The sequence below is a fragment of the Canis lupus genome, chromosome 17, assembly GCF_003254725.2.
Source record: "Canis lupus dingo isolate Sandy chromosome 17, ASM325472v2, whole genome shotgun sequence".
Taxonomy (NCBI): Eukaryota; Metazoa; Chordata; class Mammalia; order Carnivora; family Canidae; genus Canis; species Canis lupus.
The window spans coordinates 38,226,689-38,286,804 of record NC_064259.1 but is presented as its reverse complement, the minus strand read 5'-3'; the positions used below and the strand labels follow the sequence as shown (position 1 = coordinate 38,286,804).

General features: G+C 44.3%; 3 long non-coding RNA genes across 3 annotated transcripts; all 3 read right to left on the bottom strand.

Moving 5' to 3' along the window:
- Nucleotides 1–9,027: 9,027 nt before the first annotated feature.
- Nucleotides 9,028–17,522, bottom strand: LOC112664356 (uncharacterized). Its single transcript, XR_003139657.3, has 3 exons — nt 17,456–17,522; nt 13,543–13,788; nt 9,028–9,430 (listed from the first exon to the last, which is right to left on the bottom strand). It is a non-coding gene; the product is annotated as an uncharacterized LOC112664356 (long non-coding RNA).
- A 19,641-nt stretch (nt 17,523–37,163) lies between these two features.
- On the bottom strand, nt 37,164–38,489 carry LOC125752756 (uncharacterized). Its single transcript, XR_007402937.1, has 3 exons — nt 38,364–38,489; nt 37,423–37,582; nt 37,164–37,306 (listed from the first exon to the last, which is right to left on the bottom strand). It is a non-coding gene; the product is annotated as an uncharacterized LOC125752756 (long non-coding RNA).
- Nucleotides 38,490–47,964: 9,475 nt separating this feature from the next.
- Nucleotides 47,965–50,991, bottom strand: LOC112664358 (uncharacterized). Its single transcript, XR_003139659.2, has 2 exons — nt 50,838–50,991; nt 47,965–48,288 (listed from the first exon to the last, which is right to left on the bottom strand). It is a non-coding gene; the product is annotated as an uncharacterized LOC112664358 (long non-coding RNA).
- Between the last annotated feature and the right edge of the window lie 9,125 nt (nt 50,992–60,116).

Here is a 60,116-nt window from a genome sequence, read left to right as displayed (position 1 = left end):
TGATTCCACGGTCCTGGGATGAATCCTGATTCGGGTGGGCTCCTTGCTCCATGGGGAGTCTGCTTCTCCCTCTCCCTCTGCCCTGTTCCTGCACACTCACTCACTTTCTCTCAGAATAAATAAGTAAAATCCCTATAAATAAAATCCTTATTAAAAAAAAAAAAAAGCTCTGGATGTCCAGAGCCCCATATGACAAATGTCATTTCCCCCAACCCGAGCTTTTTATTTATTTATTTTAAAGATTTTATTTATTTATTCTGAGAGACACAGAGAAAGGGAGGCAGAGACAGAAGCAGGCTCCATGCAGGGAGCCCGAGCCGAAGGCAGACGCTCAACCACTGAGCCACCCAGGCGTCCCAACAACCTGTGCTTTTTTATTTTAATAATAAATTTATTTTTTATTGGTGTTCAATTTGCCAACATACAGAATAACACCCAGTGCTCATCCTGTCAAGTGCCCCCCTCAGTGCCCGTCACCCAGTCACCCCCACCCCCTACCCTCCTCCCCTTCCACCACCCCTAGTTCGTTTCCCAGAGTTAGGAGTCTTTATGTTCTGTCTCCCTTTCTGATATTTCCTACCCATTTCTTCTCCCTTCCCTTATATTCCCTTTCACTATTATTTATATTCCCCAAATGAATGAGAACATATAATGTTTGTCCTTCTCCGATTGACTCATTTCACTTAGCATAATACCCTCCAGTTCCATCCACGTTGAAGCAAATGGTAGGTATTCGTCATTTCTAATAGCTGAGTAATATTCCATTGTATGCATAAACCACATCTTCTTTATCCATTCATCTTTCGTTGGACACCGAGGCTCCTTCCACAGTTTGGCTATTGTGGACCTTGCTGCTAGAAACATCGGGGTGCAGGTATCCCAGCGTTTCATTGCATCTGTATCTTTGGAGTAAATCCCCAACAGTGCAATTGCTGGGTCGTAGGGCAGGTCTATTTTTAACTCTTTGAGGAACCTCCACAGTTTTCCAGAGTGGCTGCACCAGTTCACATTCCCACCAACAGTACAAGAGGGTTCCCTTTTCTCTGCATCCTCTCCAACAATTGTGGATTCCTGTCTTGTGGATTTTCCCCATTCTCACTGGTGTGAGGTGGTATCTCATTGTGGTTTTGATTTGTATTTCCCTGATGGCCAGTGATGCAGAGCATTTTCTCATGTGCATGTTGGCCATGTCTATGTCTTCCTCTGTGAGATTTCTGTTCATGTCTTTTGCCCATTTCATGATTGGATTGTTTGTTTCTTTGCTGTTGAGTTTAATAAGTTCTTTATAGATCTTGGAAACTCAACCTGTGCTTTATACAGATGAGCACGAAACCTCAGAGAGGAGAGAGTTGGCTTAGCCAAGGTCTAGGGCTAGTCAGTCAGGTCAGCTTGAGAGCTCTGAGACTCTCTCACTTTGCACACTACTAGCTCCTAGGAGCACACTCAGGCTGCCCCTTCTAGGCTGGGGGTTCTCCTTGGGATTAGTCATTGGCTTTTGGGTAGTTCCCTGCAGGTTTTAAGTAGCCATTTTACAAAATTTGGAATATGAAAGAAATTGAATACACAGCACTGCCGCAAGTGAAAAGAAATTGTTTAAAGCACTTCCAGACTCTAGGGTCTGAAAAGAAAGCCCAGTCTGCACCTTTCTGTATGTTCTCATTTTCTATATGTGTGTGTGTGTGTATGTGTGTGTGTGTGTGTGTGTATTTACTAAGTCTTATGGATATTGAGTTCTTATTGGATAGTCTTTTCAGGCCCTGGGGAAAATAGGCCATATCACCCCCAGCTCCAGGGGCAGGTTTTGAATTTGAGGCCTAATAATTCCCAAAGGGTCCATGGATAGAATTCGAGAGGTGTGAGAACCTGAATGGGAGAAAACTACAGCTTTATTTTCCCTCACCTATGACTAGAAGTTAGTACTTCCTTAAAATGTAAATGTTGGCAACCAAAGATTAACAATAGCAGCACCAGGGACTTTGCCAGAACCAGAAGTCAGACATTCTCACAGGACCTTATAGGAATGGTAGGTACTATGAAATACTATTAACACTCACCACCACTTTGAAATAATATTAGATTGGACATTATATTATGTTATTTAACTACCAATAAAGAGCAGATACTGTGTTTCTATATTACAAGTATTTTAAAATATTTTAATAACGGCCTCTCAGTATAATTGGTTTCCTTTCTGATCTCATGTACTTTATTTTAGGCATTTGAAAATATTATTCTAGCCTGTCAAAGGAGATCACACACCAGAAAAGTACCTTCATCTGGGGGAAACAAATCTGTAGAGAGTTACATCAACTACAAACTGGGCACATCCTGGGGTTCGGTGTGTGTATTATCTTTAACTCTGGCAACAATAAAGTGGACAGTGTTATCCTCCTTTTATACACGAGGAAGCTGCCTAATATCACATGCTCCACAAAACAATAAATATGTTGAGTCCTTTAATAGAAATAGGGACAAAATGAGGGCAACACCATGTCTGATTTTGCTTACTACCATGTCCCCATGCCTGGCACCTCTCAGATGCTCAGTTTATGTTGAATAACTGGATGAGGAGACATTCAGTAGCCCTGCCAGGGGTGAGATAGAAAAGGCTTCAGAGGAAAAAGTTGGGATGAGCCCTGGGTCTTGGGGAAATGCAGGCTGGTGTAAGCCAATCACGGTACTCTGTTGCCCAGGCCAATTTCAAACGGGGCCTGTTACTTAGCATTGGCCCGTGAGATGCAAGGGAAAGTTCATCCAGGATCGGTTCTGCCTCTTGACATTGGAATGGGAGGCAAAGATACTTGGAGCCACTGCAGCCACCTTGTCCCCTTGAGAATGGCAGAGATGGGGCAAGGCCCTCGGCTCTCAGCAATGCTATAAACCTCTGAACTAAACGTCCCTCAGCTTCCTTCCTCTGGGCCTCTAATGAGGGGCAATCATAAGAAAGGTTATATTTAAATCTGTTTGAGTTGTTTTCTATGCCTTATAGTTAAATGCATCCTAGTGATAGAGTGTGTACACACAAGGAGGCAGGGGCTATATCAGGAACAGCTTCCAGGTGATTCTAAAGAGCCTATGGCTCACCCCTAGAGGTGATGATGTGGGTGAGCAGGGTGAAGGACAAAATAATTGGAAGAAGGGACTGAGATGGTGTGATTTATATTCTAGAAAGAATACTTTGGAGGTAATGTAGAGGATGGGATAGTGAAAATTTGGTTAATAAATAAAATGGTAATGGTGCAAATATGGTGAATAAGGAAACTGGGTGGGGCCTTTATCTGCTCTCAGTTTGAGGAAAGAGAAATGGAGTCAGTAAGCATGTTCAGATTAGAAATTTGTTGTAGATCTCAACTTGCAGGGGACCCCCAAACTCACATACCTCACAGTGGACAGGCTGCTGGAGATGGTGCTCAGGATAGTGACACTGAGACCTCACCAACACCAGTGAGGCCAGCAGCATCATTAAACCAAGGGATTCATCTGAACCAGGCCATTTTCGTTTCTGGAATCTTCCCTTTTGGTGTACACTATTCTTTGAAAATCATCTTTCCGATTTAAGTGGTTACTCTCAATGAACCAGAATGCCCCCTCTCCCCACTTTTTTCTGAATAAAAGATAGCTTGCTATGTTTGAGTGTGTGGGTCTGGTTCTAGGCCTGTCCTGGAGACAGAGGTGCTGCTTGTGGTGGACAGAAGAGTGGCCTGGGAATCAGAAGGCCCCATTCTGGCTCCTGCTTCTGCCCCTATCTGGCCGGGCACTGTCAGACATACCTTACCCCCTCTCCATGCTGCAGTGTCCTTGCCTATGAATAGTGGTATTGGCCCCACATTCTCTGTGTTCCTTCCTGGTTCCCACACCCCTGGGTTCTGAAACTGCCCCCCGCCCCCATTGGGCTGCATCTTTTATGTGCAATGGTTCTTCAGAAGGAGGGGATGGGATTCCTCAGAATAAAATATATTGTTCTCAGTTAGGTTTGGGGCCAGTGGTCAGCTGAATATTAAGTATTTTTAAAGCCCCTACTATGTGCTTGGTACCATGCATGAGGAGGCATCCTCAAGAAAAAGGTAGGTTCCACTCTCTAGTAGTTGCCGAAGACCTATGTGCGCCCTTCTCCACACACAAACATGCATCTGCACAAACATACATGTACCATATGCCCACACAGACATGAAGTGGTGGGAGCAGTGGTTAATTTCTTGTGGTAGTTCTGGGAAGGGAGAAGTCACTGCTTCAGTGTTGGACAGTCCATGAAAGCTTCCTAGAGGTATTGAGTCAAGTATCTTGCCAAAGGATGGTAGGGTCTAGCTAATGGTCTATTAGCCATTGTGGACTGATTATACTCCTCCAAATATTTGTATGGTTGAAGTCCTAAACCCCAGTACCAGAGAATGTAACTGTATTTGGAAATAGGGTCTTTAAAGAGGTAATTAAGTTAAAATGGGGTCATTGTGGGGGGGGGCCTAATCCAATATGACCGGTGTCTTTCTTAAAAAAGATTAGGACACAGACATATACAGAAGGAAGATGATGTGAAGACACAGGGAGAAGATGGCCATCTCCAAGCCAAAGGAGACAGACCCTATGAGCCAGGCATGGCTTTAGGTGCAGGGTTATGAAGTGCCTCCTCCTCCAGAGCTTTCATACTGGGGAAGGCAAGGAGCAGGCAACAGAGAAATAAATACAAAAGCAAGGTAAGTCCAGACTGTGATGTGGCTGTGAAGGGAAGCAAGCAGAAGGTAAAGATGTGGTGGAGACAGGGGAGGGACAGGGCCAGCTTTAGGTGGAATGGTCAGGGGAGGGTCCCTGAGGGGCTGCTACCCCGGGCATGAGGACTAGATAGCCAGCTCAAGAACATTCTAGGGGGGTGTCACAAGCTGGAGCAGGGGCTTGGAGGTAGGGTGTGCTGGGGCGTTTGAAAACCCCCTGGCTCTGTCAGTTGTGCAAGAATATGGTGGGATGACATGAGCTCCCTGAGCCCTGGCAGGGACTCCCAACAGGCAGACCATTGTAAGCTCCAAGAGAAGGTTGGGACAAAATAGTTTAACTCCCATATTTAAAAGATCATTCTGTGCCACGTGATCCAGTAATTCTACTTTCAGGTATATACCTCAAAGAATTAAAAGCAGAGGGGCACCTGGGTGGCTTAGTTGCTTAAGCATCTGCCTTTGGCTCAGGTCATGGTCCTGGTATCCTGCAATGGAGCCCCACATCCCTGGGATCTATCCCCACATCGGGCTCCCTGCTCAGTGGGAAGCATGCTTCTCCCTCTCCCTTGGCCTCCCTCTCCCTCTGCCTCCTGCTTCCCCTGCTTGTGCTCTCTATCAAATAAATAAATAAATAAATAAATAAATAAATAAATAAATAAATAAATAAAATCTTAAAAAAAAAAGAATTGAAAGCAGAGAATTGAACAGATACTTGTATACCCACATTCAAGCTGCACTATTCACAAGAGCCAAAAGGCAGAAGCAACCCAAGCATCGGCCAGCAGAAGGATGGATAAATAAAATGCAATATACCCATACATTGGCATATTATCCAGTCTTGAAAAGAAATTCTGACCTGTGCTACAACATGGTTGAACCTGAAGACATTATAATAAGTGAAAGAGCCAGACCCAAAACGACAACCATCATGTGACTCCACTTCCATGAAGTACCTAGAAGAGGCAAACTGATAGAAAAGAGTGGTGGTTGTAGGGGGGTCGGTCAGGAGAGAAGGGAATGGGTGGTTAGTGCTACAGGGTGCAGAGTTTCAGTTTGGGAGGATGAAAATCATCTGGAGATGGATGGTGGTCACAGTCATTCACTATTAGGAATGTCCTTAATGCCTGGATACTTAAAGATGGTTAAAATGGTAGATTTTAGGTGTATTTTACCACAAAAAAAAAAAAAAAAAAAAAAAAAGATCAGGGGCACCTGGGTGACTCAGTGGTTGAGCATCTGCCTTTGGATCCTGGGATCCAGTCCGCATAGGGCTTCCTGTATGAAGCCTGCTTCTCCCTCTGCCTATGTCTCTGCCTCTGTCTCTCATGAATAAAGAAATAAAATCTTAAAATTAAGGAAGGAAGGGAGGGAGGGAGGAAGGAAGGGAGGGAGGAAGGAAGAAAGGAAGGAAAGGAGGAAGAAAGAAAGAAAGAAAGAAAGAAAAAGAAAGAAAGAAAGAGAAAGAAGAAAGGAAAGAGAAGAAAGAAGAAAAAGAAAGAAAAGAAAGAAAGAGAAAGAGAAGAAAGAAAGAAAAAGAAATAGAGAGAAGAAAGAAAGAAAAGAAAGAAAGAAAGAAAGAAAGAAAGAAAGAAAGAAAGAAAGAAAGAAAGAAAGAAGAAAAAAGAAAAAAGAAAAGAAAGAAAGATCCATCAGGGGCAGCCTGGGTGGCTCAGCGGTTTAGCGCTGCCTTCAGCCCCAGGGATCGACACTCGTGGAGTCCCAGGATCGAGTCCCACGTCGGGCTCCCTGCATGGAGCCTGCTTCTCCCTCTGCCTGTGTCTCTGCCTGTGTGTGTGTGTGTGTGTGTGTGTGTGTGTGTGTGTGTGTGTGTGTCTCATGAATAAATAAGTAAAATTTAAAGAAAGAAAGATCAGTCTGGTTGCAGCTCAGGCGGGGAGTGAGGCACAGCCTGGAAAAATGTGGGCCGGCCGGGCGTCTCCCCAGTGCTCCGTGCCTGGGGGGCAGAGGCTGCCCCCAGCATTCCCATCCAAGCACTTCCCATGCCCCAGTGTCGGGGACCTTGAGCCTGCAGCGGAAGCCAGGACTTCAGCTCTCGGTCCAGGCTCCCCGGTTTGGGACTCACACGGCAGCCTCCAGCCTCGCAGGTGGCTGTCATCTGGTCGCCCAGCTGGGGAGGCCGCGGGGCGGAGGCCGGGGGCAGCTGCTGCCCAGACCCCTTGCAGCCTGCCCAGGGCGGAGCGGCCGCGCGGCAGCAGACAGCTCCTGCAGGCTCCTTCCTGCGCGCCGCCCGCGGTGCTGCCTGGGCAGGCCCGCACCGGGGAATCACCCGGCCCTGGAAAAAAAAAAAGGCGAGAGAGGGAGAAAAGCAGCACCATTAAAATCTTAGTGTATGAATAATTACATTTTAAAAATCCCCACATTTTTTTTTACATCAAAAGGAATTCTGTAATCAGAGGTTTAATTTGCAGATTTAGTGGCATTTGGCAGGTTAAAAGTAGGTGCTGTGAAGTGAGTAAGCGTGGGATTTGGGGCTGGAAGCAAAGAATGGGGGAATCTGCTCAGCCAGAAATCCCGGCTTTGAGCTGCCTCTGAGCTTCGCGCAGCCTCACTTCCTCTGCCCACCGCCGCCCTCGGACCGCGCTACTTTCTCCTTAGGGGGCGGGGGTGGGGGGGGGGGTGAGGGACGCGAGAGCGAGAGGGATCTAGCCCTCCAGCCTCCCGACCTTGCCTCCTCCTTCTTCTTCAAAATAGCTTAATTGTGGAGGGGTTTTTTTTCTTTTGATTATTTGCTCATCGCAAAACAAAACAAAGCAAAAAACAAAAACAACCCACACCAAAATCCTGAAAATACAGAAAAGCAAAAAGAAAAAAAAAAAAAAAAAGAAAAGAAAACAAAGATCACCTGTAGTTTCACTGCCTGAAGGTAGGCGTGACTTTTTCCTCCTCTCTAAAATACTGTGGATAAAAAAAATCCCTTTGCCAACTAGCTCAGGCTTTACAGATGTGCAGGCTTATTATTCTCACCCCTACTTTTCCCTCCTCTCCTCTGGGAGTCTCCCTCTCTTTCCTTCCCCATGAGAAACAAAACAAAGCAGGAGCTTTGACACAAGAAGTCCAGGAAGGGAGATTTTGGCCCGAGAACCTTTCCAAAGCTGATGCTGGCAGAGCAGCCTGGGGGAAGGGGCTCAGAGCAGGGCGATCCTGGCTGGGGGATGGGATGGCCTGGGGGAGCAGGGACCCAGAAGGGTGATTCTAGGGCAAACTTCCCGTGGGAGGGAAGGAAAAAAGCGTGAGTGGGCAGTGTTTGCCCCCCCATATCAATTACTCACTGGATGTGGGCTCACCCCAGAATGGGGGACATGGGGTGATGGGACTGTCCTCAGCTGAGACTATTTCTACGTAGTAGGGCTCAGGACTGCCTGCAGCTGAAGTCCCAACAGCTGCGGAGGGGTGGGGGGTGGTGGTAGTTGTATGTCCTTCGGTCCTGAACAGGGTGTGAGAGACAGAGGGTTTCTGGAACCCATCAAGGGCAAAAATCTAGAACCAGCGCAAGGCAGCTGCTCCCAGAGAAACTGCCAGTTGCCAGGCAGTGTCAAAATGCGTTGGTGAAGACAAATGTAGGAAGGAGACAACAGTTGGGGTTGTCCAGCAGCTCACCAAGATAGGACCAAAGTCCTGGGCCCCTCTGGCTGTTTGGCAGGGGTGGGGGGCAGGACAGGCACTTTCAGGGGGCTGAAGGCAAACCCCAGAGTGGGAACAATGAGTGAGCCTTTCGTGAAGAGGCTGCTGGCCCCACAGCCCCTGTCAGCACTCCTCTGTGGAATCTTCCTCATCACAGACTCTGCATGTATCTGGCAAATATTAACAGCTACCATTAATTTAGCGGGACTGTCTTATCCCCCAAGAAACTGGAGCTCTGCTCTTGGACCAAAGCCAGAAAATGAGACTAAAAGAGGTTGAGAAACTTGCCCAGGCTCACAGGTAGGAAATGGCAGAAAAGGAGGTTCAAAACCAGACACTCCAACTCCAAGGCTCTAACGCACATCTCCTGGCTCTTGTGACCATGTTTCTCCAACTCATGATGATGAGCTACATTTTTTAAAGTATAGTGGATTGAAGGGCCACCAAGGTGATTAGAATCATGCGCTTGGATCACACCAAATGGAAGGACATGGTCTTCCAGATTAATTGTAGCAAGAAATTATATAGTATTATATAATACTTCTTATTATATAAGTTGTGTTTTTAGTTTAGAATAGAATTGCCATATTCTCTACAGTAAGCCAGTGTATTTCATGAATAATTAAATAGATCAAGGTTTTAAATATGTATATTTTATATTTTTTATTAATATGACCCCCTCAAAATTATTTCAATTGAAAGAATTCTTTTTGAATTATTTAAAAACCACCTTTTCACTTAATAATAGGAGCAAACGGGCTGGTTAGGATCTTCTTTATCAGGTTCAACATCAGGTGTATTTCCATATTCTGTTTCTGTCACCAGTACAATGTAGCAAAGGAGAAAAGATCAATTTCCTACTTTGTATTGTTTGTGTTGTGTTTTTACTGTAGTTATTCTGATGGTTGGGAATTAATTTATTCATTATGAACAGCTCTTCTCTCAATGTTTTTAGAAATTCTCTTCATAAGGAGGCTGCTTAATTGTGTGGTTCTATGATTCAAATCCAGCGTGGGAGCACATGATTCTGCTTTTTCTTTGAAACTTCCTTCTGGATCCATGAAGATGATATGGGGGAGTAGCTATGTTTAGGATACAAAAAATGTTGAATCATGTCACCAATATATTGGTGAACATATGTTAGAACATGCAATGAGGCTGATCATGATCATTGAAGAATCACACCAGAGTCAATTGTTCAATCCCATCGATAGAGGCTATATTAGATGTCACATGTGTGTATTAGGTAATGCTTCCTACCGTTTTTCAAGATGGCATATCATTTTTAAAAAGCAGAGTGTCGAAATTATATCAATGGCACGTATATGAATGTGTCTGGTGTTTTTCTTAAGTAGATATTTTCATTATTTTTAGAGCAAAAATATGGCTAATAGAGCTTGAGCTTTTCTGATGCAACACCTACTAACATCCCATAGCACACAGGCTGCACCTTGGTCTCCGTGACATATTGGTAAAATCATGCTAATTTGATCAAATGCACAAAAAGTAGCAAATGCCATGGATTCCATGGTAAAAGACTTGTGCTTTAGACATGCATTCTAGGAAAAACCGTAACAGGTTCAGGGATAGACTATATTGATAAAGTTTTTAAGGGTCCAGTGGTTTGAACCATGATCAGATTAACCTTCCAAAAAAAGGACAACTTACTGCACCTTTAAACTCCTGCTTCTGAGAAAGAAATGTAAACATTCTTGGGGGTTCCAAAGCTATATATTCCATGCTTAGGAATCCCACTGTGGTTCATTTATTAGGTGTTAGGGAAGGCTGCTAGCTTTGAGTGGGGCCCGGAGCAAAAGCAGGCTCTACAGGTCTAGACTATAGAACAAGCAGCCCTGCTGCTGGCTAGTACACCCTGGGAGATTGCATGGCATCAGACACATCTATGGTCTATGTCTGTGGAGCTTCTGTACACCCCAATAAAAGAGCAACAACACAATACTTAGGGTTCTGCAGCAAGTTCAAGGCATTTGCAGCGGAGAGCCATGTACCATTATTGCAAAAACAGCTCCTGACATGTTAGTAGGTTCTTGCAGAAATTTAGCCCCTCTGATCCTGGTAGTCAAGGGGCCATGAATACTATTAGAGCCCTAAGTCACAAGGCTGGGGAGGGAAGCAGCAGAAATCTATCATAAAATAAAAGTGAAAAAAATAAATAAATAAATAAAAGTGATACATTGGGGTTTGGGCTGAAGTGGGTTCAGGGGGGATAAGGGAGCTGCACAAATGGATGACCCTGGCACGCATACCAGTCATCACTATGGTACCAACACGTGTCCCTCAGCTCCTACCTCTCATCTTCATGTGATCTAGATTTGTTTCCTTACTGATAAAATCTGGATAAAAGAGACATCCTTCAAGCCCCCCACCCCCCTCCGCCCCCGGGAATGTTGTGAGAGTTAAATAAGATAATAGACAAGGGAAAATTGAAAAGTTAAAATTACAAAATAAATTATAATTAAATACTATCACAGATGAAACTCGAGTAAGGCTTGACTTGAGCCAGGTTGTAAAGGTGGGAAGAACTTGCCCTAATCCCAGGACTGGAAGGCTCTCTGGGACTTTTCAGACTAGGGTCCATGTCTCTGGAGGAATCCTCAGAGTCCCTATAGTGGCCCAGGTAGTGAGGGGGCTCCTGACTCTTGCTCCTGCTGTCTCTAAACTAGTTCTGCTTAGATCCGTTGTTACAATGGGCACAGGACCAGATTAAGACCTTAAAGGCCCTGAATACTGAGAAGACCCAGAAGCTCCCATCCCTACTTACTGACATTAAAGTGGCTCATCTAAATAAAATAAAGTGGCTCATCTCTAGTCTTGCTGATGGAAACATTTTGGTGCATTATTCAAATGGAACTTTCTCTCTCCTTCTCCCTATTTGTCCAGTGTTCTGAGCACATGCCTAGTATGCTTTTTGGATACTCTCAGCATTGACTGGGGTTTCACAGAAAGATTCATTTAAAAAGAAAGTTTCAAAAAAATTTTAAAAAATAAAATAAATAAATAAATAAAAAGAAAGTTTCAGGAGCATCTGGGTGGCTCAGTGGTTGAACGTCTGCCTTGGGCTCAGGTTGTAATCCCCGGGTCCTGGGATCAGGTCCCACATCAGGCTCCCTGAAGGGGAGCTTCTCCCTCTGCCTATGTCTCTACCTCTCTCTGTGTCTCTCATGAATAAACAAAATCTTTTTTTAAAGGGTGCCTGGGTGGCTCAATTGGTTTCACATACTACTCTTGATTTCGGCTCAGGTTGTGATCTTGGGGATGATGAGATAGAGTTCTACACGCTGAGCCTGGGATCTTTCTCCCTCTCCTTCTGCCCCTCTCCCTGCTTGTGGTCTAAAAATAAATAAATAAATAAATAAATAAATAAATAAATAAATAAATAAATAAAATCTTATAAAAAAAGAAAAAAGGGAAGTTGCACTGTTTAAACTTTTGATTGAATCTACTGTCCACTTAAATCCCCTTGCCAATGGCTCAGCAAACATTTTCCTAACTCTGGCTTAAATACTTCCCATACTATTTACTATCCACCGAATGACCCTGGCACATCTTCAGATTATTATTAGAAAGTCTGGTAGTGAGGCCAAACACATCACCTTCTAGCTTCTACCATTGGGTCTCCGTCTGCCCTCAGGGTTCTGCTGAATATGTTTAATCCCCCTTCCACTGTCTGCCTCGGCTCAGCCAGGTGCTTGGGTGGGGTTCTTGGAGTCAGCCTGTCTCTTCTCTTTCTCTCCAACCCTGAGTCCTCAAAGTCTCCCCAGTTAGTGATAATAATAATAATAGCCCCAAATAAGTGGACTCACTGCATGCCAGGTGCCAAAGTCACACAGCTAGAGGATTTTAGAGCCAAATGCTAGTTTGTCTGATCCCAGGGTCTCTATTTTTAGCCTCTACATTATGATTTTAACTTCTCATCTAGTCTGACAACTTCAAAGTGTAGTCTCCTCAAAACATTTAGAACAATTGGTATAGGAAAAAAAATTCAAATACCCTCCAGCCTTTGACATGAGCATTGTCTAGAGCCTGAGATACTAAATCAAGGAGTCTTCACTTGTCAGTCAAAGGCCCTGCCCCTATGTTAGATCTGTTCATGCTTCTCCTTTAAGGAGGCATCTCTTAGGTGAGGGGGCAGGGCTGTAGCTAACTATGTCCTTTGGCAGCAGGGAAGAGTCACTGGATCTGCTGAATGTTCTCTGGATTATCACTAACATCTGCAGTGATCTCCTGTCCATCTGTGTGATATTTTTCCCATAGGAAGTTCATGGCTGAGGTGTCATTGGCACCTCACTAAAGCCAAGGCAGGTGGGGACTTCTGACTTGTGAGCTTTGGTCTTATGACCGTGCTCTCACTCTAAGGACAGCTGGGTAAAAAATTTCATAAGTTTCTGCTTCCTTAGTGTGAGGTGGGCTCTTCTCACCAAGATTTATAAGTAGGGAATTCTTCCCACATAGGAAGAGAGATCAGATGTGATGAACCAAAACGTGTCCACACCTCCGTAGGTATGAAATTCCCAAGTCTTTTTCTTTAATGAATCAACTCATATTTAACTCATATTTATCAAGTCCAAGGTCCCTGTAAGGAACAGTGAATGGGAAGGTGACTGTCTCATTTAGTTGAAACCTCAGATCTCCAATGTACTCAAGGTCTTTCGGTTCCTGTATGCACTAAGCCTACACTGGGCTCTTTATTTAAAAGACCAGAGATCAGATTGGGGGGTGAGAGGAATTCAAGTGATTGGCCTTACCCTCTCAGATTTAAAACACCCAATGATTAAAATCCTCAACTCTCATCCTAATACAGGGCTTACACAGGGCTGTCACTGTGATATTCCTAAAACATAAAATTGTGTCACCTCCACAGCTCAGGAATCATTGATTAATCTCCATTACTTAGAGGCTAACCCATTCATTCATTCATTTATCTATATCCATTCATCCACTTAAAGTGTATCTGTGCCTATTATGTGCTAGGTATAGTGCTAGACAATTGAGACATAAAGATGAAAGCCATGGGCTCAGCCCCCCGGGAGATCAGAGGGTACAAGGAGATAGACATGAACACAGTTACATTCGGAGAGGCGGGAACACATGCAGCAGTGTGTCCTTAATGCTTCTTGCTGAAATGCCCTCCTCAGTAGGCACACCACTCCCCCTCCATGCCCCACACCTATACCTATATCCTGTAAATCCTGCGCTTCCTTCGAATCTAATCTAGACATCTCCCCGGGAGATCTTCGGTGTTTCTCTGTGTTCTGAATGCTGGAATCTCCTGGAGAGTGGTATACGGTGGGGCAGGAGGGCCCATGGCATTTTTACTGTGTTTCCTGCAACACCCTGTAGAACACACTCTTAGCATCTAACAGGATGATTCCTCTGGTTTCTCTTCCCACAAAATCAACACATGTTTGGTGATGCCTTTCTGGAAGATGAAAACACATTTTCATTTTTCAGTACCTGAATATGATGTGGTTACTCCCCAAAGTCACATTCACCATATGCTCTGCACCTGGTAGGCCCTCAGTGACCATCTGTGGGGTTTGTTCGGGGGCTCATCTCCTGCCTCAACCAGGCCCACATAGGGCAGGGCTCCCCAAGTCAGGGGCTCCCTAAGACAGCTGGGGGCTAAGGGAGAGCTTTGCTGCTTGGGGGGATGCTCCGCCTCCATCAGCTCTAAGTGAGGAATCTGAGCCCAGAAGATAAAATGGTTTTCTGCCTGATGGAACTTGCCGCTTCTCAGATTGGCCAGCGGAGCTTTGGTTTCCGGCCAAGTCCATGGTGGGCTTCCCTGCTTTGATGTGGTTTTACAAGGAAAACATCCGCAAATGAGCAACAACTAACAGAATCTCTTTCTCTCTTAGTCCACCTTGAGTTTTTTAAAAAGAAGTGCTAATTAGCTTCTTGGAGTTGGTTGGGGCTGGAAGCCACCGCCCCTCTAGAGGAGACAAGGGTATAGGGCTTCAGAGTCGGAATAAAAGTATATGTTTAGATGAATGTGAGATCTCCAAACAGTTACTCAAACTTGTGTCATTGGTGGTAAGGGGAAGGGAGGTAATTTGGAATTAGGACATGTGGGCCCTGAATCACTCAGGCTCTACCTCTTGGTTAAGGTATACCATTTTGTTTCTGAGCCTCGGCTTTCTCATCCATAAAATGGAAAGGCCAGTCAAATCACCACCTCTGTACTAATAAACTCCAATGAAATGGTACCTGTCAAAGCCCTGTGTAATCTGTACGGCTCTATCCACAGTAGGTATTAACCAGGGACAAATAACCAACCCCAAAATAAGACAAAAAAATTGTTTATGAATATCAGAGGTGTGGATCCCTGGGTGGCTCAGCGATTTAGCGCCTGCCTTAGGCCCAGGGCGTGATCCTGGAGACCCGGGATTGATTCCCGTGTCAGGCTCCCTGAGTGGAGCCTGCTTCTCCCTCTGCCTGTGTCTCTGCCTCTCTCTCTCTCTCTCTCTGTCTCTCATGAATAAATAAATAAAATCTTTAAAAATATATATCAGAGGAAAAACATGTTGATCAACTCTTTTTGAAAAAAAAAAAAGGCTTTTCATTGAACTAGATACACTTTGTATCACAATGGCAATAACAAAAGAGCTTACACAAATAAATTTAATGCTAAAAACATTTAAACCTGTCTCTTTTTTTGTCATTGTTCTTGCAGAACATTTTAACTTTTTATTTTTAAGCGATTATAGATTCACAGGAGGTTGCAAAAACAATGTGTAGGGAGGTCTATGCACCTTTTGCCCAGCCTATCCCGAGCCTACTCCCTACATCTTACAGAGCCTCTCAAACCAGGCAGCTGACATTGGCATCATCCAGAGAATTTGCTTAGATCTCACCGGTTTTACAAGCACTCATTTGTGTCTGTGTATACATAGCTCTGTGCAATTATCAAACATGTAGCTTTGTGTAACCACCTCTACCATCAAGATTCAGAACTGTTCTATCACCACAGGGCCCCCGTTGCCAGCCCTTCATAGATTCTCATCCTTTCCCCAGTCTCCAGGTCTCCAGCCCTGGTAACCACTGATCTCTTCTCTATCACTATGGTTTTGATAGTTCAAGAATGTTATATAAGTGGATCATACAATATGTAACCGTTTGAAATTGTTTTTTTTTTAACTTAGCATAATCTGCTTGAGGTCCCCATGCAAGTTGTTGCATGTATCAATAGTTTATATATTTCCTTTGCTGAGTAGGATTGATGATGCAGAGGTACCTTGGTTTGTTTAGACCCTAAAGGACAATTGGGTTGCAACTATTTCTTATAAAAGAAGGGAAGCATTGTTTGGTTCTATCAATAGATATTTATGGAGTCACCCCATGCATCATGTTCTACCATAAGTATTGTAGCAGTATTGAGAGAAAGATGATAAACCCACAAAGAGAATGATTGGAGGAGGTAATTAAGGGTGTGAAGGAACCAAAAGACCAGCAGAGCAGAGTGTGCAGGACTCCTTCAGAGGGGAGGTTGGAGGGGGCCCCTCTGAGGGAACTTCATTTAAATCAAGACCTGAATGAGGAGGAATCAACCCTTCAAAAAGCCCTGGTAGGAACATTCTAGGCAGAAAGAACAGCAAGAGCAAATACCCTGAGTGGGCCTGTGCCTGGCTGTTTGGGAAACGAAAGGGGGCGCAGGAAACATGAAGGCAGGCTTAGGAGTGACCGAAGAAGCAGGCAGGGCTAGATCAGGCAAGGCCTGTAACCTGCAGAGAAGAGTTTGGATTTTATTCTAAGGATTTTGAGCAAGGGTAGACATGATGCCATTAATCTTTTAAAAGATCACTCTAGAGTCTAGGGACAAACTCTATTTTAAGCCTCTAGGTGTAATTTCCCTGAGTAACTACTCATTTATTATTCACAAACCTTTGAACTAGAATTGAATGCTAACAGCCTGAGTAGCTACTGGTCATGTGGGACTAGCCCCTCTCAGTCGAAGGGGAGTCCCTGGAGGATATACAGGGACAAACATTTTCTGCAGCTCCCAAGCCAGTGGCTCAACAAGTATAGATTCACACAGAAGAATCTGTGAATGTTTTTTTAATAGATACCCATTGGATTTCACTTGGACTCTGTTAGAACTTGCTACCCTCCCCCTGCCTGTGCCACTGTGCACCTGGCTCCCATCCCTTAGTCCCCAGTCAATGGCAGAGGTGAGAAGAGAAGGGATGAGTGAGCAGAATAAAGGGAGATACTTCATCAGGCCTTAGAGAGCTCTTGGTCTGCTTGAGGGATTGGTGGCTGGGTTAGGAAAGAGAGAGAGAATGAGAGAGAGTAGAACAAGAAAAGAGCAGTGCAGGCTGACATGGGAGACAGGAAGGGACATTAAGAGTCCAGGCCCAGCCCTGGTAGTGGGGAACAGTCATTTTGCCCCTCTGGACTTGTGTGCCCTCATCAATGGCCTGTATGTTCTGGTCAGAGGATGATTTCTATCTGTAGGATAAGCCAGTTCAGGACAAACATGCCTTTCTCCGTGGCTGACCTGCCGGAGTGAGAGTGAAGGGATATTGAGGTCAGGCAAATGTGGGACTATCTCCCTCCTTCAACATAGTGGGGTAAAGTCTAGAAACTGAACGATCTCTAAAAGCCAACACCAGAAATTGACCGTGTGCATACAGGTTGCCTTACGGCCTCCAATTCTGGATAACTCATATTAAGAGAATCTGGTATACAAAAATTTAATTTGCCTAACTGATAGACGAGGGCAGGCCAGGCAAACCATGACCTACATGCCAAATCTAGCCCACTGCCTATTTTGGTATGGCCCACAATCTAAGAATGGTTTTATATTTTTAAATAGTTGTGGGGGGAGGGTGGGGAAATCAAAAGATGAATGACATTTTGTCACTGTAAAAATGATATGAAACTCAAATTTCAGTGTCCATAAAGTTCCATTAGAACACACTGATTTGTTTAAGTCCTGTCTATGGTTGATTTTGTGCTCCAAGGGCAGAGATGAATAGTCTGACAGCCTAAAATATGTCCTTTCCAGGCTTCTACAAAAGTTTGCAGATCCCTGTGGTGGGCAGGCTCTAAATGGCCCCATGACTGTTGCTTTCAGGTGTTCTCACCTCTGTGGAATCCCTCCCCTTGAGCGTGGACAGGACCTGTGACTGACTTCTAACCAATAGAATGCAGCAAAGGCTGCCACGCCCCCTGATGACGCCACACAGGGCTGTAAGCCCGCCTTGCTACCAGACTGGCTCCCTTTGCAGCTTTGGCAAAGCCACCTGCTGTGTTGTGAGCCGCCTTACAGAGAGACTCCTGTGACAAGAAACCGGGGGTTGGCAGCAGAAAAGAGCAGGCAAGGGACTGAAGCCCTCATCCAACGACGGGCAAGGACTGAAATCCCGCCAACTGCCACAGGAGCTTGGAAGTAGATCTTTCCCCAGTCCAACTTCAGGGACCCCAGCGCTGGGTGACACTGCCTACAGCCTTGTAGGAGATCCCAAAGTAGATCTTAGCTGAGCCCAAACTCCTGACCAACAGAAACTGTGAAATAATAAATATGTGGGCTTTTAAATTTTTTTATTACTAAGTAGAGCTAACATAGAATGTTCTGTTAGTTTCATCTGTACAACAATGTGATTTGATCATTATACTACGCAGTGCTCACCGTGGTTAGCGTAGTCACCATACAACGTTATTACAGTATTATTAACTATGTTCCCTCTGTTGTACTTTTCATCTCTGTGACTTATTTTGTAGCTGAAGGTTTGTACCTTTTAATCCCCTTCACCTTAAATGTGTGTTGCTAAATTTGTGATAATATTGTTTCACGGCAATAGGTAGCTAGGGGATCGGAATTCAGATTCCCTCAAATATGGAGCATTCAGTGGGATTCCCTTCACACAGACAGGATTTCTACACATTCCAAGGAAAGCAGAGAAGTGAGGTGAGGCTGTGGCAGCCCTGGGTGTGGCAGGAGGACCAAGTTCATCAGATCCTGGGATAGTTAGAAGAGATTACTAAGAACAATCCTATTTTAGATGAATCACTAAAAAGCCTTTCATTAAGGGTGTTACCAAGTGGGCAGGACTGGAACAATGTGAATTCCCTAGATGTGTTTAGGGTCCTGGGGTCCTGTGGCCCAGGGGCACACTGTCTGCCTGGCTCTGAATTGCTGCAAGGTCATGGCCCTGGTGAGCTGGGCAGACCACAGAAATTTGAGGACTCCCTGCAACCCAAGACTTGAAATCTTAGCCTAGGGTCAGGATTATGCAGTCTACGCTGTGGATGTTCTCAGGTATTCTGTAGGGGCCATCACTTAATCATGAAGAAGCCCTCCCTACCGCCTTCTTGACCGGACAGCCCTACAACCTTAGAACCATCTATGGTAAGAAAGTAGAGCCCTGATAAACTGAAGAGGGCAGGAAGTAGGGAGCTCCAGCCTCTACCTAGAAGCTAAAGGATGTGGATACATGGGGATACAAAGAACGATTTGATTATGAAATTTAGGACAATAAACTAAAGATGCAGTAGATATTTTTAAACAAAGTCCAGAACCTTTGTCAATCTCCAAGTTAGGAAACATCACCATGGGATTTCAGGAGAGAGCTGTCAAGGGGCCAGTATGCGCAGGATGTCCGGTGGGTGGCTAGGATCACTACTGAGCTGTGACTGCAAATGGGCTTCCCCTTCTAGATCAGCCTCAAGGTCCTGCCATCCACCTGCCAACCTTGAGGCAGAATCAAGAGGATTGATCTGCCAGGGTTTCTAACAACTAGAAGAAACCATGAATATTAATTTTTTTTGACAACTAACTGCCCTTTTGTTTTAAAATTCCTGAGCCGGGTGCCTTGGTGGTTCAGTCGGTTAAGCAATGTTCATTGAGCATCTACTGTACTCCAGGCACTGTCTTAAATGCTGGAAATACAAAAGTAGACAAGATGGACTTGCTTCTAGCATCGGGCAGCCTTGGGGAGTTTCAAATTACACAATGGCAGTAATAATAGCTTTGGTTATTTTGACTATTACAGTTATTGTAATTTATAGCATAGATCCTCCATTACAGCCTTTTCTGTCCTTGCTGTTAAAATTTTCAAACACCTGTTTGAAAGAGTTCTCCATGAGCCTCATTAACAATTGAACTTCATGAGCTCCACCTGCCGTGTGCCCCAAGATTATCCATGGATATAAGAGAGTCTTTGTAAAGCACTATCATTGAGGATGAGATGGATAGTTCAGTGAAGACCAACTTAGCATACACTTCACTGCAGCTCTGCAATGTGCTCACTTTGAAATCAAATAAAACTATTGTGTGCCAATGCTTTGGGAAATAGACATGTATTTTTTCAAATAAAAATGTATATTTGGGATCCCTGGGTGGCGCAGCGGTTTAGCGCCTGCCTTTGGCCCAGGGCGCGATCCTGGAGACCTGGGATCGAATCCCACGTTGGGCTCCCAGGTGCATGGAGCCTGCTTCTCCCTCTGCCTATGTTTCTGCCTCTCTCTCTCTCTCTCTCTCTCTCTCTGTGACTATCATATATAAATAGAAATTTTTAAAAATGTATATTTATTATAAAACAAAACTCTAATGTAAAGAATGAAAGACTATTATGAGTCTTTTTAAAATTTATGCATTTGTTGTTCAAAAGATGAAAACTTAGAGAAATGTAAAGAGTCACCTTTGCCTTTACTCCACATGCCCTGACCCTCCCCACCTGCCCAATGCACAATAAAAGATGACCACTGTTGATAGCAGCTGTGGATCCTTTAAGCTTTTCTGTGCATGGAAATGTATAGATTTCTGAATTAAAAATGGAATATTACATCCACTTTTTAAAAATGCATTTCTCCCCCCCTCAATACTACATGGTTCAGCCAAACAGCAGGCATATTACCCCCAGACTGCATGAAGTCACCTAACAGTTTTGAAAGTGGTGTAGTGTTCTATTAAAGACTGTTGCACAATATTTAACCAGTTCTCCACTGATGGACAATCAGACAGCAAACAATCATTTACCAGCAACGCTGTGATAGTTATTCTTGTACAAAAATAGGTGCATTTTTGAATAAATATGCCCGTGGGATAAATTCTTAGAAGTGGATTTTTTGTGTGTGTGTGTGACCTGGCATTATAATGTTTTGATAATGAGCCGTAATAGACAAAGTGCTAACCATGGTTTCGGGAGCCCCAACAAGTTCCTGCTCTCTTGCACAGCTCACTGCACCTCTGAAACTCAGATTCCTCACCCCTGAAATGAGGATGCTAATCCTCCATTGACCCATTTCATTGGGGGGGTGCAGAGATCAATTGAAATAAAAAATACAGGGGCGCTTTGAAGGAAATGAAGTGCTAAACAGATGGGGGAATGGGTGGTAGTGTTATTACTATTATCCCTTGGGGTGTAAGCATGGGAGGGGCAATGAAATTCCTTACATGAATTTAATTAACTTTAATTTTTAAATTCTGCCAAAATATTCTGGGAGTACAATGGGGGGTAGTTACAGGTGCCAGGGCCATGGACTCAAAACAAACATGAGACTTTGCTGGCAGAGACTCCAGAGTCTGCAAGTATCCAGAGGGCTCTTGCCCTAGACTTACCCTGGGGCCTCAGAGGCCAGATTGAGACCAGAAGTTCGGGGTCAAGGGAGGCTAGTTCCGACATGCTCTGTGGAAGAGTCTAATATCAATTAGAGCCATCCAACTCGCAAGAGTTTACCCTAAGAGAGAAACTCCCATCATTGGAAGCATTCAAAGACAGGCAGATGAACCCCTGTTGGGGTCACACAGGGAGATATCCTGCAGGAAAACTGCCACCAGGACTACTTGATTGGGCCTCTTTTCTGAGAGACCATCTCAGGAAAAGCAGGCCGAAGACTCTGACTGGCACCTGTGCATGGGCCAGTCCCCAACCTGGCCATCATTTGAAGTCTCTTTGTTATTTAGCCACCACTCTGTGGGCTCTATTCCTCAAAGATTTTGCCTACCACCAAATAAACCACTATTACTATGAAACAATGAAGGTCCAGTCATTATTTATCAAATCAGAGCCTCCTCTTCCTATAAAATAACCAGGGGGGGCAGCCCAGGTGGCTCAGCAGTTTAGCACTGCCTTTGGCCCAAGGTGTGATCCTGGGGACCCAGGACCGAGTCCCACGTGGGACTCCCTGCATGGAGCCTGCTTCTCCTTCTGCCTGTGTCTCTGCCTCTCTCTCTCTCTCTCTCTCTCTCTCTCTCTGTTTTTCATGAATAAATAAAAAAATTTTTTAAATTAAAATAACCAGGGTTGCTGCTCTCAACTTATATGATTACAGCCCCAAATGACACTTAATTCAGAGAAGTTGATTGAGTTATTAAAGGCCACACAGCCAGGAAAGTTGCCGAGCCAGGACTGGAAGCTGGACCATCTGAACCTGCATCCTTCCCCCTGAAGCAGAGCGCTGGACGCCTCTCCGGGATGCTAGTTCTAAAGTGCGCTCACTTGTAGTTAGAAGACAGAGTTTAAATCCCAACCTCGCTGCTTTCTAGTTGTACAAGCTTCTGGAAAATGAGACCAAGGACACTGTGCACTGAGAGTGGCTCTGAAGAGCGGATGAGACCAGAAATCCTCTACCATTACATAAAGGGGAGGCTCTTTTTCAGTGATTGAATATGAAAGGAAAGGGATAAGATGTGAGGGGTAGAAATCTGCACAAGCATTCAGCATTAGCATGACTGCCTTTTCCTGGAGCCAGAAATTGCTAAATGTGGGGTTAGCCTCTGCAGGCAGGAGACAAGGTTCCCCACCATGGAGCCAGATCTGTCCAGGAGGAAGAGATAAGGACCTTGATACTTCCTGCTGCCTCTTTGAGGAGCCTCAGGAGCAAAGTTGGCTGTGTAAGGAGAGCCAAGTGATCTAAGGCCAAGGACGCTGTGCTTCCTTAATTTGGAAATTCATATTTTAATGTCTCTGAACTGTTAGGATAGATGAGGGCATCTGGTGTACAGTTTTTCTTTTATGGTTACAGTCTCTGGAATGATCTGTCTATCAGTGCCTGGATGGTGCTTGAAGCCCTGCCCCACACAGGGCCCAGGGAGTCCTCCAATCAAGAAAACTCCGCCCCCCCTTCTCTTTACAGGAAACTGAGGCCCAGAGAAGGTGAATGACAAGTCCAGAGTCAGGGAGCTAGAGTAAGCCTGAGTAGGGCCTCAGAGCCGCTGTGTGCTCTCTCAAATTCTGGAGGCTGGGACGCTGAGGCGCCCCACCTGCTGTGAGCAGAAGAAGGGCTGCGGGACCCTGTCCCTTCCAGGGGTCCTGAGGGGAGTCAGCCCTTAGGCAGTTAGAGAGAGCCTCTTCATTATCTTCTCAGAGCCCTGACAAACCACAGCAGTACCATCTGTCAGCTGTCTTAACCTTGCTACGTGCCAGGCATGGCACTGAGCTCATGGCACGCCACCCTTGCAGGTAGAGGCACAGCTGTCCCATTTTACAGATAAGGAGTGTAAGGCTCAGACCAGGCCTGTAGCTTGGCTAAGTCACACAGCTAGGAAGTGGTGGGGTCAAGGTTTGAATCCAGTGTTCATCAGAAAATGTCATCAGACAAAAGAGGACAACGATGTGCATCATCCTTGAGGTTGGTCTGAGGGTAAAATAGCCAAGGCGTAAGGCAGCAATGCCTGGGTATCAGTGCCAGAGTTTCTGACTCAGAAAGTTTCTGACATTCTGGGGTGGGCCTGAGAATTTCTAACAAGGTTGCAGATAATGCTGAGGCTGCCCCTGGTTGGACTCCGTGGTGGAGCCACTGCTATGTTATGTTTCTCTCACCACTACTAACTCACACCTCATCTGGGCTCAGGGAGTGAGATGAGGAAGGACTCTATGGTCTGAAAAACTGGGTTTTGATTTTCCTGTTGTTGTTTTTTTTTTTTTAATCTCCCTGTGACCTTCTTTAAATTGCCTAATTTCTCAGAGCCTCAGGGAATTCTCTGGAAAATGCAGATGCTAAAACCTACTTCCTAGATTGCTGAGATTATAACCATAAACCCACCTGGGATGTAGTAGGAGCTCAATAAGTTACCCTGTGTCTGGCACACAGTGGTTTCTCTTTGATTTCTGCTTTTCCACCAGGCCTCTGGACTCCTGGGCCAGGATATTTGAAACTCTGAGGGTTGGCTCTGTTCTTTAAAAACTATTCCTAGGGATGCCTGGGTGGCTCAGTGGTTGAGTGTCTGTCTTCGGCTCCGGGTATGATCCTGGAGTCCAGGGACTGAGTCCCGCATCAGGCTCCCTGCATAGAGCCTGCTTCTCCCTCTGCCTGTGTCTCTGCCTCTATCTCTGTGTTTCTTATGAATAAATAAATACAATCTTTTAAAAAAATTATTCCTAAAGGCAGCATCAGACTGCTTAAGAGGCCTGCAGTTGAGGATTGCCCCAATCTCAGAGCCCACATTAAACAACACAGCAAGGGAGAGCAGGGAGGCAGCAAGAGAAAAAGCTGTAAGATCTGGAAACCGCCTGTAGATTAACCCCTTAGTGACCTAGGGCAGTGGACTCTAATCCCTGACAGCTGTAGGCTCTGGGCTTTGTCACATGGGAAGAAGTGGGAGGAAGCAGCTGACTCTTGGGTCCTTACCTGCCAAAGCTGGGCTGGGCTGCCTGGTGCACAGGTGCTGGGGCTGTGGGGTTTTGATCTTGCACAGAGCCTGGCAGCTTGCAGGTGGGACTGCCAGCATCTGCTCAGCGGACTGGGTGCATGCCTGGCCCCATCTGCTCAGCTCACCTCTGCCTATGTTCCCTCCCTCCTAGAGGGCTGCTGAAGGGTCCCTAAGGGGCAGTCCAGCTCCCTCCCACCCAAGCTCTGAGAGAGATGCATGGGTGTGCTGTCAGTGTGCCCACATCCTTGGGCAGTTCACATTCTTTAACTCATCTCAGTTTCAATCTTATCAGGGCCACCCTATTGGCCTGTACAAGAAGCTCTCCTCAGAATAATTCAGTCTTCAGTCAGAGAAGCAAACTCTGGGATGTGTTATAGGATTGGAGTGCGTATTATGGAGCTGGTTAGCACTCTTTGAAAGGCTTGCCTTCTCTGATGCTGGAGCTTGGAATCCACAAGACAGACAGGACAAGATGGGAAGATGGATGCAAAGTGGGGATCATAAAGGGCAGGCAGTGTGCCACACACACCAGCTAGAATCCATATCAGGCCCTGTATAGTCTGCTCTGGATGCCACAATAAAATAGCACAGATGGGGTGACTTAAACAACAGACTTTGTTTTCCCACAGCTCTGAAGGCTGGAAGTCCAAGATCAGGTTTGGTTTCTCCTGAGACCTCTCTCCTTGGTTTGTGGATGGCTGCCTTTGTGCCATGTGCTCATGTGGCCCTTCTGGGCACATGTATCCTTGCTGTCTCCTCCTCTTCTTACAAGGACACCCCAACCTGTGACCTGATTTTACCTAATTACCTCTTTGAAGGCCCCATCTCCAAATATAGTCACGTTGGAAGTTAGAGTTTTAACATGAATGGGGTGGATGGGCCATGGTCTACAAAAACCTCTACTCTAAATAAGGTGGCATTCATGGATACTTGTGGTTAGGAATTCAACAGATCTTTTGGGGGGCACTATTCAACCCATAACAGACAGAGGGTAAGACTAGCTAGGAGAGGATGCAGATGAGCAGTCCAGGCCAGCCGAGACACAGGGAGACCTGACAGGAAGCCATGGAAGACACCCAGGTAAGAAGCAGATGCATAAGGAGTGCTTGGGTGACTCAGTGGGTGAAGTGTCCAACTCTTGATTTTTGGCCCAGGTCATGATCTCAGTGTAGTGAGATCGAACCCCCCACAGGGCTCCGTGTTCAGAGGAGTCTGCTTGAGATTCTCTCCCTCTCTCTTTGCTCTCCCTGCTGCTCCCACACTCTTTCTCTCAAATAAATAAAGAAAGAATGAAGCCAATACTTAAAGCCCTGAGGACAGGGAATGGGTGGCAGGTAAAGTAGGTGTGATTCTGTTGATTTACAAGTGAGGAAACTGAGTCACAGTGCAGCTGTATTACCTTCTCTTAGGCCCCACTGTGCACAGATATGAGCCTGGGTCTGATTCTCTGCTCACTCATATTCCATGGTCGCATGTCCAAAGCTGGCCAAGGGCCCCTGTCCTCGTAGATGATTAGTGACCCCTTGATTGAGGTCTTACCACTTGAAAAGAGGTAGAAGCACAGCTAAAAGTCCTGTTCTCGTGCCTCCAGGTCCAGTGCCCTGTAATCCTGGGAGGTCTCTCTTCTGACCCCAAGGGGAATTAGGAGGAGCTCTCTCCCTTTCTCCCACCTTTACTTCTATTTTAATGCAGGCCCGTTCTGTAAGTCTTACTTGGGCCAGCCCTATGTCCTTAGATTCTGTGCAACAAGAGGACAGCTGAGGGATGGGACAGGACCTGTCTGCCCCATACGCCTCTCTTCATGGCCTGCTCTGGTCCTTCCTATCACAGCCAGCACACTGGGCTTTTGGGAACTCCTGGCCTGAGTGATCTGAATTACCACCTTATGTGATCACAGATAGGAATCTGATTTGAGATTCTGACTGAACTCAACTGCTGACTGCTTGAACAGAAGGGGGTTCATTCTTGCCAGAGCATGACCACAGCAGCCATACTACAGCAGTGGCCTGTCCCCTGGCTCCCCTAAGCCTGAGGGTGCAACTGAGAAACAGTGGTGCAACCTGCAGCTTGGAAGACAGAAGACTCAGCTTCTTTGTACCAAACTTTTCTGGGCCTTTCAGAACCTCAGTATCTTTACCTGAAAAATGTGGGTCCTGTTGCCCAATTCCCGTGGTCGGAGAAGTGCAAGGTACAGACCCTGCACTAGCAGAAGCTTACTCAGGAAATGCTAAATCCCTCCCTTTACCTCTTTGAACCACTCAAGCCTGGGCTTCAGTTCAGACCTGTGTTTTAATCGGAGCTCTGAGTGCAATTAAGCTGTGTGTAACTGGGGGCAAATGACCAGAGCCTCACTTTCCTCTTACAGGAAGCAACTGTAGAAAGGTGGTGAGAAACAAAAAGTCTAGAGCCTGAGGGCCTGGGTTCAGATCCTGATTCCTCTGCTTATGAGCTGTGTGACTGGGCAAGTTCCATAGACTTTCTGTGCCTTGGCTTCCCCTTCTGTAATGTGGGGATCCTAAGAGGATTCAATTTAGTACATGATTTGGGGCAAATTCTGAGTTTTTTTCTTTTTCATGCATTGTTTTTCCCTTTGTGCTTCCATTTATATTTATATTGACTAGCTTTTGAATTCCTGATTGATTCTGCAGCTGCAGTTTACTAATTTGGCAAGTGTTTTAGATAAAAAAAAAAAAAAAGAGACAGTCAAGCTAAAAACAGTGCCTTTATGAAAGGATGACAATGAAGGGCTTAGGAGACAAACTTGAACATGTGTTCAAGTCCCTCTTTGCCTGCAACAAGGGATGTCAGCACCTTGGGCATTTCACTGGCCACTCCAAAAATTACAAGGAGGCGGCTGTGAAAACATGTTGATTTGCAAAATGACTGATGCGGCGGGAAATGGTAAAAATGGAAACATCATTCTCATTCCCCACATCTAGAAAATAGTACTAATAATATCTTTTTTTTTTCTGCTATGTTAATAGGATTTTTGAGAAGGACAAATCATAGCTAACAGTTACTACATATGCGCCAGGCACCATGTGTTCTAAGGCACTAAGTGTTCTTATCTTTAAAAGGGGTATGAGGGCAGCCCGGATGGCTCAGCAGTTTAGCGCCACCTTCTGCCCAGGGCCTGATCCTGGAGATCCAGGATCGAGTCCCACGTCAGGCTTCCTGCATGAAATGGAGCCTGCTTCTCCCTCTGCCTGTGTCTCTGCTTCTCTTTCTCTCTCTCTCTGTGTCTCATGAATAAATAAATAAAATCTTTAAAAAAAAAAAGATCACGTTATGAGTGATCTCGTGTGTGAAAGTGCTTTGCAGTATGAGGCAGCATTAAGGATTGTGAGAGCTGGAAGGGGCTGGAGGGATGAGTAGACCCAAGTTCTCACTCCATCTACACGAGAGAATTCAGAAAGGTGACAAGGCACAATAGATAATTAGAACAGCAGAGCTGGAACCATTCATTTATTTGTTCTACAAATGTTTATTAAGCGCCTGCTGTGTGCTGGAGCCACATTTGGTGCTAGTATTAATGTTCTCAGATTCTCTTTCTGGTCCTCTATGTTGCTGGTGTGATCTTGTGAATTTGACAGGTGATGCTATGAAAAACTTATCTTCGGGTCTCCTTTAATCCCCTCTTGAACACACTTGGCACTAGTCATGGACAGCCAGGGTGACTCCTGAGCTCTACTCTTTTTGAAAATAATTCCTTCATCCCACCCAGAGACCATATGCTTCAGTGCCAATATTCTCAACCTATTGGTTGGGGCAGAGTTTTCTCCAGTTTTCTTATAACCATATAAATAATCATTTAAAAGTTAAAGAATTGGGATGCCTGGGTGGCTCAGTGGTTGAGCGCCTGCCTTCAGCTTGGGGCATGATCCCGGAGACCTAGGATCGAGTCCCACCAGAGGGCTCCCTGCATGGAGCCTGCTTCTCCCTTTGCCTATGTCTCTGCCTCTCTCTGTGTGTGTCTCTCATGAATCAATAAATAAAATCTTAAAAAAAAAAAAAGTAAAAGAATCATTAAAAAATCAGCAGTTACCAAAATGTTTGTCTTTTTATATACTCTTTACTTAGAGACTTCTGTTATGCCAAGGGTGCCAAGCTTAGAAAGAATAGTATTCACTGAAACCTAGGATCATGGATTTCATCTCACTAGAATGTTCTATAAATGTCAATTAGACCTTATTGGTTGCTGATTTTCTGTCTACCAGATCTATCAACTGTTGAGAAAGGAGTGCTGAAGTCCCAACTGTAATTATGAGTTTCTCTATTTCTCCTTTCAGTTCTATTAGTTTTTGCTTTATATCTTTTGAAGCACCATTATTTAGTGCATACATATTTAGGATTGCTATGACTTTTTGGTGAATTGATCCTTTAATCATTGTTTTGTTCTTCTTTCTCTGTGTTAATTTTATTTGCTCCAAAGTCCACTTTATCTGGTATTAATATTGACTTTCCTACTTTCTTGTGATTAATATTTGCATTAATTTGCATTGTATTTTTGCTATCTTTTTACATTTAACCTACCTATATCATCATATTTGAAGTGAGTTTCTTGTAGTTAGCATATAGTTGGAGCATATTATTGTAGTAATTGGCCCAATCTGTCTTTTAACTGGTATATTTAGATCATTTACATCAAGTGTAATTGTTGATATAAAACGGTTTAAGTATGCCATTTTTTGTTTTTTGTTTACTCCTTCTCTTTCTATTCTTCTGTTTCTCTTTTCCTTCCTTTTTATGGATTACTTGAATATTTTTAATAATTTAATTTTGATATACCAATAGTGTTTTGGGATGTATATTTATGTATAGTTTTTTTATAGTTGCTCTACATATTATATATACATATGTAACATGCCAGTTTACTACTGTAGAAATTTTATAGGTCCCTTTATCTCATTTATAATTTTATCTTATTATATAATTATTTTAAATATTTCCAATTTATAATTATCTTAAATATTTACTGTACATACTCTGAAAAATATATCATATAATGTTATAATTTTGCTTCAACCACCAAACATAATTTAGAAAACTCAAGAGGAGAAGAAAAGTCTATTGTGTTGTAATTACTCACATTGTACTTTTTCCATGTTCTTCCTTCTTTTTTGAAAGTCTACAAGTCTTCTATTATTTCCTTTCCATTTAGAGAATTTTCTTTAGCCATTCTCATAGGGCAGGTCTGCTGATAATAAATTGTCTTAATTTTCCTTTATCTGAGAATGTCTTCATTTCCCTTTCACCCCTGAAGAATATTTTTCTTACTTTTCTTGGACATAGAATTCTGGGTTGGTAATTCTTTCAGAACCTGAAAAATGTGTGGGGTCATGAGTTTGAGCCCCATGCTGAGTGTAGAGATTACTAAAAAAAATAAAAAATATGTTACTTCTTTCTGGACTTCATGATTTGGATGAGAAATATGCTATTATTCAATCTTTCCCCTTATAGATAAGGTATCATTTCTCTTTTGTTACTTTCAAGATTTTTCTTTGTTTAGTTTAATAAGTTTGATTATGATGTATGTTGGCATGGGTTTCCCTGGGTTTATTCTGAGGTTTAAGCAGTTTCTTTAATCTGTTTATGTCTTTTGTGAAATTTGGGACAATTTCAGCCATTATTTCATAGAATATTTTTCAGCCCCACACTTTTTCCCTTCTCTTTGCAGGACTCCAATGACATAAATATTAGATCTTTTATTATTGTTCCACAAATCCCTGAGATTCTGTTCTTTTTTTTTTTTTTTTTTTTTTGGTCTATTTTCCTTGTGTTGTTTAGATTGGATAATTTTTTTTAAAGATTTATTTATTTATCTATTTATTTATTCAGAGAGAGCGAAAGAGAGGCAGAGACACAGGCAGAGAGAGAAGCAGGCTCCATGCAGGAAGCCCGACCTGGGACTTGATCCTGGGTCTCCAGGATCACACCCCCGGCTGCAGGCGGCGCTAAACCACTGTGCCACCGGGGCAGCCCTAGATTGGATAATTTTTAGAAGATTTTATGTATTTATTTGAGAGACAGAAAGAAAGAGAGAGACAATGTGAGCAAGGAGGGGAGAGGCAGAAGCAGACTCCCATCAACCAGAGACCCTAACACAGGGCTGGATTCCACGACCTTGGGATCATGACCTAAGCCAAAGCAGATGCTTAACTGACTGAGCCACCCAGGTGCCCCTAGATTGGATAATTTATTTTGATTTATTTTCAAGTTTACTGATTCTTTCCTCTGTCTCTGCCATTATGCTGTTGAGTCCATTGAGTGAGTTTTTCTTTCAGTTCTTATCATTTCAGTGCTAAAATTTCCATTTCGTTCTTCTTTCTATCTTCTATTTCTTTCCTGAAGCTTTCTATTTTTTCATTTCCTTCAAATGTGCTTATGATTGCTTATTAGAACACTTTCATGAGAACACTTTAAAATCCTTGTCAGATTATTCCAAGTTCTATGTCATCTCTGTATCAGTGCTTTCTCATTGTCTTTTTTTTTTTTCATTCATATTGAATTATCCCTGATTTTTTGGTATAAGGAGTGTTTTTCTAACATAAGCTAGATATGCTAGGTATACTTTTATGAGACTCTGGATATTATTTAAATATACTATTCTAGCAGGTCTCATTGACCCTACTCCAACAGAGGAAAGAAAGGTGCAACCTCATTACTTCCAGGTAACACAGAAGTTCAGGCTTCCCACTAGGTTTTTGCTGACACTGCAAATGGTGGGATGAGGAGGTGGGGTGGGTAGAAAAGGGAATATAACCACTGGGCATGGATTAAATCCTAGGTTCCCACTTGACCGCAGTTGTTGACAGGTGCCTTGTTTTTCCCCTGATGTTTGACTAGAGTAAAGTGAGTATTTTCGTTTTTTAAAAAAATATTTTATTTATTTGAAAGAGAGGGAGAGAAAGAGAGAGAGCTCATATGTGAGGGAGAGAGATCACAAGCAGGGGGAGGGGCAGAGGGAGAGGAAGAAGTAGGCTCCCCGCTGAGCAGGGAGCCCAATGTGGGACTATAGTGAGTATTTTCTTTCTTTCTTTTTTTTTTTTCTAAGATTTTATTTACTTATTCATGAGAGACACACACAGAGATGAGAGAGGCAGAGACACGGGCAGAGGGAGAAGCAGGCTCCATGCAGGGAGCCCAGGTCTCCAGGATCACACCTCAGGGCAGAAGGCAAGGCTAAACCGCTGGGCCACCGGGACTGCCCTAGAGTGAGTATTTTCAAAAAAGTTTCTGTTCTGCTAGGCCACCTCTCTTCTAATCATTTGGCTAGAGATTTTCTTGGAGATTAGTTTTTGGTTTTGTTTTTGTTTTATACCTTTTGGTATTTCCAGATTGAGGGGAGTCATCATACATATAAGAAAAGAGAATAAGGAAATCTATGAACTCATCACCATGTCATTCCTCAAATCCTGAGGTTCCTACCCAGTTTTCCTTTTCACCTCTCAGAATCTTCTTATATTTGTCCTATTTTTTCTGGTGTTTGGTTGTACTTCAAGTACTTGAAGTTTGGTTGAGGGAGAAAGATGAAGAAATGTGTCCATTCCATTTTGTCTGGAATCAAGAATCTCTATTTGATAATATTAAATAATTATTATTAGTTTTTTCCAAGTTTTATTGAAATATAATTGGTATATTTCATTTTTCTGAAGTATAATAAAACTGTGCTCTTTCAGATAGTTCTTTTTGAGATACATGCTGCAATATTTCTACTTGAAATAATACAATAGCTTGACTTTATTGCAAAATAATTCAGTGTGAGTGGAGACTGGCAGGGATAAAGATGAAGCAAGAATGTTCAGAGGTTGGTAATTGTTAAAGCTAAGTGATCCATTTAAAGTGGGGACTCAGTATTCTATATTAGCTTGATTCAGAAAAAAATTTGATGTGAGCTATATACATATTTAAATTTTTCTAGTCACATTTTAAAAAGAATGAAAGGTACTGTTAATTATAATAATACAGTTTATTTACCTCACCAAACCTAAAATAATATAAAAATTACTAATGAGATATTTTACATTTTTTTATACTAAGCTTTGAAATTGGTGGGCATTTTATACTTATAGCAATTTCAATTCAGACTAGTTGCATTTCGAGTGTTTAATAGCCACATGTGGCTAGTGGCTACTGAATTCGACAGCACAGTCTTGTATTCTCTTGTTTTGTTACTTGTTTGGAACGTTTCATAATAAAAAGCTTTAAAAAAATCTAGAGCTGAATTCAAACCCCACGCTCTTAAATCATATTTTCTTTCACCCGTGCATGCTTGCTCTGTCATTTGGGACTCTCTGAGATACTGCTTAGCAGAATGATGCACAAGCTATGGGGAAAGGCATACCCCCTCACCATCCTCACCATCCTCTCCGTTCTCTGCTGCTTCCCTTTGCATAATCTGGCATCTACCTTTCTCTCCTGTGGTTTTGAAGGTCAGCAGAAGTTCAGGCTGGCTCTCCCTTACCACCTAATATGCACTTAGCATATAATTCACATTTCGTGTACATTGACTAAGTAAATGAATCTTAAGAAGGAGAAAAAAGCTCCTACATATGGTGACGTGGGTGACAGCAGAAGAAAATCAAACACTTGGAATGTGTTAGGTGTTTTCCCACATAAAATCTTATTGAACCTTTGTGAGATAAATGTGCCTAAAGTATTATCATCACCTCTCTGCAGATGAGGAATTAACTCAGAGCGTCTAAGTCACCAGTCATTAAGTGTGAAAGCCAGGTCAGGCCAGGCTAGATCCTCCTAACCAAAACTCCAGCACACCACCTCCCTGGAATTTGCCCGACAGCTGGAAGGGAGTGCAGGGGCTGACCATTTGTCCACCATAATCAGCCGTCTCTTGCTCTCCTTGCTTCTGCCCCATTTGGCTTTTCTCAGTGTGTGGTGGACAGAATAATGGGCCCCAGAGATGTCAATGTGCTAATTCCCAGAGTCCACGTCTGTATTAGGTTAGATGGCAAAGCAGAGTTAAGACTGCACACAAAATTAAGGTTGCTAATCTGCTGACGTTAAAATAGGGAGATTATCCTGGATTGCCCAAGTGGGCCCAATAGAATCATAAGGGTCATTCAAAGTGGAAGACACAGTTGGAAGGGAGAACCAGAGGAGTGGCAGCATAAGGACTCAGCCTGATATTGCTGACAGAGCCAAGGAGTGTGGGTGGCCTCCACAAGCAGGAAAACGCAAGGAAATGGGTTTTCCTCCAGAGCCTCCAAAAGGAACACAGCCCCACCTCAACGTCCAGAATGAGCTGCCATTCCCATTTGCTGCTCTCCTTCTCTTGAACCATGATAGGCCAACTGGCATTTGGTCAGGAGCCATGGAGGTCTTGGTATCTCTGATTCAGGCTCTTTCCTGGACTGAGATGTCATCAGTCTCCTTCAGGTAAGTTATGTCCTTTGTGGAGAGTTGCCTGGTTCCCCAACTTTCTGGGGACTGCCTGGCATTTTGGTCCTATTTTCCCTGTGTTTTCGTGTGAATGGGTCCTATCCTGGCTTGCGATTAGCAGGCGTTCAGGTGGTACAACATACCTGTATCCACTTGGCACCACATAGAGCTAAGCTGGCTGTCTCCTCCTAGGACAGAACCATTTTTTTCCCCTGCGAAGCTTTGTCGGGTAGGAAAAGTATTTGGCACCCAGTGCCGGAAAGCCTGGGCCCATGTCTGAGATGAACGTGGGCCAGCCACCAATCCATTCTGCTTCCTCATAGGTCAAGTGGTGATAATAATACCCATCTCACGGGGTTCAAAGTTCAATTTAACTCACAAACATTTAGACTTAATAAATAGTTACTGATTGTTATTGAGTGATTTATGCTCCTGATATGTGTTGTTTAATCCTCAAAACAAGTCCATTTTATCGTTAAGGACCCTACCATATTGAAATAACAATATTATAAGCTCAGTGTACATACATACTCTGTTTTTGTTCTTCTAATGCTCTTCACTTCAATAAAAAAAAATGTAAGAATTGATCTCTGTACAATTAATTGACAGTGATAATTACTGGTCAAATTTAGCTGCAGAAATAAAAAAAAAAAGAAGGAAGAAATCTGACAACAACTAAAATAGTGCACAGTGAAATTTGAAAACTGAAGAATCACATTGAAAGGGAAAATACTTTGGGACACCTGGGTGGCTCAGTGGTTGAGCATCTGCCTTCAGCTCAGGGCATGATCCTGGGGTCCTGGGATTGAGTCCTGCATCAGGCTCTCCACTGGGAGCCTGCTTCTCCCTCTGCCTCTCTCTGTCTCTTTCATGAATAAATAAGTAAAATCTTTAAAAACGGGGTGGGGGAATACCTCTATCTCTACTACAATAGTCTAGTCCTAGAATACTTCCTTCCAGTCACCAGATGTGGGGGGGGGGGGGGGGGGCAGTTCCCAGCAACTCTGCAACTCCAGCTCGATATCCTACAATTTGATTCTGTTACTAATTGGAGTTAGTGCAGATCCCATAGGGGAAGGGCTCAATCCCGCAACACTGTCCTCCTCAACTTCAAATACCAATTGCAAGTGGTGTGTTCCCAGGTTATCTACAACTTGTCCAAGTTAGCTATAAATTGGAGGTTTGGGTTTGATCAAACCTTCCCTGGGTTTGATCATTTGCTAGAATGGTTCACAGTAAACTCAGCAAAAACAGTTTCCTTACTAGATTACCAGGTGATTACAAAGGATATTGAAGTATAGGAATGAATAGCCAGATGAAAAGATACATAGGGTGAGGTCCAGAAGGGTCTGGAGCACAAGAGCTTCTGTCACTGGAGTCACTGGGCAAGTGGATGGGTTCCTGTTCACCAACCCAGAACTTTCCAAACCCCATCTTTTTTTGTTTTTTATAGAGGCTTCATTACATAGACACCGTTGATGAAATGGTTGGCCAATGGTAATGAGTTCAGATTCCAGCTCCTTTTCCTTCCTTAAAGATGGAGAGGAATGAGGGCCTTTAAGTTCTAACCCTCTAATCATGTGGTTGATTCCCTGGCAACCACCCCCAATCCTGTGGTTATCTAGGGGCTTTCTAAAAATCACCTCATTAACCAACTCAGGTGTTGTTGAAAGACATTTGTTATAAATCCTGAGAGATATGCATTTACCTTTATCTCACTGGAGCTATTTCAGGAACTGAGGACAAAACCCAAATATTATAACAAAAGATGTTCTTACCACTCTAATAACTTAGGAAATTACAAGGTTTTAGGAACCATGGACAAAGACTAAAATATATATTTCTTATTATATTCACAACATCAGATCTTTTGAGTAACATCAGAAATGCAAAAATTGGTCCAAGAAAAATTGGTCTGTGCAAAAAATATTCAACATATAATTAAACTATCAACAGCTAAAGTTGTATATGGTAAAATTGGTTATGGATTAAAAATGGACAGAATTAAATTTTCTCAGTAAAATTAAAAATTTTAGGCCTTACCAGGAAAATTAGATTTGGTAGAAATGAAATTGCAGAACAAAAATCAAAATGTTAAGAGATACGGTATCATTGTTTAATTTGACAAAAACAGCCTTGATTGATTAGGTGAGTCATCTTTCACTGTTTAGTTTTAGAGCAAAAAAGAGAAAAAACACGACTGATTAAAATTTTTCAGTAAAATAAAAATGGAAAACAGGGGAAAACTATATAACCGTGTTGTATAGAAAATTGATCTAGAAATCTTACCGGCTTAATGAGACTTGCTTCTAAAAATTCTCTCTTGGTGAAAAATGTATTAATACTGGTGTAGTTCTGTTTCTGAAATTTTATATTTATAAGCCCAGAGTCCAAACACCTTCAGCTCAATATGATGATGTATCATTTGGGGTTTCGGTGCAAAAAAAGGAAAAAAACCACTTTCGGTGTTTCAAGAGGGAGGGCTTACTGTGGGGAACAAGTTGCTTAGAGTGAAGAAGCCATCAGGAACCACCATTAGATTTTGGTCCGGCTGCCCCAGCAAGTTTTATTCCAGAGGTCAGACCTGCAGGAACCTGCTTCTGCCAGGACAGATGACAGGTAGGGGATGGGAAAGCGAGATGGCCACTGCATAATTTCACATCTGCAGAAGCTTATGTATGCTCTAGTGCCCGGAGCCACAGAGAGGATGCCTCTGCCTGGTTTCTGAATCTCTTGCAAGTTGGTCCATGGACAGAACCTTAGCCTTGCTGGCAAGGGAAATCAAGAAATGTAGTTCTCAGGTTTCTAGCTTCTACAATACACTGAAGAGGATGGAAGGGGAAAGGAATGAATGCTGATCACCATTAAACAATATCCTACATCGGAGGGATGTGATGCCTGAGCTACAAGATATCCAGATATTTTTATACATTATTCTGGGTATTTCTGTGAGAGTGTTTTACACAAGATTAACATTTGAATTGGAATACTAAGTAAAGCAAATTGCTTCCTCCAGTTGAAGTACTGAATAGAACAAAAGACTGACCTTTCCCAAGTAAGAGAAAATTTTCTTGCCTGACAGTCTTCCAGTTGGTACATTGAAAGATCCAATTCTACAGCAGCTTTCAGCCTTCAGACATGAACTGGGACATAAGCTCTGCAGATTTTGGACTTGCCAGCCTCCATAATCATGTGAACAAATTCCTTATAATAAATCTCTTTATATGTGTATATAAATATATATTCTCTATGTAAATATTTTTCTAATAGGTTAATATGTAATTATATATATACATGTATATGTATATATATGTGTGTATATAATGAATATCCTATTTGTTCTGTTTCTCTGGAGAACCCTGGCTAATACAGGGGTCAAAACACTTTGCATCTAGAAAAGTCTTGTAAAGGTTAACCCAGCGAAGGTCCCTGGGTGAGTCAGGGGGATATAGAGCTGAGTGAGTACTGGGCCTGTCCTCAGTTTACTGTGGTTGGAAGGAGACAGATACAGAATATCTTATAAAGCATGGCCACATTTGCAAGCTCACAGTGAAATAGTAAGGAAGGAACAATTCACACTGCCTGGAACAGGGGAGTCAAGAAAAGGTTTGAGCAGTGCCTGGGTGGCTCAGTTGGTTAAGCATCTGCCTTACAGCTCAGGTCATGATCCTAGAGTCTCAGGATCAGAGGGGAGTCTGCTTGTCCCTTTCCCTCTGTCGTCCCCCTACTTATGCTCTCACTTGCTCTCTCTCTCTCTCTCTCAAATAAATCTTAAAAAAAAAAAGATTTGAGAAGTCAACAATCTTTATTCGGGTAGTCAAAGGTGGCTGCATTCACATGGTGGGGAGAACACGAGCCTGCCAAGAGGAGGCAACAGGCTGAGGAAGGCCTGGCGCTGCCTTCTGCATTCGGACCTGCTGTGTGGGTCTCCATTGGTGTGTGCCTGGAAGAGGAGCCCGCACGGTCAGCAGGGCAGGTTGGGACTAATGTGTGTCCCTGTTGCCCACAAGCTGTGAAAGGGAGCAGCGGAGTAGTACCTGGAAGCCCCTTAGAACTCACCAACATGGGGATCCCTGGGTGGCGCAGCGGTTTGGTGCCTGCCTTTGGCCCAGGGCGCGATCCTGGAGACCCGGGATGGAATCCCACATCGGGCTCCCGGTGCATGGAGCCTGCTTCTCCCTCTGCCTGTGTCTCTGCCTCTCTGTGTGTGTGTGTGTGACTATCATAAATAAATTAAAAAAAAAAAAAAAAGAACTCACCAACATGGGACTTGATAAATGGTGCTGGGCTCAATAACCAAGCTGGAGAGAACATTCTGGGCCATGTTCCCCAGGGTCACAGCATTGTAGGGCTGCTCTATTCTCTTTCTCCCCCTCACAGATTCAGTCCTTTATTATAATGAATTCACCTCCCAATACTCCTTTCTGCTTTTTTGGCTCTAGTTTCCTAGACTTCCAACAAGTATATGCTTTTTATACTCTTCCAGATTTTCCAAATCCATCTACCAAATTAGCAGTTTCTGGGGTGTGGCTGCTGTAGCCTGTGCAGCTCTGAGAGATGGGTTGGGATTTTTTAGGAATAACTATATTTTTGCAGTTCTCTGAGCAAACCCCACAGTTGGTGAGCCCTGGCCCCTGGCCCAAGGCCTCCACTGATTTCATGTGACCAATTTGACAAAATTGGAGAAAAACTGTCACAGTTGTAACTGAAATATAAAAGTAAAACAGATTATCAGAGGTGACACTACAGGGAACAGAGTCTACTAACAGCCATTCACCTTTGATAACCTTGTAAAGTAGGTATAATCATGCCCATTTTACAGATGAGGTAACTGAGTCTTACCTAGGTAGAAAGAGGCATAGCTGAGACTTAAACTAAGTTCTCTGCTTCCAAGTCTAATGCTTTTCCCACTGAGCCACAGGACAACCCCCTCATTTGTTGGCCTTTGTCCTCTATCTTCTTTGATACTCGTATTTTTTTTTTTTTTTTTTGATACTCACCTTTGGAAGAATGTCCTACAGTTAATGTCCAAATAGAGGCACCGTTTGGTGACAAATGGTAAACTGGACAGGGTGTCAGGACAGCAGATGCAAACTTGACTATCCCAGTCAAACTGGGCGTAGGGTCACCCTATTTATAGTAAGCAGAGTTTGATATGCAGGGAAGAAAAAAGATGTGTACATGTCATTTATATATAAAAATAAAGGTATGGGTAGATTTGTCCTAGGAACAACCTAGGGACAAAGTACAAAATATAGACTAGCTCCAGGCACCTCTGGGAAGGGCCCACTCCATCCCATCCTGCTTCTAACCAAGTGCTTCAAGATCATCCATGGAAGGTCCTCACCTAGATACCAAGCTTTCCTGTTTGGGAAATCTAGTCTCCTTCCTGTAATCTCCACTAATATTCTGGTCTGAACTGTGTCCTGTAAGGAGGCAGCAGAAAGCTCTGCCTGGATTAGCCAGGCTAAGTGAGACTTTTAAGGGACAAAAGACATCCAAATCTTGCAAGTGTGGGCTGAAACCCAAGTCTGCCAACTCTGAAGAAGGGCTCCAGAGTTTTCCAGGGATATGTACATTCTCTCTCTCTCTCTCTCTCTCTCTCTCTCTCTCATGCACACACATGTGTGTGCACACACACACTCATGTATAAAGTCTTCCCTTTAAGTTTGGAAAGTCAGTTGCACAAGAACATGGAGAATATCAAACCTCACTAAAAAGCATCTGAAGTTTCCTACCTCTTCCTGTGTGTAACCTGAGCTGGCTAGGTGTTACGCTTACTAAAAGCAGTTTTCTGAGATTCAGTTTTACCATTTGTAAAGTAGGAATAATATTTAGAGGGAAGGGAGTAGAAGGATGGGCAAAATGGGTGAAGGGGAATGGAAGGTATGGGTTTCCAATTATGGAATGAATATGCCACAGGGATGAAAGGTACAGCACAGGAAATATGGTTAATGGTATTGTAATAGCATCGTATGTGGACACATGGTAGCTACACTTGTGGTGAGCATAGCATAATGTATAGACTTGTCCAATCATTACATTGTATGCCTGAAAAGGATATAATATTGTGTAGCAACTACACTTCAATTTTTTTAAAAAAGAAAATATTTGGTTCAATGAATCTTTGATGGACCTACTGTCTATACTTCTGAGAATATAGGATAGATTCTGGGTTAATTCAAATGTATGATGTGGTGGTGATGGGGAAATAGGTGATAATGGTATAAAAAAATGATGCTGTTGCAAAAGAGGATGCTGGTGAGGATGTTGGTGATGGTGATGACAGTGATGATGAAGATGGTAATGAGGAAGAATGTATGAGAATGCTAACATTTGGGGGGCCACTGGATAGTTATCTTCAGACAACTGAAAAACTGACAGGTACAAAGAGTAGGTTTGATCTTTCTACTCCAGATTAACCTAGTGGAGGGAAGCCTACATTTCCTGAGTACTTGCCATGTTCCAGGGCTCCTAGGAGCTCTAATGGTCTTGTCTGGCTCACCTCCCACCCCCTAAAGTCTCCACATCAGGCTTAGCAAGCACAGTGATTTGCCTGAAGTCACATGGGCAAAAAAAAAAAAAAAAAAAAAAAAAAAAAAATATATATATATATATATATATATATATATACACATAGAGAGAGAGAGAGAGAGAACCAAACCTGAGGCATTTTTGACTTTATAAACCCAACTTTTGTATTCATTACTTTCTCATATAAGGAAGACTGATTCCATGCCAACAGAAAAAGCACCCTCAAGAGGAGCAAGAAAAACATTATTGGAATGTCCAGAAGCTATTCAAACATCTGTTTATGGGGGTTATCCTCTGGTGAGTCAAGCCAGGTAACCTCCTGAGCCTGTCAACTCTGTGATTTTGGAACATACATTCGTTCGTGCCCTACTGACATTCTGTACTCTCTGGAATGACCAGTTGGTGTCATCTCTAGGTATAAAATGGTGGTAAGACCAGAGATTCTGGAGTCACACAGACCTGGCTGCAGGTCCCAGCTCACGTTTTATAGATAGGCATGGGAAGGCCTAGAGAGGGTAAGGGACCTGCCCAAGAATGCATACCGAGTCAGGCAGTAGCACCAGGTGCAGAAACCAGGCGTCCTGATTCATCATATTCTTCCTTAAGAGACCAAACCCTCCTTTGTGGATGCCATCTCCTTCACCTATTAGCTGTGTGACCTTGGGCAACTTACCTCAATTCTGTCTACACTGCATCTTGAGTTTAACAACTCTTCCATACTTATCCAACCAGTGGGCCGACAGTCACATGGGTGCCCAGAGGCTGTTATTAATTTCACCTGCTTCAAATAGTTCATCATTGGTCTAAATCAACCAGAATCCTGGTGCACTGACAGGGGTGCTCTTGTGAAGACAGTGGTGTGTGTGTATGTGTGTGTTGCCATGGCTGTGATGACAACTGGTCTACCTAGGTGATCTTACTGACACCTCAACCACAGCTCAGGGAAGCAGGCAGGGCAGGGATAATTATCTCCTGTTGACAGATGAAGTAACAGGTTCTCTGAGGTTATCTGCCAGTTGCTCCACACCCCCCCCTCCCTCCACCCCCACCCCCCACCCCGTAGGCCTTGGTTCCCTCACCTGGGCATCTGTTATTTCTCCATTCTAACAGTTAATGCCTCTAGAGTTTGTCCAAGTGGACACAACTATTTAGAAGCAAAATTAAAACTAGGACAGAAGTCTTAGGGCTCCTATACCAGTGTTGTTTTTAATATTAATTGCATTCATTTCCTAGGACTGGATGGCTTAAAACAAGAGAAATGGGTTATCCCATAATTCCGGAGGCTAGAAATTGGAAATCAAGGTGTTAGCAGGGTCCCTCTGCAACCTCTAGGGTAAGATCCTTCCTTGTCTCTTCCAGCTTCTGGTGGCTCTGGTTGCTTGGCTCGTGGCAGCTAATTCCAATCCCTGTCTCCATCTTCACATGGCCATCTTCCCTCTCGCCTGTGTCTTCACTTGGCCTTCTCCTCTCTGTGTACATCTGTGTCTCAATTTCCTTCTTCATATAAGGACACCAGTCATACGGGATTAGCGCTGCCCCCAAGTGACCTCATCTCAGCTTAATTACATCTGCGAAGACCCTATTTCCAAATCAAGTGGCATTCATAGGTACCTGGTGTTAGGACTTCAATGTGTTTGGGGGACTCAGTTCAACCCATAACATGAATAATACCTAAAAGTTATAAAAAGACTTCAGTTTATGACAGGCTCTTTTACGTAGATTATCTCCTTTAACACACACACAACGTAAGGATCACCATTATCTCCATTTTACGCACTAGGAGACCTAGCAGAGACGCCAAGTGACTTGCTCAAGGTCAAGTAGGCATGAAGGAGCATAAGTGAGGCCCAGCCCTGCCTCAGCTGATTGCAGAGGCTGCACCCTTAGCCACTGGGCAACATGGCCTCTCTGTTCTGTGTGGCCTTATGGTGGCTGTGGTGCGATTTCCCGTGGGGGTGGCTGTGAAGAAGGCTGTGTCTGGGTGGTAAAGGAACCAAACATGGCTGGTAAGTTTGTTTGCTCAGCTGAAACGCCAACACACAGTGAGTCGATATTGAGTCTGCTGCCTTCTGACAATTCCCTGAGTGGCTGTGGTTTCCCAGAGCAGCTGCAGCCCGGGGTGAAGTCACTCCAGGTAAGTGGTCATGACGCGAGTGCTTGGGAGGCAGGAACACTGAGAACTTCACCTCGATGTTGGGCTTGGTGCTGGAGGAAGTACAAAAAATGCACGCACAGCCAAACAGCCCAAGCCGAGGCCCAATGCGGGCAGTTTGGGGCACAGTGGGTATAAGCAGGACTCAGACAGCACTGGAATGAGATCCTTGATCCTTCACCTATTAGCTGTGTGACCTTGGGCAACTTACCTCAATTCTCTGAGTCCAAGTTTCTTTGGCTATTGAACGCGGATCGCAGCTGTCCCTACCTCATGAGGCTGTGAACACACACAGGAATAATAGGTCCAGAGCTTAGCCCAGAACCTGGCACAGAGGAAACACAGCAAATGCCTCTACATGGTAGGAGACAGGACAAGTTTTGGGTGTGCCAGAAAGTGGGAAAGAAAAGAGAGTCTTGATCCCTTCAGAAAATTTACCACACAAGAGGTTGCACAAAAAAGTGTTTGTAGAATATTTAAGGCAAATTTAGATTAACTCAAAGCTAAGACTGAGAGGTTCCATGGAGAAATGGAACCCCGAGAAAGATTTTGAAGGAAGGTAGGAAGGAAGACTGGAACAGGTGAGGCTACAGGGCTCAATAGCCCTGAGGGCTCTAGAACCTTCCGCCATCAGCAGCAGTTCCTGAGTGATGCTCATTCTGCTCTGGGGACCTTGTCTCAGACATCTCCTGAGATGGCCAAGCTCCTCCTTCCCCTCTTCCATCCTCCAAATCACACAGTGCACCACCCTGAACACACAGACACCCCTACCTTTCCACTCTGCGTTTTATTTGAAGAACCACAAAGCTTGGGTTTTCCCTGGGAAGGGCCTGTCAGTCAAGAAGTGTGTTACCCAGAGCTAATGAGTAACTCAAGAGAGATCAAAAGATAGAAGTGATGCCTTTTATTAAGCTCGCAGATTTATTATAAGTGAGTCGGCAGGACCACACAGGTCTCCTGTCCCAGTGCAGGAGAACTGAGTGTGTGTGTGGTCTGCACCAGCCGAAAGGCAGTGAGACGGCGGGTGTGAGCCTAATAAAGGCTATAATTGGCACCTCTTTTCCCACAAAACCCAGCGACCACCTTCTCCCATTGCCAGGCTCTCTCCTTGTGGGGAAGGGGGTAAGTAGAGGAGCTGAGCCAGGGGGAGGAGACTGGAGTGGGCAGGGGAAGCTTCAGTTGAGGGGCCAGGGCTCTGAATGTAAGGGCATCGTGGGGGTGGGTGGGAGGTGCTTCTTCCTGGGAGACTATCCATCAGGGGTCAGGAGTTGTTTTCAAAGACAACCTCCCCCCCCCACCCCCCCGACTCAGGTTGGTCACAGGCATTCAATTACATGCTACTCTCTCAGGAGGGAGGACACAAAAGATGAGTCATTTCCACAAACTCTTCTCTGGTACATTATTAGTATTAACATTTCATTCTAATAAACACTATAATAAAATTATATTATGATCAATATTATGTTATAATAAATATAATTATGTTATACTATATTTATTATACATAATAATAAATAGCATGAATATTTGTTGCAGTAGCAACACAATTTTTTAAGAAGCTCTAACAGTTGGCTTCCACCCCCACAACCCACATATTCCAAAAGAAGGGAAACAGCAGTGCGATCCTGTCCGTATGCAGTACCCTCTCTGCCCATAGGTGATGGACAAGCAGTTGGCATTGCCTCAAGACTTTTATGAGATGAGCTCAGCACTTTCTGGACATCTATCTCTATTTCGGCCAAAACAGGACACTGGACTTTCCTTCTCTGCAAGACCCCTAGAAAGCCAGCCATGAACAATGAGGCTCTTCTCTCACAAAACATGCATGTCCTTGGGCAGGTCAGAACACGGCTGGGCCTCCGTTTTGTCCTCTGTACGATGAGAGTAGAGCCACCTGATGCTGAAGAGTTTTCTAGCTCTGACATTCGGACTCTGGGCCCTACAGGCAGGCCCACCTGTAACTCAACAGTGTGCTGGCTGCAGGGTCCCTCCACTCCCCAGGGCGAGCCCAGCCGTATTTGTCAGTGTCCCTCCAGTCCTCCCCGGCAGCTCCGCACCTCCTGCCCAGGCTCCTGCCTTGCTTCCAGCAGTCTCTCCATCTGCATGCCGCCCACCGCACGCTTCAGAGCCTGGCTAATTCTGCTTTGGCAACCCCACAAGCCCGATAATTCCCCCCAACATTCTTTGGCAGGCTCTCCTTCTCCTCCTCGGCAGAGACTTAAGAGCCGAGGGCAGCCATGAGCTCATGTTCTGGTCCAGCTTTATCACTTCTAGAGAGTCAGCTTCATTTACTAATGTGCTATTAATTATCACTGCAAGTAATTGAATCTAAGTTGAATATTATGAGACAGCCGGAAAGAAGAAAAAAAGAAAACAAACTTCAGGCCAGGAAGTTTACTCTGAATGCCTTTTTATTGCTTACTTGGCCTTAAAATTTTACTGTTATGACAAAAAATCGAAAGTTGCTACTGAGACCAAACAGTGGTGCTCAAAGGAAGTTTTGCTAGCTTGAGGGCAATAGGGAGAAACTGCAGAGATGGAAAGGATGAAGAATATTAATATTAACTAGGTATATCCTATTTGGTAGCTCTTTTAAACATCAGAACAATTGACCTTTTTTATTCCAACTTGCAAGTGAAGGGATGGAAGCTTCAAGCAGGTGAGTGCTACAACCTACGGCAGAGCCCACATTTGGAGCCAGGCCTGTCTCACTGCAAACACTGTGTTCTTCTTTGATGTCCAGGACTTTTATCCACTCAAGCAGAAGCTTCCCCAGATATAACTGGGAGGACATTGGCCCTGCATAAGTACATATGGTTTAGTCCTTTCTATTGCAAGCTACAGCACCTGACCACTTGTTTCATCCAAAAGTAGGAGCTACTGAACATTTTTAGACCTTAGAGAAAACCACTGAATATTTTGAGTAGGTAAGAAAATTTTAAATAAAATCTAGACATTATGGTTAGCAGGAAATGATTTTTACTTCATATTATAGCAACAGAGGAGGAAAAAAACCTGGTTGAGTGGGACTATATAGAACTGAATTTTAAAAGTCACGTTCTCCCCCATAGGCCCTACCACTCCCACCTACTCGATTTCTAAAGAACCTTACTCTATAGAAAGTTCTGGATGTTCCCTAATCTTTCTGCTACAGAAATATGAATGTGCGGTTAAGGACCGAGTTCTTGAATGCTAATGCAGTTATCAGTATTTGAGAGAGGACAGACCAGGCAGGAGTGAAGAGGGAAAGTATGAATGTTTGCTACAGGATAAAGTTAGCACGTCATTAGGTAAAGGGTGGCGGGAGAAGGGGAAGGTAAGAGGGAAGGGAGGCGTAGACTTTGCCTCTAGAAGCACTTCTTACTTTAGACCAGGGGTCAGCAAACTTCATGCCTTGTGACCACATCCAGCCCACCACTTGTTTTTGTATAACATAAAGCTGAGAATGGTTTCAAAATTTTTAATAGTTGAAAAAAGATGTACAACACCAAAGTGAACCTTAACATAAACTATGGACTCCAGGGCAGCCCTGGTGGCTCAGCGGTTTAGTGCTGCCTTCAGCTCAGGGCATGATCCTGGAGGCCCGGGATCGAGTCCCACGTCAGGCTCCCTGCATGGAGCCTGCTTCTCTCTCTGCCTCTCTTTCTCTGTTTCTCATGAATAAATAAATAAAAATCTTTTAAAAACAAAATAAAAACTATGGACTCCAGTGATAATGATGTGTCAATGGAGGTTCATCGGTTATAACAATGCCTCTGGTGGGGATATTGATCATTGATCATGTCAGGGGTGGGGGCTGTGCATGTGTGGGGGCAGGAGGGCTATGGGAAATCCCTGTACCTTCCCTTCAGTTTTGCTGGGAACGTAAACTGCTATAAACAAATAAGTCTTTTAAAACATCAAAAGAAGGAGAATAGTTTGTGACACAGGAAAATGATATGAAATGCAAATTTCGCCCATAAATAAGATTTTTTTGGAATACAGCCTTGCTCATTTGTTTTTGTATCGTGTTGCCTATGATAGCAGAGCTGAGTAGTTATGATAGAGCTTACATGGCCCATGAAGCCTAAATTGTTACCACCTGGCCTTTTACAGAAATAGTTTGCCGACCCCCACGTGAGCTACTTCCCGCTCCCAACCATATTCCTATTCTCCCTCTCTCCTGTTCGTTTCCCTTTCCATCTCCCTACCATCCCCTTAATGGTCATGGAGCAGAAGGACAGTGGCTGTGGAGTTTTAGGCTGCCTGTAAGGGGATTGAGGGGTGTGTGTGTGTGTTGAATTTGATAATTCCTTTTTTTTTTTTTTACTTGTTATTGCTCAAGGAGCAAATTTCAGTTCTCTGGAAATTCCATCCTCTGGTGTAGACACTGAGACAGACACTGTGTTAATCAGGTCCACATGCAGTCCTCAGCAGGTAATGCCCCATGAATGAAGTTGTAATGAACACAGGATTTCAGGCTCATCTAGACACATGAGCAAGCGTCTGAACAAAAAGGAGACGTGAATACTTGTCAGGATTATTTGAGCCCCTACATCAGCTCTTTAAAGAAAAGAGGAGGAGTGCCGGCATTATCCAGAGAGATGGCATGCACTGGGTGATCGCACTATCAACTCGTAACCCTCCTGCAACTGGCACAGCCTTCCCTAGGTGACCATGACAGAACTGCCCAATCAGAATCTTTTGGGAGGAAACCCCTTTCCATACACAGAATGCTGTGGTTGGCACTGCCTTCAAAGTACTACACTTCTACTGTGAGTCTCATCCCCACGCCCATGGACAGGGCATTGGGGCACCAATGTGAGGAGGGGACAGCCAGCCCATCCTGGTCCTTTAGCTCTGGGAGGAAGAGTCACTCATGTGTCCTCAGGGCTCCATACACGGGGCTGCTCCCTGTATCCTGGCTCAGGTGGCATCATGTCCCCCTTGGCTAAGCTGGCTCTGAGAACCCTACCTCTTGCCACCTCTCAAGGACTTTAGCTGCACTTCTTCTGATGGTGAAATGACCTTGGCATCTCAAGCTTTATCATGCACCACCTGTGGACCATCTCTCCTGGGTCTGCTTTCTCTCCCAGCCACCAGGGGTTAGAGATTTCCAGTTTCATTTCGTTCATACATTTTTTTCTGGGAGACCACTTTCTCTCGGGAATTCACAGGTCCTTTCCACACCGACGACTCCAAAATCTATATACTTAGTCCAGATCCTTCTCTAGAGCAACCAATGTATATCTCCAATGCATCCGTTCCTTCACTCGATGATTATGCATTAAGAGTTTGCCCTGTTCCGGCACTGTGCTGAGTGAGCACCCTGGTATACAATGGTGCCCAAGCAGACATGAGCCAGGTCCTCAGGGAGAAGGGAGACAGAGTGACCAAGTGGTTGCACGAAGAATAATTAGTTTATACAAAGTATCACAGTATGCTGTGATAAATACCCAGGAGAAAGGTACATGGTGCTCTGAAGTAAGGAACAAAGGGACTTGATATAATTGGGAGGGGGGTAAGGACCTTTACCAAGGAAGGGTAAAATCAAGCTAAAATCTGAAAAACTCAGAAGCGTTAACAAGATGAAGTGGATAGAGCACTGGCTAGTAAGAACAAAACGGGTGAAAACCCAGAGGCAAGAAGGAGCCTGCTGTTCTCAGGGGATGGAAGAAGGCCATGGAGTAGTTTTTGAGCAAGGGGAGAGTGTTTTCAGAGGCTGCTAGAGGCAGGCTGCAGACACATTATGTGTGGTCTTTTCATCAGTTCCTGTGCTTGTGGCTGCAAGTAACAGCAGCACAACCTAACTTCAGAAATAAGACAATGTATTGTTTTGGAAAACTGGAAGCCCTCACCACAAGCAGCCTTGAGAATTCACAAAGTAACGACTCCGTGTTAGTTAGTAATTGCTGCATAACAAATTACCCCCAAACTTAGAAGCTGAAAACATTATCATCTCACTCTTTCTCTAGGTCACAAATCTACGAACAGCTTAGTTGGGGGCCTCTGGTTCCAGATCTTTCAGGAGGTTGCAGCCAAGCTACTGATCAGGACTCTGGTCATCACAAAGACTTGCCTGGGGCTGAGGGATCTGTTTCCAAGCTTGGGCGAGTGGGTGTTGATGGGCTAGGCTGAGAATCTCCGGTCTTCAGCATGTGATCCTTTCATGCGGACACTCACAGCATGGAACCTGCTTCCCCTAGAGCAAGTGAGCTGAGAGAGAGAGAAAGCACTGAATCTGCTTGACGGGTTCATTCCTGGAGTGGAACAAGAAGCAGGACAGTTCAGTCATGGAGGCTGTGGGTTTGGGGTTAGCCAGTCCTAGTTTCCAATTCTGACTCTCACAGTTACTAGCCACATGACTCTAAGTGAGTTACTTAGTGTCACTGAACCTCAGGGAAGTTTCCTCATTACAACTTTGGTGGTGGCAGTGCGTGCTTGCGTGCACACAGGCGTGCATGAGTCAGGGCGGGGATCTGGACAGGGGAATTGGGGCAGGTGAGTGCCTGGCAATGTACCTGGAGCCCAGTGGCTGACATGTACCAGGTGCTTAATAAATGGTATTTGGTTATATTAAAGTTTCTAATAAAATCACCATGGGAACATCCCCTTATTAAATCTCATCTGCTCCAGGCTAAATGCATTAAACATTTCATGTGGATAATTCACAGAACCCACTGTGTTTATACTAGGTTTCCTTTGACTTCAGAGCAGAAATGAGCTTGGCAGTTCTTCCCTCTCCTCATGGGAGACTCAGTGCCCTTTGGTGCCCATGTGGGGGTCTGCGGTGTCATGCTGGCAGCGCCCCTCTGGCTGAAGTGGGCAGGCCACAGGTGTATCTGGGGTGGACCACAGACCTAGCTCACCCACCAAATATTGCTGGGGGGCCAGCAGCCCGTGGCAGAGATTCTGTGGGGCCTCCAGCAGAGCTGGAGCTAGGGGGGTGCTAGTGGGGAGCCGGGGACCCCGGGCTTCTGAGGGCAGAGACTGGCCCAGACTCCAAGCCCCCTCCACAGCCACCTGGCCAGCTTTCTTTGCTTTTTCAACCCCCACCCGCAGCCAGTTCCAGACCTCCCCTCTATCCTCTTCCCTTTCGGCCACCTGCTGCTTCTGACAGGTTTTGTCTCCTCCCGTTTTACTGCAGAACAGATGTCAGGGCAACTTAAAGGAGAGTCCAGGCAAGTTGCTCTGCCCCAAAGCAAAAACCCAGTCCTTTGAGATTCTAAGTTATGGCCAATTACAAAGATAATGCTTCTGGGGCTGAAAAGCCTCAGCTCTTGCATTTTCTCTCCCTCTCCACCACTCCTCACTCCTTCCCTCCCTTTCCTCCACCCCTTCCCACTCTCTTCCTCTCTGCACCCCTAATCCGAACTAGCATCTTTCTCCAGTCCAAGAAGAGTCATCAAACACTGGTTGGGGTACAGAGAAGAGGAACAGCAATATTTGTCTCTGTCCTTCCTGTTATCTTCTATGATTCTAGGATGCTGGGTGGGGTTTTCAGATGGAGTATGACAAGAACTACTTTGCTTGCTCAAAACAGGAAAACCTCTTCCAAGTGAGCCTGTCAGATTTCTAGCTTTCACTCTGGAGACACTGGAAGGTGTGACAGTTCTCCAGCACTGTGTTTGAGGGCTTGGCTCAAAGTCCCATTTCTTGTAGGAAACCTGGTCCAGGTGAGGGGACGGTTTGGAGGGGAGGGCCAGAGATACATGTCTGCCTGACTTGGTGCTTTACTCCTGATTTCTGTGTTGTGTGAATTTGGACACACTTTTTATTTTATGAGATGATTGGTCATGGATCATGATGCCAATCTGCTCTTATGTTGTGATGAGTAGACTCAAGAGAAGTAGGTGTTTTAAGCAATTACTCACAGTTCCTATGCTGTCTGTGGTAACTGAAAAGAGACCTGTGGTGTTGGGGCACTGGTGCTATTAACCATATGTGGCAACTGAAATCCACATGTGTGGAACCATGCAAAGCAAGCCCTGCCTGTACTCAATTTGCTGCTAGACAAGTCCACTTGAAACCCAACAAGGGGGGGGGGGGGGGCGCCTGGGTGGCTCAGCGATTAAGCATCTGCCTTTGGCTCAGGTAAAGATCCCAGGGTCCTGGAATCAAGTCCCGCATCAGGCTCACCATGGGGAGCCTGCTCTCCTTCTGCCTATGTGTCTGCTCTTTGTCTCTATGTCTCTCATGAATAAATAAATAAAATCTTAGGAAGGAAGGAAGGAAGGAAGGAAGGAAGGAAGGAAGGAAGGAAGGAAGGAAGGAAGGAAAGAAGGAAGGAAGGAAGGAAAAAAGAAAGAAAAAAAGAAACCCAACAAGGACCTAAACTGTGTCATCTCTCCCATGAAGCCAGCTCTGCTCTCTGATTCCTCACTGTAACTTCCACCAAGGCACTCAGGCGAGGAACCTGGGGATCATTTCATCGCCTGATCCTACTCACTCTACCTTCCAGCACTGACCCAGTCCCATAATTCCAGCTTAATAGTTCATATCCATTCTAACCCGTCCATCACCCTCACCCAGGCCCCCCTCTTGCTTGTGGGTCCATAGCGAGAGTCTTGTCTCACAGCCTCTTGCAGGGGCCGCTTCAATCAGTCCTCTATACAACTGCCATGAACTAAAACAGAGCTGATGCTATGATATCCTTGCTCAAAGCTTTTCAATACTACCCCCTTGCCTAGAGAATAAACTCTAGAATATCGCCATGGAGCCAAGTCCTTCCAGAAGCTGGCCCTGTGGACATCTGTTCTCTCCTCATTCCCTGTCAGTTACTGAATGCTCTAGAACCTTGGAATCATACCGCGGTTGGTGTCCATTCTTCTGTTCACAGTCTTTTTCCAGGATGTCCCTCTCCCCAGCTACTCTCCTCACCTGGCTACCTCCAACACATGTAAGACTCAGCCCAAGTGTCTCCTCCACCTTCTCCCCCCTCAGCTGGGTCAGGTCCCCTCCACAGTTCTCCCATTGTTCTCTTATAAGGCCCTATTATGCTTTCACCACACAGCTTCATAATCAACTGCTTCTGTGTGCATCTCCTCTACTGGAAGGCAGGGGCCAGATCTTACTCAACTTGGTACTCCAAATGGATGATACTTAGCAGGTGCTCATGTAACTCTCCTTACATAATGAAAATAAAAGTTTGGACATGTTTGCACAAACTTTGGATCTGTACTCCACCAACTTGAATGGAATGTTAACAGAATGCAAAATGATTTCATTTATTTTACAGATTTAAAAAAAAAAAAAAAAAACAAGGTTCGGGAAAACTTACTGGTTTACCCCATGTCATGTCTTTTATGTGGGAGAGCTTTCTCTCAAACCGGGACCTCTGACAGACTTCAGTGCAGACCTTGCCTGTTGGCTAAGAGTAGAGGGTGTGCTTCACGGAGACCAGGCATGCTGCACACTGTTCTTGTGGTGTTCTTGTAGTGCTGAGAACCTGGGGCAGACCCTCGATACCTATTTGTTAATTCATGAGGGACTGAATGGGGCACAAGGTAAAGTTTTGTTGGTTGGAGTAGAGGAGTCAGGCATCTGGGCATTCCAAATGAAGGTATAAAAAAAGAAATACCAAAATAGCCTTGGTTCTAGGGCCAACAGGTAGAATGAGGATCACTTTCTCTTCTAAACCCAGATAATCAGTTGTCTGTAGGGTCCCCTTAGGGCTGAAGCCCCCAATACTCCAGTCTTGCTGAACAGGTGAAAGGGAGCATTAGCAGGCGGCTGGCTCCTACCACCCTGAGAGTGGGGTTCTTGGAAAGGTATTATCCCTCCTGGCTGTCAGGACGGGACCAGAGCACATTGCCTTCCAAGAATGTGGCTGACAGCAAATTTGAGTTCAAAAGAAGATTGGATTTCAAGGCAACTGGAAGCTATTCAGCCAAAGCCAAGTTTTACAGGGAGAGTTAGTTTCCTCCTGTCTCCTCTGCCATCCTCCTCCTCCCTCCAGGGCAGCCCGGGCTTGTTGAGACCTGAAAGGGAACTGACAGTGCCTGACTGTTTCCCTAATTGAGAAAAGGAAAGACAGAAAACCAGACTCTGGACTTGTTTATGAGCCCAGGCAGGATCCAAGAAATACATCTCCCTGGGCATCCTGCTGAAATGGCTATCCAGGGTGCATCCAACATGGTGGCTGGTGGATGCCCGGTGGGTGCCTGGGCTGGGCCTCAGTGTCCAGCACTCAGCAGCCTCCCTCAGGGAAAGAGGCCTTGCAATGTGCTCTGTTGACTGTAAGGGGAAAAAAACGGGAGCCATAAAAACAAGTTTGTTTGTTTTTTTTTTTAAAGAAATTGAATTCTTAACATTTGTGCAGAATTTTCCAGTTTGCTACCACAATGACATGCTGAAGCAGCTACGCAGGTGCCACTAACGCTCTGCGGTAAAGAAATCTGGGCCAAGAGAGGTTATTAGACTTGATCATGGTCACACAGCCAGCAGATGGTGGTGCAGGCTTAAAACCAGGCCTGGTGACTGAGCACTTCCTCTGGTACCAGCACACAGGGCACTTTCACACATTAAACCCTTAAACCTCACAGTGGCCCTATGAAACAGATGCTATTTTTATTCCCATTTTATAGATGAGGAAACAGAAGCTCAAAAACAATTCGGTAAATTGCTAATGACCATACAATCATTAATAGAGGGGCCAGAATTTGGTTTTCAAGCACAGACAGCCTGGCTCAGATCCGGGGTCTATTATATGACCACCACTTGAGTATAAATTTCCAAACTCAGGGGCAGCCCGGATGGCTCAGCGGTTTAGCACCGCCTTCAGCCTGGGGCCTGATTCTGGAGACTGGAATCAAGTCCCATGTCAGACTTCCTGCGTGGAGCCTGCTTCTCCCTCTGCCTGTGTCTCTGCCTCTCTCTCTCTCTCTCTCTCTCTGTCTCTCATGAATAAATAAATAATATCTTAAAAATACATAAATTAATTAATTAATTTCCAAACTCAGAGGAAAATCTCACCCAGTGTTTCGAGGTGGTCCTCGTGTTTGAACTTGGAAGATGTCACAGCTGGACCCTTCCTGATCCTCATCAGATCCTCACCAAGGCAGCTGTCACACTTGGCCATGGCAGATTGATAGCCCTTGGAGAAGACTCCAAGCAAGAACCTCCAACCAGGCTCTTATATTTGTGCAGCAAGCTACACAAATATAAGAGCCGGTTTGCCAATAGTCAGAGGGCAGGTTGACAAATGGAAATCAAAGAAATGCAATGATGGGAGGGCAAAGCAAGGAAGGATGTGTAAAGCCCAAATGGCCAGTCCCACTTGGCCAGAAGTCTGGGGAAAGAGGAATGGACAGAAGAAAGGGGCAGTTTCTGGGAAGCACACATTCGATTGGCTTGTTGATTGCAGATGCACTGTTAGGTGCTGATTTTGTACGCCCTTCTGCCATGTGCAACTTTATTTAGACCTCAGGTCAGATTTTTCATAGAAACTGAGTCTTAAGGTCTGAGTTTTCACCCACTAGTCCTGCTAGAGTGTTAGCCAAGACTTCCTGGGTGTCGACATAAAATGATCTAAATTCTAAACTATCATTATAATTTCCCAAGGTTTCCACCGCCCATGGCTCCTATGGGTCCAGTCAATGAAAAATCCAGTTATTTAGCATTCAAGTCTCGTGGCAGGGAGTCAAAAGAACAGAGCACGTAAATCACTCCTGTCCACCAGGAGCTGGCAAATTCATTGGGGAAAGACTCCACTCAAGTTCATCTTTATATCTAGCTATCAACAGCGGGTGAACTGGTGTTTTGTTTGAATAGCAAAGCAGTGTTTTCAGCATGGAAAACTCTAGATATAAAGCACTGAAAACAAAACAAAACATAACAAACAAACAAACAAGTGGAAATAACTTTTCATTCCCTCATTAGTACCAACTTTAAAACATCTATTAATAGTAATAAAACAAGAGTACTTAAAATATACCCTCATTATGAAATAAGGAAAAACATAGGCTGTTCAAAAGCCTAGTGCATAAGAGTGGTGACATGCCTTTGCAGAGAGTAATACAATCCTCTAACCACTTAGTTAATTAAACTTAATTTTATTTATGGATTCCTCCTGGCCTTTCCCTTGTTTGGGTTCTCTTCCCACTTAACCTCACCCTGTTCTCTTCAGTCCATCTGCTGGGCAGTTTTTCTCCTTCTCTTGCAGTACATTTGAGTCTTCTGGAGAAAATGGTCTCATTCTTCTCAAGCCTGGCCCATGGGGAAGCCAAATGAACAAATCAACAAAACCCAGCTTGCTTGGCAAGGACACACGTGAGGAGATAAAACAAGAATTCACATAGTCAATGCTATTTATCTAATGAAGGTTCTAGGGCTGAGGTTCCCAAACTTTCTCTAAGACAGAACCCTCAGGGCCTCAGTAATATTGTCGTGGTGTCCTTGGGCCAAAAGAAAAACCAACAGTTCCATTTATGAAGTAATTAAGTGATTAGGTCCAAACAACTTCATAAGTATTTGTGTCTTAACAACTTAGTAGCCACTTGAAAAATTAATACTCAAAAGATTGAAGGAAAAATATTCATGTTTCATTATTAAACAATTAGAATTATTTTAGGAATCAGCACCACTTTTCAGACCATGGAATCAAATCAGATACATTGCCACCTTCATTTCCTATTGCACATTGATTTTCACATAAAACCTTATTTTTTTAATCATAGCAAGTGCAAAACTATGTTGTCAAAAGGAATGTGGCACCCTAAAGTGGAAACCCTAAGCTAGTAGTTTGCATGGTGTCTGACAGCTATTTCTTTGAGAAAATCTAAAATATTCCCCAGCACCCTGTGAACTTGCTGCAGTGGCCTGGGTACCCCAGCACACAGTTTGAGAACCACAGTTCCAAATAATAAATGCCATGAGAGCTCCCACAAAAATGGTTCACAGAAGATTTCTTGGAGGAGGAGAAATAGGAGCTGGCTTGCTGGTGTGACTAGGTGAAAAGGAAGGGGACATACCAGCATATAAGGGGTGACTGCAGAAAGGGTCCTGTGCAAAGTGCAAGGGAAGCCCGCAGAGTTCCACTGGCTGTGGTTTCCGGGCAAAATCTCGTGGACGAGCTGGAGGAAGCCAGAGTAGAAAGCAGGCTTCAGCATATGGCTGAGGATCCTAGCCCGCAGGAGGAGGGCTGCGCCTGGCTCACCCTTCCAATGGGCCATCCCGCACCGCCTCCACTTGACTGAATTCCTACCAGTTTATCTCCTCAACAAGACCGAGGGCTCTGTGGGCACCAACTGCCTGTATGTCTTTGTATCTTCCATATCAAGGAACACAGAGCTTTAAGCAAAGCGTTCTTTCGACAAATAGTGACCACACCGACACACCCACCCTCGCCAGAATGCTAATATCTGGGCCTTTGCAGACCGAGGCACAACCAGAGTGATAAAGGTGTGGCCGGGATTCCAGCACCAGGCGGGGCTGCTGAGTAGGGTCTGATTCCTGCTGCACATTCCCATAAGGCGAGTTTGCGGGGAGTAGTAGGTGAGGAGGGAGACTCAGCCCATGTTGTTTTCAAGAATAAAATGGAAAGCGCCAAGAATGCTGATTTCCAGATCTCTTATCTGCCGCATCTCCGGAGTTTTACCAGGAGGGCAGATCTTAGGGAATGCACTTGCTGCCAGCCGGGCCTCCCTAACATGCCCGTTCCCACGAGGCAGCCCAGATGTGACAGTAGCTCATCAGAGAGCTGTTTGTGTCTTTCTTATTTACAGTGTAAACAGCATTTAGGCTGCAGCTTTGGAAGGCCTCCGTCTATTTGTTCGGGTAAATCCATGGCGCTGGATGTGGTTTCCGTGCAAGATTTCAGGCCGTTAAGGCACAGGAGGTTTTGCACAGTGGCTTCTGGATTGTTCCTCTTCACTGGCCATTACAGAAAGAGGAAGAAATCCTCTGGCCTTCAATGCTCTTGCATCTATTCCTTTTATTTACATTGCTCCTAAACAGAGTCTGCTGGGAGGAAAGATGGGGCTTGCTTTTCTGTACCACTGTCCCTTCCTTCTGGAACATCACACTGCTTATAATAACAAATCTCTTAGGAACTAAATAGCTTTACAACAAAGTTCATTGTATCAAAAGTAAAGTCAACAATAACAAATTACATTTTCATCATCAAGGACTGTAGGGCAGTCTGCCTCTACAGCTATGCAACCAAAGTGTCTCTTTCTGATACAGCTGTGTCCTTGGAATTTACTGGCTTAAGGATACATAGTGGTACATTTGTCATTGGTGCTATCTTTTACTTGGTGAAAGAGGTGAATTCTAGCAAAACTAACATATAATGGATTCTGTTTCAAGAGAAGCCTATTGTTTTCCCGTTAATTCCCTTCATAAAGTTGAAAATGCTTTCTCGGCTTCTCACGGTCTCACGGTCTGGGTTTTCAAAGTAGCAATCAAGAGACATTTCAATTCCTCCCAGGTATTTTGTCCTCAATTAGGGTAAATTACCAGTAGTTGGATAGTAATGCTTCATGATTCAACCACCCAAGCTTCTCATAAGGGTCCTGAGCCTAGAGAAAAATTCACATACTTCCCCTTTAAATGTGCCTTTTAAGTAAAAACTGTAACATCAGCTGTGACCACTAAGTGACATTGCCAACAAAGAAGACAAAAAGAAAAGTCAGTCCATATGAAATTTGGAACTTTCCTCCAAATTCTTTTTGTTATTAACCAATGCTTAAGATTGTTCAGACTTTTGGGGCACCTGGGTGGCTCAGTTGGTTAAACGTCCAACTCTTGGTTTCAGATCAGGTCATGATCTCAGGGTCCTGAGATTGAGCCCTGTGTCAGGCTCTGCACTGGGTACAGAATCTGCCTGAGATTCTCTCACTCTCCCCTTACCCCTCCCCACCATGTGCACTCTCTCTCCCCAATAAAGAAATAAATCTTTAAAAAGAGAGAGAGAGAGAAAGAGAGCGGGACCCCTGGATAGCTCAGTCAGTTAAGCTTCTGCCTTTGGCTCAGGTCATGATCCCAGGGTGCCGGGATCAAGCCCCATATCAGGCTCCCTGCTCAGCAGGGAGTCTGCTTCTCCCTCTGCCTACCCTCTCCTCTACATTCTTTCTCCCATTCTCTCTCAAATAGATGAGTAAAATCTTTTAAAAAAATTTTAAAAAAATAAGCTTTTAAAGAAAGAGAATTCAGGCTTTCATTTTCCTCTAAGGTGGAATAGGGGTCTTTTAACTCACCCTGGATGTTAACACTTCCTCAACTCAAAGCCATTCATGGGGCTGCTGGTGGTGATTTAAATCTTCATCTAGCTGGGCATTAAAAACAATTACAAGCAGGGGATCCCTGGGTGGCTCAGTGGTTTAGCACCTGCCTTTGGCTCAGAGCGTGGTCCTGGAGCCCTGGCATCGAGTCCTGCATCGGGCTTCCTGCGTCGAGCCTGCTTCTCCGTCTGCCTATGTCTCTGCCTGTCTCTCTGTGTGTCCCTCATGAATAAAATATTTAAAAAATAATAATAATAATTACAAGCAAACAAAACTCTGCTGTTGCTCTGTGTTCCAATTACCCGCTCTGGTAAACACCTCCCCAGTGGAATGCAAGCTCCTTGAAGGCAGGGATTTCACCTGTGTTGTTTAGGGGTTTATCCTGAGGGTTTTGTAGCAAAGCCTGGCACAGAGTCTGTGCTCAAGAGAGTCTTTCAGAGGAAGGAGGGTAGCAGGCAGCACCTGGTGAGCCGTGCTGTGAGGCAGAGGACGGACAAAACACACCGCGCAGTACTCAAATCCAGCTCATTTTCTTTCCCTCTTCTCCAACAGCCTCTTAAATTGTGAAAGATCAATCCTATTTCCCAGACCATTCACTGTTCTGGTCACCACACCTCTGCTTAACTATGACAGTAGCAGAGCCCATGTGCCGTGGCTGCCAGAGCAAATTACCACAAACTGGTGGTTGAACACGACAGAAATGGATTCTCTCACAGTTCTGGAGGCCACAAGTGCAAAGCCAGGTGTCAGCAGAGCTGCACTTCCTCCAAAGCCCGTAAGGGACCACTCCAATCACTTGTCTCTTACAGGCTCTGGGGGCTCCTGGCAATCCTTAGATCTCCCTGCTGTGGCGCTGCACCATGCCAAGCCCAGCCTCTTTCTGTACACTGCTTTCCCTTCTTTCTGTAAGGACATCTGTCCCTGGACTTAGGACCCACCCTAAATCCAGATGATCTCACTTGACTTAATTCACCTTAACTTGGTAATATCTGCAAAGAACTTTTCCAGATTCTGAGGGGACATGTCTTTGGGGGTGGGGTGGGGGCACAAGTAGCCCACTGCAGTAAGAACCAATGAAGTCTCACTGGTGCCAACCACAATGAGACCATCGCTCCAATGACCTCATGATTTAAAAAATGCTAAGATTTTTGAGGCACCTGGGTGGCTTAGAGGTTGAGTCTCTGCTTTTGGCTCAGGTCGTGATCCCAGGGTCCTGAGATAGAATTCCAAATCAGGCTCTCCACAGGGACCCTGCTTCTCCCTCTGCCTATGTCTCTGCCTCTCTCTGTGTGCCTCTCAAGAAAAATAAATAAAATCCTTAAACAAATAAATAAAAATTAATTAATTAAAAATGCTAAGATTTTTAATTTCAGTTGCCAAGAACACTACTGCCTCCAATGAACTTTGTTGTCACGTGAACATTGATTTTATATAAATGCTGCTGAGACAGATCTCCCCAAATGCATGTATGTCCTCATTCATTAAGCAAAACAGAGGTCATCTTACTTCCCATTGATTTCATGCAGAGAACATTGGGAGCCTTGACCTCATGGCCTATTATTGTTGTCTAAGCTCTAAGTCAATATATCAAACACAAGGGAGCCAAAATGAGAGCCATGAGGGGAAATTAATTAGAATTCTATCACTTTCAAGTACTCATTTCATGGATATTTATGGTGTTTTCACACTGAATGAGATGCTACATGGGGCTTGCTGAAGGACTCCAAATTAAGGTATAGTTGAGACTATACAATATTACAGAAAGCTCACAAAGCCATCAATTGAATATTTTTTTAGATAATCTTGAAGAATTCAACTAAAAACACATGCTTTTATATTATTCATAACAGTTAAAGACAACAACAACCCCCCAAAACCCTAGAAGACATAAACTGCCTATTAAACCTACTTTACAGGTAAGGAAAATAGTTGAAGCAAAACTGGGTGACAAGAAATACTTTGTCATGAAAGCTGTACATTTTTTTTAAAGATTTTATTTGTTTATTCATGAGAGACACACAGAGAAAGGCAGAGACATAGGCAGACGGAGAAGCAGATTCCCTGTGGGAAGCCTTATTGGAACTCGATCCCAGGACCCTGGGATCACGACCTGAGCCAAAGGCAGACACTCAACTACTGAGCCACCCAGGCATCCTGAAAGCTGGACATTTTAAAGGAAGCACTCTTTTTGGAGAATAAAGTCTCTGGTGCCAGAGAGTGTCCTTTCATCTGAGTAAGTCTCCCTATGCACACGCTCCTAAGATGGTGTGTGTAGGTGGTGCCACCTGAATGCAGATGAGCCATAGATAAATGAGAGTCTTGTTGTTGCTGTTGAAGGTCATGGATGTTTAAATCAGGACACCATACCAGTTACATTAATCTCAGGTCATGTTTTAATTTTTAAACAATTCCTTCTTAGTTGGCCTCTGAAATACGAATGTAAAATGCTTTTAAACAATCCAGGTCAATGGTTCATATTAAAATCAACAGAATTTTATACAATAAAAACAAAAAAGTTATATCTAAGCCCTTCTCCAGACTAATTAAATAGGGTCAGTAAAAATGAGGCAGAGAATCAACATTTAAAAAAAATTTTTAAAGATTTTATTTATTTAGGGCCCCCCGGGTGGCTCAGCGGTTTAGCACCGCCTTCAGCCCAGGGATGATCCTGGAGACCCAGGATCAAGTCCCACGTCAGGCTCCCTGCATGGAGCCTGCTTCTCCCTCTGCCTGTGTCTCTGCCTCTCTCTCTCTCTCTCTCTGTGTGTGTGTGTGTCTCATGAATAAATCAATAAAATCTTAAAAAAAAAAAAAGGATTTTATTTATTTATCTGACACAGAGAGAGCACAAGTGGGGGAGCAGCAGG